General features: G+C 38.3%; 5 protein-coding genes and 1 pseudogene across 6 annotated transcripts; 5 read left to right on the forward strand and 1 right to left on the reverse strand.

Annotated features, from left to right (window-relative positions):
- Positions 1-417: 417 nt before the first annotated feature.
- LOC143891627 (proton pump-interactor 1-like) lies at positions 418-5,820 on the forward strand. The gene is made up of 8 exons (XM_077396158.1): positions 418-625; positions 1,702-2,116; positions 2,526-2,720; positions 3,312-3,491; positions 3,618-3,812; positions 4,435-4,533; positions 4,630-5,214; positions 5,315-5,820. The coding sequence occupies exons 2-8, from the start codon at positions 1,742-1,744 to the stop codon at positions 5,624-5,626; spliced, it is 1,941 nt and encodes a 646-aa protein (XP_077252273.1). The 5' UTR covers positions 418-625; positions 1,702-1,741; the 3' UTR covers positions 5,627-5,820.
- Positions 5,821-10,689: 4,869 nt separating this feature from the next.
- On the forward strand, positions 10,690-12,686 carry LOC143892793 (pistil-specific extensin-like protein). Its single transcript, XM_077397657.1, has 2 exons — positions 10,690-11,056; positions 12,284-12,686. Exons 1-2 carry the CDS (start codon positions 10,858-10,860, stop codon positions 12,586-12,588), a joined length of 504 nt encoding a protein of 167 aa, XP_077253772.1. The 5' UTR covers positions 10,690-10,857; the 3' UTR covers positions 12,589-12,686.
- A 5,236-nt stretch (positions 12,687-17,922) lies between these two features.
- LOC143891628 (serine/threonine/tyrosine-protein kinase HT1-like) lies at positions 17,923-22,278 on the forward strand. Its single transcript, XM_077396159.1, has 4 exons — positions 17,923-18,077; positions 18,374-19,532; positions 20,736-21,191; positions 21,767-22,278. The coding sequence occupies exons 2-4, from the start codon at positions 18,774-18,776 to the stop codon at positions 22,028-22,030; spliced, it is 1,479 nt and encodes a 492-aa protein (XP_077252274.1). The 5' UTR covers positions 17,923-18,077; positions 18,374-18,773; the 3' UTR covers positions 22,031-22,278.
- Positions 22,279-26,169: 3,891 nt separating this feature from the next.
- On the reverse strand, positions 26,170-33,781 carry LOC143845733 (beta-glucuronosyltransferase GlcAT14A-like). 2 transcript variants are annotated; one of them, XM_077354143.1, is made up of 5 exons: positions 33,662-33,781; positions 31,683-32,328; positions 31,361-31,436; positions 31,155-31,270; positions 26,170-26,901 (listed from the first exon to the last, which is right to left on the reverse strand). In XM_077354143.1, the coding sequence occupies exons 2-5, from the start codon at positions 32,278-32,280 to the stop codon at positions 26,402-26,404; spliced, it is 1,290 nt and encodes a 429-aa protein (XP_077210258.1). In that variant the 5' UTR covers positions 32,281-32,328; positions 33,662-33,781; the 3' UTR covers positions 26,170-26,401. The 2 variants fall into 2 exon arrangements, with proteins under 2 accessions (XP_077210258.1, XP_077210257.1); XM_077354142.1 differs by having other exon boundaries at positions 31,683-32,438; positions 33,662-33,777.
- A 2,573-nt stretch (positions 33,782-36,354) lies between these two features.
- LOC143892033 (mannan endo-1,4-beta-mannosidase 5 pseudogene) lies at positions 36,355-39,598 on the forward strand (annotated as a pseudogene).
- A 4,225-nt stretch (positions 39,599-43,823) lies between these two features.
- On the forward strand, positions 43,824-52,175 carry LOC143845734 (large ribosomal subunit protein bL21m-like). Its single transcript, XM_077354144.1, has 5 exons — positions 43,824-44,410; positions 44,558-44,638; positions 50,782-50,883; positions 51,471-51,545; positions 51,629-52,175. The coding sequence occupies exons 1-5, from the start codon at positions 43,904-43,906 to the stop codon at positions 51,731-51,733; spliced, it is 870 nt and encodes a 289-aa protein (XP_077210259.1). The 5' UTR covers positions 43,824-43,903; the 3' UTR covers positions 51,734-52,175.
- The last annotated feature ends 2,822 nt before the right edge of the window (positions 52,176-54,997 follow it).

Here is a 54,997-nt window from a genome sequence, read left to right on the forward strand (position 1 = left end):
CACCCTATCTACGTCGGGGCCCCAACAAATGAATGGTTTGATCAGCCCAAAAATGTGAGCCCCGCTGTAGATTTGGGCTGCACGTGCCGTCCATACTATTTCTCTGTAATTTATCCCACAGCGAGAGATGTATCCGTCATTTTCACAATCCATGCATGGTGACCATGCGTTTCTCCATCTTCGTAATCATCGTGGTAGTTGGTGGGCCCCACTGTGCAGCTAACGTTGTCCAAATGGTCCCATGTGCGGGGACCCCATTCCCACAAAGCTCTATAGTCTATTCTGGAAAAATCCTAAATAGATGATTTGTCCACCCCCAGTAAGATTATGCGCCCCACTGTTAAAGTGAATTGTGGCAGACTTCAACGCTTTTTGAATGATGTCAAATCAAGTTAAAAATTCTCCCAATAGATTCAACGACAACGCCCATCTTTAATTTCAACGTTTTTCCTCTCTCTCTCTCTTCAACGACCCTCTTTACCTTTTCTTTCTTAGATCCTTTGCCTCAATAGCCATAGTCCTTAGATCTTTGTAAAAGAGACAAGGTCTGATCTCCATATCTCTTTCTCGGACCTTCTAAGCAGTCCGATCTGCAAAGGAATCGTTGCAGGATCTTCGATCCGAGGTAAGTTTGTTATTTTCTCCATCTATTCTCGATCATGTAGGGGTTTTTTTTTTTTTTTTTTTTTCTTTCAATCTATTCTCCACTATGTTGTCTTTTTAGGGTTCTTTTTTCACTTTTTTTGCATTAGATCTACAAGGATCTTTATCATTTGAATTGTCAGAGTTTGAATTTGCAGAACATGATTTATGCTATTTTAATTGCTGAGATGGAAGATTTTTCCGGAATTAAAATCTGTTTATCATATATGTTGATTTGTTTGGCGGAATTTAGGATTTTAATTTTGCAATTTTATTCCATTTCTTCCTGTCAAGCCTTTTTTTCCCCCCTAAAATGCCCTAATTTTACATGAACCGCCCTTTCAGCTTTTTAATTCAGCATGAATGATCTTAATTTTTGCCTGGCATGTATGAATCTCCTCCTCTTTTTCTTAGGGGTGGAAATTGGGTCGGGTCGGTTTGAGCTTTTGCTAAAAAAATGAATAGGAATGAACCCAGACCTGACCTGATTTTAAGGTAAAAGCTCAACCCGAATTCCCCAAAATCGACCCAAGTTGCACCCCTGCTTTTTATTTCCTTATCTTACACTACCCATAAGGCCGATTGAACCAGAAAGTATCATAGGTTGAGAAATAAAGATTAAGACTGAATTACCCATTATCATTTTGCTGCGAATTATGGTTACTAGCTTCTAGGGAGCAAATGATTCTCGTCGAAATGTTGATGTTGTCCGAAGATTTTTTTATGTTGCCTCGAACTTCATTGTTCTGTAATTTTCAGACGATGTGCGCAGTACACGGGTATTATTTCCAAAGATTCAATCTTTTTTCTTTATTTGTGAATAATGAGAAGGTTCTTGTCGAATTTCTTCAAAATACCTTGAGCTATGTCAGCTTTATTATTTTATTGTCAGATACGCATGCTGATATAATCTTTATACTATTTCCAACGCTTTATCCTTGTCTAATTTCTTGGCTTGTTTTTCTGCATTATTTTTCTTTATTTCTGAATTCTGATACATGTGTTTCCTCTCTCTGTTTTTAATCATCTATTCCTGTTTGGGGTCTAATCACTCGTCAGGAATTAGATTTTCTACTATTCTTCTGCTGCATCATCAGTCATGGGGGTGGTGATCATGGGTGCTGACCTCACACAAGGACATCTGAAGGACGTAATCCCGGGAGATGTTGATAATGAGAAGCAGAATCAGGGATTGGAATCCGAGGAGCCAATCAAATTTGGTTTGGTGGATTGTTCTGAGGAAACAACAAATGGACATTCCAAAGGAGAGGGAGATTCCGTTAGCAATGGAAACTTCCCGAAGGACGCTGTTGATGAATGGCCGGTGCCGAAGCAAATCCACATTTTCTATTTCATTAGGTATCGATCCTATGAAGATCCAAAGCTCAAAACCAAAATCGACCAAGTTGACAAGGAAATCCAGAAAACGAACCAAGCCCGGTTTCAGATAACTGAATCATTAAAGGCGAAAAGAGTATGCCAAAATTTTTCCTTGATTCTGATGTCTTTGTTCTCCAAGTAAATGCATGGGAGATTTTTCAACGTGGTTCAATTCATTAATCAGAATATTATATATGTGATATATCCATATGACAACTACTTGTAACACCTAGTAATTGCTTTTAGAATTGTGTCACCTATTGGTGAATAAAAGAAATTTACCAGTAAAAGGGCTGCTCAGTGCACGAGGCTCCCGCCATTGCAGGGTGTGGGGAGGGCTAGATGTACGCAGCCTTACCCTTGCTTTGCAGAGAGGCTGTTTCCGTGACTCAAACCCATGACCACCAGGTCACAATGGAGCAACCTTACCGTTGCGCCAAGGCTTGCCCTCTAAAATAAATCTACCAGTACTGGTGTTTAATCATGTGTAAATATTTGTTCAGTCGGAACGAGCGACGGTGATCTCACAATTGAGGCCTTTAACCACTGAGGACAAGCGATACAGGATGATTGTGGATGAGAAGAGGAAGGAAATGGAGCCCCTTCATGCTGCTCTTGGCAAGCTACGCAGTGCAAACAATCATGCAAGAGAGAAGGGTGTTGGCATATGCTCTTCAGAGGAAGAGCTTAACGAACTCGTAAGCTTAACTGTTCACTCATTAATATCCTTTTCTTTCATGCTATGTTACGTTGAAGAACCCAACTAGAACCAGGATTAGAGCCGAGTAGATTCTTTTTACCTTCTTCATGAATTTTTTCTAAAGGATTCATTTAGCCGACCCCAACTAGTTTGGGACAAAGGCTTTGTTGAGTTGAGTTGAGTTGAGTATGTTACATGGATTCTTCTAAATGGGCGAAGAATCTATCTGACACGTCTCGGATTCCAATGCGTCAGGATTCTCTAAGACACTTTAAAATCTCTTTTATATGTTTTTTCTTAATAACACAACCACAACTTTACAATTACTGCATGTTTTGAGTTTTACCCATCTTAATAGTTAGTTTCTTCCATTTAAAAAAAAAATAGTTAGTTTCTTAAATGGTGATAAAGAATCATACCTACTTTACATATTAAAAATTTCAATATATTACTTGTTATAAGCATATTGGTATATGAAAAAAATAAAATTTGAGAATTGATTAAAATATTTTGGGAATCCACGAATCATTCTTTTTGAGGTTTGACGAATCATTTGTTTGACTTGTTAATGGGGGCATTGGTGAAACAGATTCGGAGCTTGCATTTCCGCATGCAACATGAGAGCAACACCTTAGCTGAGGAGAAACAGTTGCTTAAAGAAATTAGACAGCTTGAAGGGACGAGGGATAAAGTTGTCGCAAATGCTGCTATGAAGGCAAAGATTCAGGATTCATTAGGTCAGAGAGATGCTATTCAAGACCAAGTCAAAGTAAGTTGTTTATTTTGCCCATGTTGGTTTAAATCCTCTGATATGAAAGTCCTGTTAGTTTATTGGGATATGCTTAAAGTTAAAGTTTGTTGATTTCATATATCGGGAACATTTCTTCAATTGTAGCTTATAGGTGGTGATTTGGATGGAGTGAGAAAGCAGCAAACAGCTGTCAGGACACAAATCAAGCATCTGGAGGAAGAATTGAGGGCCATAGACGATGAGATTAGTTCCTTGCAGGAGCAATTGATGGCTCTGAACGAGAAAAAGAGCAAAGCATATGAAACCTTTAGTGAATTGAGAAAACAGCGCGACGAAGGGGTAATATAACTTCCGTCCGTTCCAGTCTCACTTTTTATTTCTTGGGTGTCTAAAATGGTACACTGTCACAACCATTATGTGTCTGAGAAAAATATAAATAAATATTTTTGTAAGGTTTTCCTTTGAATTACAATAATGGGTGTGAGTACCTTGTTGGTTTGAACTTTGAAGTGTCCAGTGTTCTGGGTTCCAGCAATGGACCTCTCTAAGCCAATCCTCTAGAAGCTGGATATCACATGAATTTCTCAAGCTGCTTCCCTCTCATAGGAGCAAAATGCAGCTGGGTTCCATTAACGGACCACTCTGAGCTACTCATCTCCCACTAATACACCGGAATAATGTCTGGAAGAGTCTTATGATCTTATCTTGTCTGTGTTTGTGCCTATCTAAATGACTGGGCTAAGGAATTGAATTTGTGCTTTTTAGTCTTTTCCCTTTCGGGGGGGGGAGGTTGGGGGACCAAGGGTAACCTACTGGATTTATATAAGGTCGATGGAGAGAGGTATTTATCATTCGATTTTCTGGGTGGGCACAAGGGGAAAGAGTTTGCTTATTTGTTACCCATAGTTTCATATTGCAGGCATCAATGTCATGATACATATTTTCTTTGTTATGTTTTCAGAATACATATTACTACCAGAACCGTTCTCTCTTGAACAATGCCAAAGATCTTGCTGCAAAGAAGGAGATAGTGTCACTGGGGGAGCTTTCTCATGCAGAGGTTTGTCCAACCAGTTTTACTTTAATATTCTGATTTAATATCCAGCTTTTGCTCCTATAACCATTTTCTCTTTCTACTGTTTCTTTTCTTTATTAGATTGAGAAATTCATGTCACTATGGAGCAGTAGTAAAGCTTTCAGAGACGATTATGAGAAAAGGATTTTACCGTCTCTTGATAGCCGGCAGTTGAGTAGGGATGGTCGGATGAGGAACCCTGATGAAAAGCCATTGCTTTTGGAGGTAAAACCTTCTGCTGAATTAGAGGCAGCAGCAATGAAAGTGAACATAAAAAGAACAAAGGAGGATGTTAAACCTCCTGAGGAAAACAACACTGTCTTGACTAGCAAGGTCCATAAAGAGGGCAGTAACAAATTGACAGAGGCCGAGATGAAAGGGAACGTGGGTAACTCAGAAATGAAAGGGAAAGTGGCTGGTGTAGAGGACACAGGAAACTTATCTGGGTCTGAGAAAGTTCAGAAAGAATCCACGGCAGCTAACAGAGCAGATGAAGCAAAGTTGAAGGAAATCAAAAGAGAGGATGAAGCAAAGTTGAAGGAAATCAAAAGAGAAGAGGAGATCGCCAAAGCTAAGTTGGCTTCAGAAAGGAAGAAGAAACTGGCCGAGAAAACAGCCGCGAAGGCAGCTGTAAGAGCTCAAAAGGAAGCTGAAAAAAAGCTCAAGGTGCTATTTTAGTTTCTCTCATCTTTTTCTATTTTAAAACTAGCTTGCTTTTCTGTTTGGAAGTTGGAACTAGAGTTTGACCAAGTGGGAAGTGTTTCAGGAACATGAAAAGAGAGCTAAGAAGAAGGCCGGCGGATCAACGCCTGCCATTGAGGCTGATCAAATTGAAGTGGAAATGGAAACCGTTGATTCTGAAAAAGCTGATGTGATGAACGTTGAGGCTTCTGTTTCCTCCAAGAATAAAGTACAAAAAGAAAATGTCAGGTATAGAAACCGACCGAGAGCTCAGGAAGCACTTCCAAAGGTCATCCAGAAGCGGAAGAAGTCACCTTCATACTGGGCATGGGCTATTCCTGGTGCTACTGTATTAGTTCTGATGCTTGTAATACTCACATACTACTATGTTTTCTGAAGAAACTTAAGAACTAGTTGGTTAGAAGGATAGGGCCAATTTTTCAGTTAATGAGCCTCTGTTGACTGGTATGGCCTTGTAGTGAATAACTTTATTATTCTTTTTCTTTACATCCTGTGTATGAATGCAATAGCTCATAGGGTGAGGTTTTGTACTGCAAATCAATATATGACTTCATTTTGTTTTATTTTTCAGCTTGAGAGTTAAAAAATACCAATGTTTTATTGTTCAACTTGATTGTTAAAAAAACAATGATCATTTCTATTATCGTTGAACTGATTTCCCTTAACAAAAGTTTACCTTTTAAATAGGTTCTGGCTTTTATAGATTTGATAGCACATATATGTTAATGGGGATATTTGGCTGCATTTGATATAATGTATTTAGAGACTATTAATTATTAGATAGGTGTTCATCACCTCTGTAGACTATGTGGCATTTCATCCATGTCTTTGTCCTTGCCCTGCACATGTTCTAGGTAGAACATGTGCACCGGGGTTTATGCCTGTTTGTCTAATAAGAAGAAAACGTGGCAATCTCCTTCTGTCACTACGTGGCAAGTCTCCTTGCCTACATCTGCCATTTGTTATACTGCCACTGCTATCTGTCTGGTAATTGTATTTAACCACCTCGGTCGTACTTTTGTTTCGGAGCCGTTTTGGCGGGGCGTACTAAACCCACTACGTACCACACCACCGGGCTATCAATACACCACCGGGCTATCAATAAATTTTCTGCTATTAAAAAAAGAAGTATAGTATATGCTCTTTTATGCTCTGCTATGACCACCACAATGGATTCCACCGAAGAGATTGAAGAACATTTAGGCCCTCTTTGTTTTAGATAATGACAACCGATTGTGGAGTTCCGAACTGATTATTGGAAATTGCACTAAATTCGAGTCCAATAATCAGTTGGAGACCCCACAATCGGTTGCCATAATCTAAAACAAACAGGCCCTTATTATGTACCTACGTGCAGCATATAGTTGCATACAATATGTTTTTCAAACAACATTTATGTTTACCTACGAGTCCATTAAAAAATGGTTCCGCGTACGGTTTTCTCTCTCTCTCTCTCTCTCTCTCTCTCTCTCTCACACCCTTATATTCTACTTGTTTCATGTTCTTCATCCTTGCACTTCTTTCTTCTTATAGGTCGGGTCGGCATTAAATAAGAAAAGCATTATTATTCTAAAAAAAGGGGATGGTTCTCTCTTTTATTACTGGATTTTTAGATTAAGTATTAGAAATAAGAGAGTCTAAATTAACCAGCCAAACAAAAAAGAGAGTTTAAACTATCAGCATAAGAATAGTGAATGCTTATTGTTCGAGCAATAAGATATAGGAGATTATAAATGTATAGGAGATTTGCTAGGGACCATCGCAGAAGGCATTTTGCAGGCCGGCTGTTGCATGAAAGAGCAGCCACATAGGCTTCTAGTGCATTATTTTAGAGCCTGAATGCTAAGTAGATATTTTTGTGGATATGCATTTTATAATTAATGACATTTTTGGTTTTGAAGATAACCTTTCGAATGGCATTTTTGGTTTTAAAGACTCAAATAGGAAGAGCCACCCATGACAAGGTTATTGTGGAAGGTGACTTTTCAAATGTTATTAGATGGCTATCTGGAACAGTAGTTCCTCCATGGAGATTTCTTTCATTCTTTGAGGAGATTACAGACCTAATTTGTAGTTCTTCTATGGTGTTTAGGCATGTAAGGACGTCTGCTAATTGTGAAGCAGACTCTCTAGGGGCGGGTGTGTCTCGGTTGGGATTGGAATGGTTTGATTTCCTCCCACCTTGATTTCTTTTTTGTTTCTTTCTTGTATTCCTTAAGGACCATCTCGGTTCTTTCTTCTAAATATATATCATGTTACCATTTCAAAAAAAATAAAAAAGGAAGAGCCACCCATGTTTCCTGGAAGCCCTTGTATTTCTCGATGCTTTTGAGTGGTGTGGGATTCTCAGATCGGGGAAGTAACACCATTTTTTTTTTTTTTGCGGACATAGGGTCTCCCACCCCTATTTTAGGGCATAATTAATCCCTATGGATGCATGCAATCACCCGTAAACCACGTGCATCGGGTGACTCTGAGGGGACTCGAACTTGCATCTATGGGAAAGCAACACCATTTTGTTTAAGATGTTTTTTGGATATCCAATTGTACTATTTGCCAAGCGACCTTTATCTAAGCTTTGTCACTGTTCATAACAATGACCCAGTTTGACTACGTTGCTCACTACTTTTTCTGGGCTCTTCAAACTTGATGGGTGCAAATACCACAAGCTATGGTCTTGCTGATACATAACCACCTGTTGATTCATGCAACTGGGTTGGATTCTTTCCTCTTCCTTTCCCTCACCTCCCTGTCCTAAATACCAAACTTGGTTTTTCTACACGGAGAAATCTGCTCTTTTATTCTTTTTTCCCCGAGTCTTCTTGGTGGAAGGCCTACTAAATCGCTTAGGCCCCATTCGTTCTGGATTCTTAAACTCAATTTTGAGTCCAAAACTTATTATTTGACTCTAACTTAAACTCAATTTTGAGTCCAAATCTAGCTTTGAACTCAAAATCAATTCTCAATATCCAAAACGAATGGGATTCTCTCCTCTTTCTTTCACTCCCCTCATCCTAATAAGACACTTAGTTTTCTAGGTGAAAAAATTCCCCTCTTTCTCAGGGTCTTTGTAAAAGAAATCTTCTACTTTGTTTTATTTGCAAAAAGGGTCTTCTTGTTTGACAATTTGCAAATAGAGTCAAAACGTTTGAGAGAATTTTGCAAATCATGTCATTGGTTTGTGACCAAAAGGCCCATAGTAGATTTCTTTACTCATAAAAAGACCAAAATGTCCTTCTATTTAAATAGACAAACTACCTTATAAAAGGACCAAAATTCCTTCTGTACATACTAGCATTCTTATACATGAAAAGACAAAAATTATGGGCCCTACTCTATACATGGCTCGGGTAGAGATCGTGGGACCTCCCCAATCATAACATTCTTGGCCTATGCTATGCATAGGTGTAAAAAAAAAATGAGCCCACCCTATCACAACGTATGCTGAAAAATTGTGAACCCTAGTACCCTACCCTATACATGGGCTCTACCTCATAAAAACATAAGGCAAATTGGTGGGCCTGACCTGATGGATGGGTTTGAGTTGACTTGGTGTTACTTGCCCTATCAAAACATTTCCGTGAGCAACATGGGAATTTTGGTCTTTTTAAAAGATAATTTCATCTTTTTAGATGCAAGGACATTTTGGGCATGTTAAGAGTAAGAAAAAAATAAAAATCTATGATGGGTATTTTGGTCATCACCTGATTTGCAAGATCCACGCTAAAGTGATGACTCTATTTACAGAGTTTTTATACGGTGTAAGGCCTTACAACAATACGGTAGGGGTACCACCCTTGATATTTGATCCAATAGCAGGTCACTTTTTGAGAAGCTGCTGTTGGATCAAATATCAACCTTCCACCGTACAATAAGGCCTTGCACCATATAATTTCTCCTATTTGCAAATTGTGGAACTAGAAGACTCTTTTTGCAAATAAAGCAAAGTGGAAGACTTCATTTGCAAAAACCCCTTTCTTTAATCATTTTCCCGAGGTCTTCTTGGTGGAATGCCTACTAAATTGGCTACAGTTGTCTTGCAACTGGGTTGGGTTCCCCCCTCTTTCTTTCACTACCAACCCTATTCTAATAAGTATAGGGTTTTCAACATAAAAAAATTCCCTTCTTTCCCGAGGTCTGCCTGGTGGAAGGGCTGTTAAATTGGTTACAGTTGTCTCTCTTTCTCAGCCTTTTGATTTTCTTCATTTTCTTCACACAAACATTGGGGCAGGGGCCAAGATGGTAGATTTTTTTTTTCTTGGTGGTAGGGCTGCTAAATAAATTCATGATCCCCATGGCCATGAAATGATGCTTTACGAGGGCATTCGTTAATCTAAACTCTGCACATTTTTTTTAAGTGGATGTGCAACATTCATGACTGGCCGGCCCCCATTTAGTCCACGAGAGATTCTCGCACTGCCCAATCCATTAGCCCACCGATAATCTACTCTTTACGTTATCTCCACATTTGGCATTGACCAGTAGCATTAACCGATAGCTATCACAGATATTCAATCATAACTTCACAGGAAAAACAACAAAATAATCATTTAAAATTGCAATCTAAATTTGTGTGCGGCCTCTTGAGAATTAGTGGCAGAAATGAATTTAACCTGCAATATCAGATTTGAGTTTTCTGAGATGGGATTGGATTTACTAGTTTATAAGCTTTTATTTGAATGAACTGGTGAAGTTTTTTTCGAGTAACACATCTAGAAAGACTCTTCTCCAATCCTGCACCAGACAATACCTTTTTCTTTATGCTTATTCTGCCTGTTTCATAAGAGAGTAGCTTTTCTTTCTGTTTACATATTTTACAATACTATTTACCAATGAGATTGGGAAAGAAGCACAAGCTCTAGCTGTAAAATTCCAAATTTCCAATGCTACTAACCCTTTTGCATGTGCACTGATTAAATAACAAACACTAGTAACGCAAATCCAAGCTAGTCCATGCACCAATCTCACAGCCCAAACCTTGTTTTCCTATCCAACTGCACAAGAAATTTTTTTAAAAAAAAATCCCAAAACCACCCCCACCAATCGAAGGTTCCTATCCAAATGCACAACAAAACTGTTTTGATAATCAGTCTAACTCATTTGGACAGCTTTCAAAGGTTAATGCAGTTCCCAAAAAGCTCAAAGAAGCCAATTAAAAAAGAAAAGACAAGTTGGGTTTGTGTAGTTATTAAAACATGGTAGTGCCAATATCAATACCTTTTTTCCTCTTATTTTAATTCGCCATTTTATATTATTAGAAGCTTAATTTTCTTTCTGTTTACATATTTTACAAGACCATTTACCGAGGAGATTGGGAAACTTCCTCAAGCTCTACCTGTAAAATTCCAAATTTCCAATGCTACTAACCCTTTTGCATGTGAACTAATTGAATAAAAAACACAAGTAAACCAAATCCCAGTTAGTCAATGCACCAATATCACAGCACAAACCTGGTTTTCCTATCCGAATGCGCCCCAAAGAGAAAAAAAGGTTTCTAAAACCACCTCCACCAATCAAATCTGCCGAGAATCGCTTTACAGAACCACTATAAATTCATCCCATTGACGACCCATTTCAGCATCTCTTACGCTTGTTTAGCAAAAACAAATGAGTTTTGTTCCCATGTCTCTAGTCAGGGCTCTAGTGCTCCTTCAGATCTTCCTGTTCTTGTCAATTGCAACTTCTGATTCTGTTGAAGGTCATGGGATTGCTGAGAATCCTTCAGCTTTCCCCCCTCGACATAAAGTTGCCATTGAAGGCCTCATCTACTGCAAGTCGTGCGACCATCAATTCACGCCAATTCTTGGTGAGTGTTCACACCCATTACTACCGATTACAATCACTGAGTCACTCAACTCTCCCGAGTCTACTCCCTTTTACATTGGCCACGTTTTGCATTATATAGTCAATCAAACTCATTTCACTCTCCGGAGTTGAGCCAACCAAGTACTCAGTACTCAGCTATGTCAGGCCGAGTCGACGAGGATTTGCTTTGGCCTCATTTTGACCTGCATCTGCATTTTGAAACAATGTCTGCACCTGTCAAGTAAATTGAAAACTATCCATTTGACACATAAAAGTTTACAATAAGTTGCTCATTCCAAGTTTACTACTTCTTACCTTGGCCGAGTTCTAGTCGATTCTTTAGTCATTTCAAACTATCACTTCGTATTCAAGTGTAAGGTTGCAACTTGACCCGTCCTATTCAGAAATCATAGGTCTTCGTTTGGGTTGGTTTTAAAGTTGAAACCCAACCCAATCTAGGCCTAGAAGGCCCTCTAGGCCACCACGTTTATAGAAAAAAAACCCAAGCCCAATAATGTTACACACACAGGTCCTAATAAGCGACTCAGACCTTACATTTAATAGGAAGCTATGTCACAAATATGTCTGATATTTTCAAAATATAGTGATTTTATCACAGCTATGTCACAAATATGTCTGATATTTTCAAAATATAGTGATTTTATCACAACATTTTGATGAAACGACAAAATCTTGAGAAATTAAAAAATATAACGATATTTGTGACTTAGATAGGAAGCCTTTATTTTTAGGGATTTGCTAGGGAATTTCACGCAATCATTTCGTAGTTGACTTAATTTGCTTGAGGGAGCAACCATACAGGCTCACATTTTAGCTGATTTTGTCATATTCATGTAGTTAATCTGAGATGATCGGTGGTCTCCCCCGCAAAAGTCAGCTCCGAAATCACTTTATGTGAAATTTCCTAGCAAATTGTTTTTTTTTTTGGGAATTTCTAGGCAATTTTGCAGAAAGCCAATTTCGAAAACTGACTTTTGCACGAGAGAACAGCCGCCTCAGATGAATAAAACGAGTAAGACAAAATATATTTAAAAGTGAGGCTATGTATGTTTCCTCTCATGCAATTGTCAGCCTTGAAATGGCTTTATGGGAATTTCCCTAGCAAACCCCTTATTTTTATTCTTTTTTTAAAAAAATTTCTATATAGGACCATGTCTATCTAAGATGTTTATTTCGTTTTTTTTTTTAACCATTGTATGATGTGTAGGTGCGGTTGCAAGGTTACAGTGTTACAGTAGCAAAGGCGTGGTGAATCAGGAGGCTATAACAGACAAAAATGGTTACTATTACATAGAAGCCATGGATGTGACGCCCCACACTGTTCGTAGATGTCAGGTGTTCTTGGTATCCTCACCGTCCGATTCATGCAAGGTTCCCACGAACCTTCATAGGGGTGTTACTGGGGCCAGCTTGAGGCGCCACCGCGAATTTCTTGAAGGCCCCATTCCCGTTTTCCTCTTCTCTGTGCGACCCTTTGCCTTTGAACATGCCTTCTGTCCTCGTTCCCCTTAGTCACAATTGCTTAGATTATGTTTAGCTTCACAATAATGATAAGATTGTAGAAGAGTCTTATTGCCACTGTTTTATTTTGCTATATTTTCGTTTGTTCTTCAGAGTAGGGGCTTTGTGTTTCAAGAGATGGCATCTTTGTAAGGGAAATGATATCAGCACTTTCTTATTTAAATAATGGCACCTTGTTTTAATAATGCCTCTTGTTCTCTCTTTAGCTTAAGGTGCAACTTGGGCCGGGTTGAGGTCAACCCTGACGCAACATAAGCTCAACCCTAACCTAACCTAACCCAACCCAACCCAACCCTCCTTTAGATCTCTCAATTCAGCACATTTGGGGCCACAACCAAGTGCCATTGTTGGCTTAAATCTCATGTTGAACGAAGATCAATCCATTGCATAACTTTAGGATACCTTTGAATATGTAACTTTTCTTAACACCCATAATTAAACTTCGGAATATGTAATCTGGTTCACCCGTCTTCAACTTTCGAATGGACCAGATTCATTAGAGTAGGGACTCTTAGGATATATACCACCAAAATCACTACTTTTGCATAAGAGGTGTCTATGGACCCAGACGCTCCATTGGATTCAAACCATCCAAATATATATGACCAGGATTTGGGCACAACAGCTGGATCCAACCATGTCTATTGGATTCATATCATAAGGTCCGAAATTATTTTAGATCGTGACTCAGACGTAGCGGAAAGCCTTTTTTATAATGGTTGCCCGATATAAAGTACTAAACCTATACAGCTAGGAACCAATTTTTTTTAGGACCCTAATTTTTTTCATGTTTTTAGAACCGATTGTGAGTCCAATAATCAGTTTTGGACTTACAGTCGGAAGTCAAAATCCAAAACAAACAGGGCCTAAGGGATCCAATGACAAATCATTTGATCTTATGCAGCAAAGGAGCTTAAATGACAATGAAGGAAATGAAAATTGGACTTACAAAGAAAAGAGGCAGGATAGACGGTACAGTTTGGTGACCGTATTTTCAAATCAGCAATGGCTTTGGTTTCTGTTTTCGATTCAAGTGGAGACTCTCCCTTTATAACCGTGTTGAACAGTTTCTCCTATGGACATAATTTTGGGCATAGCTGCTGGATCCGATTGTGCCCATAGGATCCATATCCTAAGATCCGAAATCATTTCAGATCCCCTTTGTAGCCCCAAAATCCAAAGGAGTCATGGATCCAAATGGAGGGTAACAATATACAAAAATACCCTTATATTTCATTGTTGTATTAACAATATTTTCATATTCATTGAAACTCCGAAAGTCATGGATAAGTGAATGAGTTGTAGCAATGAATCTATTTAATGGCTCACATTAATAGGTTCATGAAAGCTTTGATTCTTTGTGAGCAACTGTTCACATTTCATGAACCTTTGGATTAGTCATTAATGGTGACTCTTGGTTTTGAGTACCCCCATTAGTGATTACTCTTGGGATTAATTAGAGATTCATGTATGACTCGTGGTAGACTTTGAATTTACGAAGAGTCATCTAGAATTCTATGAATCCATTAATTGTCACATTAAATAGGTGTATCTCTTCAATGAGTCCCTTGGTTTTCCAATGAGACCTTTGTGTTGCTATTTGGACTCTATAAATAGAGCCCTCATTCTAGCATCCAAGGGCATAAAAAGGAGACTACTCAAGAGCCTCAAGAAAAATAGAAAGTATTAAATAGAAAGCTTGCCTTATAGGATTGTTGAGTGGTGCATTACAACAATCCATTCTCCTGCTGTTTCTGGAGGTGGTTTGGCCATGTGATCCTTGCACTGGAGTTGGGCCGAATAACACTTTAAGGTGGGCGTTCAAAGACGTACGACAATATCACAATCAAGATCTTTTATAATTCATCCTTCATTCAAGTCAGTATAATTTTATAGTTTTGTACTATTTTCTTGGTTAAAATCCATTGTTTTCAACCGCTTGCTTCAACAATTTTCGTAACATTAAAAACCATATTAAAAACTCGAAACATCATTTCATTTCTAGCTTCTAGTTTCGATGACAATTCTTCTCCTTCTATCTAGTTTCTTTCCTCTCCCTTTCTCTAATCCTAAGCCCTCCCTAAATATGCATAACATAAGTAAGACCTAGGGCACTCCCGTGGATCATCGTGACCCAAACTCAAAAGTAAGACCTGAAAAGCACTCTGAAAGACGATTGGACCGATAAAGGCTTCAAATTGATAGTGACCAAGGCTGGATCCGATGAAGTGGATCCACGGAATCACCACAACTACTAATATGTGAGTCTGAATAAAAAAGGGAAATGTTATCAGCACTACTGTATTTTGATGAGGGCACTCCTCACTTTATTCAAAGTACGGTATGGCCCGCACCATAGGATGATCCAAACCGTCCATTAGATGGAACACAACCTAAATAGGACGTGCCCCAAAAATTATTTCCATAGCTCGATCCTAACACTCTGATCTATAGAGGGTTAGGATCAACCCTCTAACATTCTGATCGGAGGGTTAGAATCAAGCTATGGAAATGATTTTTGGGGCACGACCTATTTAGTCTGTGGCCCATCTAATGGACGGTTTGGATCATCCTATGGTGCGGGCCATACCGTACTTCGAATAAAGTGAGGAGTGCCCTCATCAAAATACAGTAGTGCTGATAACATTTCCCATAAAAAAAAACGTACTATAAACATATGAGAGATGCCACGAAGACATGCCTGTGTCAAGATGCCCCTAACAGTACTCTCTATTGCATCACTTATACTATTATACATCACTATTATTATTTGTTCGCCAAAAAAACCCATATATCTTATAAAATGACAATCATATCTCTACTTTGGTCTATATGCCAATACCAAGAGGGCTGAGATGGAGAACTTGACAAGATTTATAATTGAGTGGGAATCCGAAAAAAATAAATGAAACTAGGTTAGTAAAGAAGGCAGTGTGGAGAAATTTCACGGGTGTAGAAGGTAGTTTAAGGTACTTTAAAGGGGGCACTACGTGAAGGCCCCTTTTATTATGTCATATCTCATAATAGAATGTCCCAAGTTTCACATGCCTCGCATGTTACCTGTTTTATGCAACATTCTTAGCGTCACCATATGCACTGGACTCTGCGACAGTCCAACTATTCTATTTTCCACTATAAAAAGCGGAACCATTGATTTTTGTACCCCATCTAATTTGGCTTGGGAGCAATAATACGTGGGTCCCCTAGTGACCCTTAGTTGTAGGGGTGCAACTCGGGCCCCATTGGGCCGGTTGAAGCCAACCCTAGCCCAACCCGACACAGTATTTCCTCAACCCTAACGCAACGTAACTCTCTTGATTCTTAGCTATTGGGGTGCAACTCGGGCCGGTTTGTGGCCAACCCTAGGTTGCATTCCCTCAACCCTAACCCAACCTAACATGAGCCTTGGTGGAAGAAAATCAACCCTAACCCAAGCCTCCTCTAAATCTCTCAACCTCATCATAACCTGTCTAACCTTTGTTTTCCAAACGGGTCGGGTCGAGTTGGGTTGGGTTCAAGTTGGCACGTGCAAGATTTTGAAAATCACAATTAAATTAGAGGAAAGGGTTAGGTTCCGGTTAGGATCTGGTCCAGTTGCCCAAGGCCTCAACCCTAACCCAATTTGAAATTAAATCATGCTAGCTTTTCCTAACACCTGAGCTGATATCGAGTTCAGGTTGACCTTGCACCGCTACTTAGTCGAGCTCTTACACTGTTTACAGTCATTGGTTAAAAGAAAGTCATTGTACGCTCCTTCCTTAAAAGATACTAATTGGGCCATACTCATGTCTCGTATGTGATCAGGTCCGTTGTTATGAACGACAAACCTAAGTTTGTCCAAATGTCAATCAGAACACACTGATATTATGATCTTAGGTTCTTGATTCATTGAGCTTCATCTAGAGTCCCAACAAGAAAATCCAAACCATTAATTTTTGTAATTCCTTAATGTTATGCATGGAATGTCTATTTAGGATGGGACCGATACCGCGTGGATCTACTCATGAGTGGATCTATTCATGATGTTTTATAAGATCAACGATCTAGATTTCACATGCATGCTCCATGCTCCCCTTGTAGGACCCAAGTTGTATTTTACTATTGCTCGTTTTCATGTGTTCCCACCAATGGAATGAGAGGAAGAGTGTTAGAGATATACATGATTAAATAACACCAACTCTAACAACTTAAGCTTTTGGAGTAAATTGTTGTTTTACATGGTATTAGAATGAACTATTGCCTCCATACGTGTACGGCATGTACCACATGTGTAGCCAACGCAAAAACTAGGGGCCGCACTTGAGGGGGAAGTGTTGAAGTATAACACCAATTAAGCTTTTTGGAGTAATGGGTTGTTTCACAAAATAGTACCCACATTTTTGCAAGTACCCACATTTGCCCTTTCCAATTTCTACATGAATTTTCTTCCTTTTTGATGCATAGTAGATCCAAAACCCAAAAGGGAACGGCCTTTTTTTTATGCACCGTAGATCATGGTTTTAAATTCCGGCCGAAATGCGAAATTTTGGATTTCGGACAAGTCCGAAACCAAAACGTACAGAAACCGAAAATCAAGACTGAAATTTACTCAAAATTTCGGTTTAGGCCACACCGAAATTTTATTGAAATAGAAATTTAAAACCGTGCATGGTTGTGGTTTTAAATTTCGGCTGAAATTTCGGATTTCAGCCAAGTTCGGGATTTCAGACAAAATTTTGGTTTTAGCCATGGTTTAAAATTTCAGTTTCTATACCGGTTTCGGACCCATGCAATTTCGGTCGAAATTCGGTACAAAAAAAAGGCACCCATTTTATTCAATATTAAATTTCGGACCCATGAAATTTCGGTCGAAATTCGGTACAAAAAAAAGGCACCCATTTTATTCAATATTAAATTTCGGCCGAAATTACTGAAATTTCGGTCAAATATTTTTTTTAAAAAAAACAGGTTTTTTGGTTGAAATTTGGGCCGAAATAAAATACCGTTTCGGAAAAGTGACATTACGGTGTCGGTCTCCACCCGGATTTCGGTCGAAATTTAAAAACATTGTTTCAGCTAGGACCGAAATTTTACCAAAATCGAAATTTAAAACCATGCCATACATGATATATCCAAAACCCGAAACGGAACGGCACGAAGGAAAGAAGAGACTTTTCCTTCCGTATTAGAACACGGACCGTACATGCAAGGAAAACCAAATATTCTTCGCCACGCCAGCCAGACAGAAAAAGATCCGTACGGCATCTTTGATAACGACACCTCCATTCTCTTCTTTTGCAAATTCTGACTTTTTCTGATCTGGGGCCCACCCCACCCCCACAAAGTAAAAACGCAGAAACGCCCCCCCCATGGAATCTACGCACAATTCAACCCATTTAAAATATACGTATCAGATACGGCCTTAGAAGAAAAAAAACCCTAATCCGTACCAAATCGAGATCTTTTTCTGAATCACAGGAAGAAGAATACGAAGAATGCAGGTATATATCTACGATTAGATACGTATTTCAGTTTATTGAATACGGTCTAGATGTCGTGAATGTATTTATTTCTTTTTCTATTTTTAGATCTGTTGGTTTTTTAGGGTTAGCCTCTGTTTTTTCGAGTCTTGCTTTTAGTTTTAGTTTTTTTGCTGTAATGATTTGAATATTTTTTTTTTCTATCTGTTTAATGGAGTTGTCATCATCATCTTGCTTACTTTTGATTGTTTTATGAGTTGAATCTGATTTGTCATTTTTATTTGATTTTTATTATAATTTTCTTTGTGGATTTCTAGGGTTTTGACAGCTTGGTGAAGGTACGGTTTGGGGATTAGTTTCCTGGTGGAGGTGAAATTAGGGTTTGAAGGGGCCTTCTAAGATAGAAATAAAGTTTTTTTAAAGATTAATGTTTCTGTTAGTCTGTGTTGAACGAGGGTTGTGATCTGAGTTTCAAACCCTAATTCTAAGAATAAGAATAAGAAAAAACAAAGTATTTGAGATATTGATGTTATGGTAGAGAGTTGGGATCAGGGCTTAATTGATTTGATGGGGATGGAATTGAAGTTCCAAATGTCTTATTACTTCTGTTTTTCTACTTTTATGAGTTATATGAAGGGATTTGAGAATGGAGTTTTATTCTGATTGGATATTCTGAGGACTATTCTTTGTTTGTTTAGCTGTTCTGGGTTTTTGATAATGGAGGAACAGTACAATTCTTGGGTAAGAAGGGTGAAATTCTCACATACTGTTTGTTATCGATTGGATTCGTCTAGATTGTTGTCATCTTTGCCATTATCTCTGCAATCTGACTGGGATCCTCGCTTGAACGTGAAGACTGTGAGGTCTGGGCCTAGTGGCCAGCATTCTGAGAGCGTTCAAACTAACGTGGTTCCTGATAAATCTGTATCATTTCCTGATTTGAACCCTCAATATCCAGCCTCTAGGCAGAGATCAGTATCCCCAATTCCCGAAACTGTTCTTTCTGAGACATTCAAGGAAGCTAGGATTGATAGGAAAAGATTTTCCACCCCAAGTCGTAGAAGAAAAGAATCTGATAAGGGAATTATTGGCAAATTGTTTTCTAGAGATGCCCATAATTCTCAGACATCTGATACTGCTAGGACCTTTGCATCGATGAAAATCCCAGAGAGATCAAAGATTAGAAAGGAGTCCTCGTGGGCAAAATACTTCGACTATGGAGGGGGAAGGGTTTCGGCCGTAGATACTGCAGAGGAGTGGACGGTTGATCTTTCCAAGTTGTTACTTGGGCTTAAGTTTGCCTCAGGAGCACACAGTAGGCTTTACCATGGGATTTATAAAGATCAGCCTGTTGCAGTCAAAATGATTACGGTACCAGATGATGACGAAAATGGAGCCATGGCGGCCCGACTGGAGAAGCAGTTCACAAGAGAATTCACTCTTCTGTCTCATCTCCATAATCAAAATGTGATTAAGGTAATGACTCTTCCCACAAACCCTCTTACTTGGCCATTATTGAGGAAGGTTCCGAGTTATTATATAATTTATATGTGACTTCATGAACCTGAATTCATAGTGTTATAAAATTGTCTCTTCAATAAGTCTAACAGTTCCTTTAACCATTCAAGAAGGATGCTTTGGGATTGTTATGTTCAGTTGTTTGTAGATTTTCATTTGATCCCATATGTTCTTAGATTTGATGTCTCTACACTCTAGTCTCTATTGCCAAACGAATCACTAATTTCTCAACAAGGTGACCTTTTAGATTAATTACCATACACCAACTGGAAACAGCTTCCTAGAAGATATGGGCATTCATTAGTTTACAATTTTATAATGTATAAGCATGGTTTTAAATTTCCATCGAAACCAACTCAAAATGACCGAAATGCTTCCGTTTCCATCCCCACTGAAACCGAAATGATCAAAATGCATAAACCAAATCGTAAGTGTAATAGTCGTATACTATATTATTATGTATTATATAATTATAATTATACGAAATGAATGCAAAATGTGGCACATGCATTATTTATAAATATTTATATGAATTACCTGTGAAATTTGGCAGGTACTAAATTGTTTGACATGTGTGACAGTGCATGTCATTAGGTGTTTGATGTTTTTAAACCATTATGGGTTCTTGCTTATATAATGATTTCTAAGTGCACATTTATGCTTATCCTAGCCTTTCGTGTAGTTTCATCTTTAAACTCTATCACTTGCATATGTTTTCATACGTTTCCTTCATTTTACAGGATTTCCACTGAAACCGCAATGTTTCCGTTTCCATGGCGATAGAAATCGAAACCAAAACCGAAATTTAAAACCTTGTGTATAATTCATGATGTTTCTTGTCGGGTACTAAATTGTTTGACATGCGCGACAGTGCATGTCATTAGGTGTTTGATATTTTTAAACCATTATGGGTTCTTGCTTATATAATGATATCTAAGTGTGCATTTGTGCTTATTCTAGCCTTTCCTGAAGTTTCATCTTTAAACTCTATTACTTGCATATGTTTTCATACGTTTCCTTCATTTTACAGGATTTCCAATGAAACCGAAATGTTTCCGTTTCCATGGCAACCGAAATCGAAACCAAAACCGAAATTTAAAACCTTGTGTATAATTCATGATGTTACTTTCCCTTCTCATGGATGTCTCTGGTCTGATGCAGTTGGTAGCAGCATGTAGGAAACCACCAGTCTTTTGTATCATAACCGAATATCTTTCGGGAGGTTCATTGAGGGCATTTCTACACAAACTTGAGCGGAAATCTCTTCCCCTAGAGAAACTTATCCCAATTGCTCTAGATATTGCTCGAGGAATGGAGTATGTTCACTCGCAAGGGGTAATTCATCGCGACCTTAAACCTGAGAATATCCTATTTGATGAAAACTTTTGCTCGAAGGTTGCTGATTTTGGAATAGCATGTGAGGAGGCATATTGTGATTCTCTGGCTGAGGACCCAGGGACCTTTCGGTGGATGGCACCTGAGATGATCAAGCATAAGCCCTACGGCCGAAAGGTCGATGTGCACAGCTTTGGACTCGTCCTATGGGAGATGGTCACTGGAACAATTCCCTATGAGGAAATGACACCCATTCAGGCGGCTTTTGCTGTAGTGAATAAGGTATTTTTCTATATTAAAAATACTCAACTCTTTTCCTCTCTTTCCTGCTGAACTTCTAAAATTCTTTTTACATATTTGATTTCCTCTCCTCAAGAACTGGGATGAGGTCCTCCCTCTTTTACATATGACCGGAAATTACTGTTTTGCAAAGACAAGACTACTATAAGAATTGTAGAATTACACAATGAGCTAGGTGAGATGTGACATTAGCTGTTTTTCTTTAAACTATTGGACCTGGAGCACATTTCTTTTTCTTAATAATGCAATCAAATCTCCCCACTGGTGCAACTTCATAGGTATGACACTTGGAACTTAGAAGTATTGATCTTTACGCTGATTGTGCTGGAAGTGATCAAACTGCCAATATAAGGATGCCTCCGCAATAAATTATGCACCACAAGAATGTACAATTTCATGAAAGTAACCAAAATTACCAATTTTCCTTATGGAAATTGATTTTCCTCACCGCATCAAGAAAGACTTTCTGAAAATGTCCACTTTTCTAGTAGGCATTTTACTCAATTTTTTTAAGATACTCTGGCCTTTTCTGACAAGAAGAAATTTGGGCTTTTCAGAATTTGAGGCCAGTTATACCTGCTGACTGTCCGGCTGCCCTGCGAGCTTTGATTGAGCAATGCTGGGCATTGCTTCCGGAGAAGAGGCCCGAATTTTGGCAGATTGTGAAGGTGTTAGAACAATTCAAATCTTCACTTTCTCATGATGGTACGCTGAACTTGGTTCCAAACTCAACCTGCCAGGATCACAAGAAACGTCTAGTTCATTGGATTCAGAAGCTTAGCCACATGAATCCTGATAGTTCGTCACGTAAACTGTTATAACTCATCCTTTCTTTTGTTGCCTTTGTAGTTTCACCAGTTTAATATGTTATTAAAATGTTCATTTCCAAGCTTTTGCAATTATACTTTTGTAAGCGTGAGTGAGACAGAAAAGACGAGGATAGGGCTCATTGTGGTGGTTTAGGGGGAGAATCTTGTGGTGTTAGATTGGTTGAGGTTTTGTCATTTGCTCTAGCAAATGGAATGTTTTGGATCACTTTAAATCAATGGTGTGGAGATTTTGACACTGAGTGATCAAGTCTTTTAACTGCTAGGAAGGATGTCAATGTTTCAGGGACACCAATGGCCACTGAGTTTATACCTAGGTGATGGAACTTTGGGCAATGTTTAGTTGTAGAATTCGTCAGTTGCCGTTAGGCTATTTTTGGCATGCTGAGAAGACCCGTCAAGGACGGGATTGTTGTTGGTGACAAGGTTATGATGGTAGAGAACTGTCTTTATGTTTGTGTTTAGTAGGTTAGAAAGTGGTTGGAGTTAAAAAAAAATGTAGGTTACAAAGTGGTTTTGGTGCTGGTGATTGTTTTGTGGCCAGTCAAACAGTGAGCATTGTTTTTTGTTCCCTGTTAGAAATAGAACCAGTTCTGTTGGGTTACTTGGTTAGAAATTTTATAGTTTTGTATGTTGTTTCAAGTTTTAGAATTTAGGGTTGCTGGGATTGTTAGAACAGAGAGATGATAAGGGTCAGTAGCTGGCATAGAGAGGAGGGTTTTAGGCTTTTAGCGAAACTTAGTTGGGGCAACTTAAGAATAATTTTGTGTAGTTCATTGATCACTTTACTAAAGATTTCCTCGTTTTTCTTTTTTCTTTTTTCTTTTTTTGATAATGGTAGCCCAAATGGACCTAGATGTCAAGATCACTTTACTAAAACGAGGCTGGGATATTGGAGGAATAGCTGGTGTATGTATGTATCACTGATTTGATAGTGAGAAAGCTAGAGCTCAAGCTACGATCGATGTTTATTGGAGAAGTGGGAGTTGGGGGGCTGGAATAGCTGGTGTATGTATGTATCACTGAACAGGTGGTACTTGCAGGGGACATTGGAGGGATCATGATTCATGACCATTGATAAACATTAGTGGGTCCCATCAGTTTCCTAAGATGGGAGGATGGGAGCCAGCTAATGATTTTTTTGGATTGAAGGAAAAATATTGGGTAATGACAGCCCCCCACAAAACGGATAAAATCCTCCCCCCCCCCACGCCTTTAACGGTTTCTGCGAGAATGGTTTCTTTGGAAACTTCAATAACGTTATAGGGGGAGAATTTTTCCCCGTTAGAGGTGGGGAAAATATCATTCCCCAAAATATTGCTTGTGGAAATTTTATTCCTAAAGAAAAATTATGCATTTACATGTTTTAGAGGGAAATGATATGTTCATGGCTTATTTAGAGAGATATCATTCAAAAAAAAAATCTAGGGGTTTCATTATAAATTGAAGTTCCTGTAAATAAAACTTGAACTCTGATGGTTCAAGTAACCTTTTGTTTTAGTGTGTGTGTGTGTAATGGGTTTTTGAACATTTTTTGAAAGGATTGGGGGATGGAGTTGGCAGGCCGGCCTTGTTTTTCCTCCTTGATCTTTTATAGTTTTTTTCTTTTTGTTTGGATATACTTGACCTCCGTAGTCATTTATTTTCTTTAGGCTCTGTTTCTTTCAGGCTCTGTTCACTTGTTTTCCCGGGAAAGGAAAAGAAAATGTTTCTCGAGAATCTGATGTGGCATTAGGAAAAGAAATCCAGGGAATCTGTGCAGGAAAAGGTTTCCCTGGACTGTTTCTGGACTGTTCACTTGCGCAGGAAAAAGGTTTCCAGGGAAACTACTTGCCCTTCTTTTTGCACTAGTTTTTCCGGGAAGCGAAATCCGAGTGTTTTTGGTAGGAAATGAAATCCCTAGGGGGGGGGGGGATGGGCTTTTCCATGTCACTTTTTGACTTATTGTAGAAATTCCACATGTGTAATTCTATTTTCCCGGGAAAGCAAGTGAACACTAGAATTCTGTTTTGTCAATGTCTTGTCAAGGAAAAAAGAGGCTGTTTTCCAGGGATGTGCTTTCCTGGAAACGCAAGTGAACAGAGCCTCAAAGTAAAATGGGCATAAAACAAATTTATGCCCTTTTTTCTACTTAAAAATGAGTGCAAAACTTGTTTAATGCTCATTTTACATTGAAAGAAACGGAGCCTTAATAAATTGATTGCCATTCATAAATTTTATTTTTTTTTTAAAAAAAAAGGTTTGGCGATTGCATTATTTTTTGAATTATTCCCTCACCAAATAAATTATAATTATATTATTTTCCTCTAAGCCATGGAAGCGAAAAATTTTCGCAAGAAAAAAATTTCTGCCATGTTGTCTAAATTGCTTCTCAGCTTTGTAACTAAAGATGTTCCTGTAAGGCAAACGTGTTTGTTTCCAATCTCCGTACAGGTGTTGGGGTTATCCTGACCATCCATCCATTAGGATGCCCACCATGGATCAGATCATCATCTTTGAACAGGTTGTTACAATATGAAACTCATGCAATGTTAGAGATTAAACTCTTCACAGTGGCGATTTGGAAGCTACTCGTCGAAATTTCTAAATATATAAGACTAAAAAGGATAATTTTAGATCCAGTGGAGTCCTAGAAGTACAAGTGCAAATAGTCTACAAAGGGTCTGTTCATTTTGGATTTTGAGAATTGATTTTGAGTTCAAAACTGATTATGTATGTATGTACTTGTACTTCATTTTTCTTAGTGAAATTTGAAATTGTCGACCAATTTGAATTTCCCCTCGTTGCCATTCCCTCTGTAGTATCCAAGTGTAAAACAATTAATTTCTCGAAAATGATAGTGTAAAACCAACAAATGAACAAGCCTTTGGTGCGCTTTCTCAATCTTAAAATGATTCTGTAAAGAAGAGTAAGAAAAATGATAAGAAGACATTATTTCCTATGTTTGATCGAAAAAATGAGAAAACGTGTTTGCGCCATGGAACTCAGCCGAAGAAAAATCCCTGTCAACTCATTGCGGCCAAGAATGCAATTTTGATGTGGCTGGGTACTTGGTTGACGTGTTCATAACTCAAGAGACTCAAAGGAGTTTCTATTGACTTTGTGGGACAAAACGTGAAATGCAGCCAAGGGAAAAATGAGTCGACTCGGTGGAGTCCACAATGATGCAGGGGGATTTTAAAACTATGCTATTAAGAGAAGCCGAATGAACCCTATGATTCTCTGCAAGCCAGATTGTTCTTTACGTATGCAGTCAAACCTAAAAATAACCGTAATCTAGAGGACATTTAATATTGAAATTCTAATTGGATCATCTAAATACTGCTTGTAAGTATGTAAAAATACTGCTGGTAAGTCCATTTCCAAAAAAAAAAAAAATACTGCCCGTAAGCATGGTTTAAAATTTTGACCGAAATCCGAAATTTCGGATACCGGTGGGGACTGAAACCAGAATTTTCCGAAATTCCATTTTTGGCCCTTTACCATATTTCAGACCGAAATTTCGGTTTAATGACATTATTTATTTTAAAAAAAAAGTGTTGCAAAATTTCGGAATTTGGGTCCGGAATTTGGAACCAAATTACCAAATTTTGGACCGAAATTTCGGTTTTTGGTGGGGTCCGAAACGGTTACCGAAACCGAAATTTTAAACCTTGCACGTAAGTTTTGATATATGTTTTTCTTCATATTTTCCGTCAATCGAACCCATGACCACCAGGTCACAATGGAGAAACCTTACCGTTGCCCTCTATATCTCTCGTGTTTTCTATTTTTTTTCATTTTTTTGAATTTTGCATAAATTTGTTGTTTCTTATAGTCAATAGTTCATTTATATCATCAGATTTCATCCCAATTTGAATCGTGGATGAACCAATTTGGACCAAAAAGGGAACTTTTCCAGCTTGATGACCAGCTAAAAGTAGGCAATTATCCACATTCAACAAGTAAATATTTTTTCATTGATGGAATTTTAGACTGAACTTGGTCACTGGGCTCGTAATTTGGACTGAATTTTGTTATCCTGTTTGGTGATCTCGTAACAAGTTCCAAAGCTATTCATTCGATCCTATTTGGATTGAATACTATTTAAACAAAATGATATTATGTGTACATCTATTTGCTAGAGAGCCCCACTTTCCAGATCCCGGTGCAACTTTCATACTTCAATTTTTTAAGAAATTACATGCATAGAGCTGAACTTTCATGCCTCAGTGTGTAGAATTTCAAAGGGTTGCAAAGGTTGAGATTGTTGATGAATTACTGATGTTAGATTTTCAATAAATTGCCTTACCTTTCAAAAAAAATAAAAAAATCAATGAATTGGCCTACAAAATGGAATTTTTCAGTAGAAGGACAGTCATTATCTTATTTACACTGGTTTTCGGTGAACTTACTCGACCTGACAATCACATCCATCAGCTTTGCAAGTTTCTGAGCTCCAGGACCGGGCTTGAGGAGAGTTGAATCCCCAACATTCGAACATAAGGGGTCGCCGGAGCACCACCCTCCAGGTGTAAAACTCCCATTTTTTCGGCCAAGGAGTTCATTATCAATCTTGTCCAAGACAGCATCATCGCGTTTGAACTTGCGGGCAAAGGGCACATTGCTGCCTATCATCTTGGTCATGTCATTAAGGGTGAGGGTGTGGGGATGCTGCTTAGGTGGCACATCCCACGCAATGTAGTGTAGGTCGTGGTTGACAGCAGTGGATGCAAATTCTGGCACATTACAAATGACTGTTTGGAAGTAGCCTTCTGGAGAGGATATGAAGTTGGTGTAATACATTAGGAGTGTCCTAGGGAGGTTATCCCAACCCCACACGCAGTACTCCACGAATGCTCGTGATAAACACATCCACGCAGAACCTGCATCATAATTCACTAAACTAAATCATCTCTGAGAGTTTTGTAAATGGTGAAATTACCCTCTACAAGGCACTGGAATCACATTTAGATATAGTGATTTTAACTTATGGCAGTTAAGCGAAGGGTGAAAATCGTGAAAAGTGTCATGGCAACCAGGTTACATTTGATGAAGCTAAATCCCTTACGCCCTATTTGTTTTGGATTTTCAGCACTTGTTGAGTCAGATTTCAAGGGGAAGTAGGGATGGATGAACTCCAAAGGATCTGATAAGCGTCTTCCAACCATAGTTTCAAAACTCGGTCGCTTTCTTGTCCTAGTCCGTGTTTTGCCCTACAAAGTCAATCAAAACTCCTATGACTCTCTAAAGTTATGACCACAACCGAGTATTTGACTGTACTGTGCCAAGTCACTAGGATTTGCTTTGGCCGCGTTTTGACCTGCACCTGGTTCGAATTCGTATGACATTAGTGAACTTGACTCACTTGGCTGCTTTTCCTTTTGCATGAAAATACTGCATCCAGAACTTAACATATGTAGGGGGAACAATTATGTTTCCTGAAAAGCTCTTTCAGTTCAAAACCCGGTTCCTGAGTGTGACATAGAAATTTGTCCTCTTTCAGTGTACGGTTGTCCTAAAGGTGAGCAAAGTGTTTTGCTTTAATTCTCTATGCATATGAATATGTGATATGGTTATTATAGAGGCAATGACATGGTTATAGACAATCTTGAAGCTAATACTTAAATGAAAATTCACACAAGGAATTGTAGGCAATAACAAACACTTCTGCATAGGCAACAGAGTCGCAAAAACATACTCCAGACATGCTAGGTTATAATAGGAGCAAGACCCCATGGAGCAGTGGTAATGTTTTGAGATTCCAACTGATGAAGGGAACAAATTTAGGAAACATGCATGTACAAAGCACAAATTCTAAAATTATATTTTTGACATAACATGTGTTCTTAGTTTGGATACTTATATGATTCATACAGGTGCTTGCACGAAGAACCCTTAACAGGCTGAGAAAATAAAGTTGATTCTCATCAATGAGAGGGATGACGTCAACTCCTACTCAATTAGTACTTAGAAGGATATCAACAAATTTAAAAGGATACTAGGAAAGAAAGATGAATCCGTACGAGTATTTTCTTGTGAATAAATTGGTAATATACTTCTAATGAATTTGGTTCATATTTGCAAAATACAGTTGAAGGTGCAAAGCTTCTCTAAAGATAAATTATGAACTAGAAAGAAATCTATCTCTGGAATGTTGATGATGTTGGTAAAGCATTATGTTACCTTCGTTCCACAAAATCACTCTAGCCGAATCATCTTCTCATCATCGAAAAACTACCATGGTGAGATGAAACAGGTGTAAGACCTGTGAGGATGGCATGAACCACTGTCTCATTAGAATCAGATCTCCCAATCAGTCCACAAAAAGAGAGCACCACCTCCTCCATATGATGTGTAATGACTCCATCTATACCCGTGGGGGCAAGAATCTTCCCAGAGCTTGAATGCGTTTGGGAAGGGGAGGTTTCCACTTGGGGTACAACTTATTCATCTTATCCTGTCACACTTTATCATTGATAATAACCATCTAATTTCAAACCAAATAAATGGTTGAATGCAATCTAAACTCCTTTCTACCACAGGCCCAAACGAGGATCGGCCACTTGATTTATCTAGCAATCCCAAGGACTAATATTTCTTTGTTGTCGAATGTTTTACAATTCATTTTCAATCAAAGGCCCCAAATAACAGAAAATGGAGTGATATTCCTTAAAAGGCTTCCTTCCTTAACAAGGTGCCTACAATTCCAACTCTTCAAGAGTGATAGGAAAGAGGATGGGAAAACACATGAAAAATCAAAGTAATAAAGAATGTAGCTCCAAATGGCTCTGACAACCTATTAATAAGATCTCTCAGTCTATCATCATTCACATTGATACCCGAAACGAACCCATTCACCTTCAATCCTGACATCTCTTCAAATAACCGAAGAGTTGTTAAAGTATAAAAGATAAATAATGCCTTTCTCCAACAGCTTAAGCTTTTTTTAGCTTAAGCTTCTGGAGAAGTTGGTTAGTTGACATGGTATCAGAGCCAATGGTCTCAAGTTCAAACCTCCCGGATAGCAAAAATCCACATGCGATGGTCGGCTCAAAGTAGGACCACATGTGCAATGTGTTTGCCTAGTGGGCCACACGTGCGGGGGAGTGTTAAAGTATAAAAGATAAATAATGCCTTTTTCCAACAGCTTAAGCTTTTTTTAGGTTAAGCTTCTGGAGAAGTTGGTTAGTTGACAAGAGTACCTCTCAAATTGCAGCACAAGAAGCCTCACAAATAATCAAAGTGTCATCCGCAAATTGAAGATTCAAGATTATTGAAACCACGGAGAAACCTTCAAAGTGATCCACCACTTCCGCATTCTGAAAGAGCCTTCTTATAGCCTTGCCCACTAAGATAAAAATGAAGGAGAAAATCGTGTTCCCCTGTCTTAGCTCCGTTGAGGTTTTAAAAAAAAAACTTATTACTTCCCTGTTTATAAAGATAGAGAAATAGAGAGAGGAGATGCAGCCCATAATCCACTTCCTCCACCTTTGCCCAAACCCTAACCTCACAAATGATAATGAACAATTCCCAAATCACGATATCATAAGCTTTCTCATTGTCCACTTCACAAATGACCGCTGGATTCCATCCCTCTTGCTAGAATTAAGGCATTCATTAGCAATGAGGATCCCACCAAGAATTTGACACACCTCTACAAATTTTCCTTGATTTTGGAACACCAATTCCTCAGTAACTTTCTTGTATAGAAAATTAAAGTAAAGAGAGTAAGTGCCCAAAGACACAATTTCACTACAAGTGGAGACAGGATACCCAACATTAACACTTAATAGGGAAAGTTGGCTTCTTTCAGTCTTTTCCACCATATGAAAGTAACCCATGGAGAGGAACCAAGCCATCAAGTGGCAATCTCATACCCCATTAAGGCCAGGGTCAACACAAGCAGATGATGTATTGATATATTAACTGCTGTGTCATGCCATTGTTGAGTAGAAAATATTGGCTTACAATTTTGGAAAAGGGAGGTTAGGCCATCTGATGGGGCTGAATATTAGGCCACATATAGTTTGAAAAGTGCAATGAAGTCAACGAAGAGGATGAAATGAATCAAGCAATTGATATTCAACTCAAGTAAAAAATAATTGATGTTAGTGAGATAGCACAAAGTAACAAGATCTAGATTCTAGACAGATCAAATAAGCTCTGAGAATCTACGCGACTTAGATTCTAGGAATGACCTGTATATGCCGAAGATCATTCACCTGAAGTTTTCCTTTAGGTACTTCAGTCATAAAATGGTCATGGAATCAATCATAAACCGAGGTCAGGTTGACTCACTGGGTATATGACATATAACTGAGCTCAGCATGTGCAAGTAAGCCTTCATAAACATATAATGATCCAAAACAAATCTAGTGCCTAGAAGATGACATCTTTGCGACTTTCAAATGATCATAAAGATGGGATTGGGAATCAGGTTGCTTGCAGAATAATTTATTTATAATTTCATTGGATCAGTGGTTTGTCTCTAATACTTCAACTGAGTTCAGCATATCCAAGCAAGCCTAGCCTTCACTTAGAATGATCCAAATCAAGTACATGGATTACAAGAGATCTGCTTCAGCATTTCAGCTGATCCTATAGAGGGAAATTTGCTCTAGGTGGAGTTTGTTTAAGATTTAAAACACTCAAGAGGGTCCATTGTCCTAGTTCCTCAGCATTCATCGTAGGATTGTAAGATGGTGATATAGTTTCGGGTTAGAAGAATATATCTTATTGGGTCTCAAGTTACAACATTCTCCAAAGTTGACGAATAATTCTACTCAAGTCCTCTTGTGAAGTTTGTTACTGTTTTAATATCTTTTGCAGGAATCTTTCTTCTCAGCACAATCAAATAGCTCATCCCTCAGCAATTACAAGTACATCACTGATCCAAGCAACAATCCACAAAATCAACCACAATGTATCATCTGATTAGTAAAAGCTCAAGATATTGCTGAAGGGAAGATGAAAGGAAAAATATTCTTGAGACAGGCATGAGACCCAATTTCTTGCATTCGCATCCTTCACTCTGACCTTCTCTAACAGTTTCCCCTTTTATCTCCAGTTGTAAAGATACATACATGCAGTTATTAATGTTCTATGTTGAAATTCCACTGGCTTAAAAACGGCATACCTGTGAATAACTTAAACGCGGTTGGCACTTCTCGCTTCTGTCTAACCCAGAAAACATCTTCCTTTGTCGACATATAAAGTCCAGGATCTATAATCAATGGCTCTGCCCTTTGACCCCTGCATAATACCAAGATTGGATCATCAGATTCTAAATCATGTGAATCGAAATCGACACTGCTTCATCCAAACAAACCAATAGTGACTTACTCCTTCCATCCTAAGCGACTGGTTTGCTCTATGAAATTCAAATTTCTGGGCAGAGACGAAAAAGTGTACAGAATATCTGCACACAAATCAAATAAGATTTTACAGTGAAAACTCAATTAGGCCCTGTTCGTTTAAGATTTATGGCAACCAATTGTGAGTGCTAAACCGATTATTGGACTCAAATTTAAACCCAATTTTGAGTCCAATAATCGGTTTAACACTCACAATCCGTTGTCATAATCTTAAACGAACAGGGCCTTAGAAAAGAAAATTCTCGGCCAACAGCCTATTAAATTTCCATATAGATTGCTAATGGACTCACCATCCTGTGTTACAAGAGGATAATCAGAAGCGCTGAGATTTATAAACCAGTCCCATTCCTTGTTTTTCTTGAGAAGAACAGCACAAGCATGAAGGGTATTAGCGACCATAGTTGGCCCTCTGTAAGTGACCATATTAGCTTTAGTGATCACATGCACATTGCCAAACTTAACAAAGATTTGATCCTTTTCGACATGGGCTGCAAGCTCTAATCTTTCGGCAGCTGGTGATTCCAAGTCCAAATGAACAACATATTGGTTTAGAGGGTGATATAGTGCGTGCAAAGTCCTCCAAAGCCCATCTAAATCGCCCTTAGATCCGGAAACTAGATAAGCCAGACGAGGAATAGAGGGGCCCGCGGGTGGGGGTGATGAAGCTTTTGATTCTTCTACAAAAACTGGGTCAGTCTGGTTTGCAGCCAAGCGCGGTGGGAAGATAGAAAAAATTGAATGGATTGTGTGTAAGGATGAAACTAGACCCATGTTGAAGGATGTAACAAGAAGGAAAGCACAGATGAGGGAGCTTATAACAAGAGGAAGAACCCATTTCTTTTCCATGTTAAAGGTGGGTAGTGGAACAAAAGCTTTTATAATCTCCATTCAATTCCTCTCACATTCAGTAGCTTTAGCTGCTAATTCGACTCATATCTGAACCCATATGAAGATGCAATAGAAATACATTTAGGTTCAAAAGAGAGAACTTCGAGCAGAGTATGGTGTTGATGCCAAACAACATGAAATCCGGGTTTTTGATAGACCTGTCAAAGCAGTCCAGCGAAATAAAATCTGGGTTTCTGATAAAGCAATTCGGAGAAATTAATGTTGAAGTATAAATGATCAAATAACACCAACGCTAACAGCTTAAGCTTTCGGAGTAATTGGTTGTTTCACATGGTATCAGAGCTTATAGTTCAAAACCCAACAACTCCTTGATATTAAAAATCCACATGTAGAGCCAATCCGAAAGAGGGGCCACATGTGCCAGTTGTAAGGCTAATCTAAAAATGGCTCGAGGGGAGTGTGGAAGTATAAATGATTAAATAACACTAACTCTAGCAGCTTAAACTTTCGGAGTAATCGGTTGTTTCAAAATTAAAGACTTAAGAAAAAGGAAAAGAATTTCTAGAGAAAGATAAAGCATTCAAATTTGAAGCAGACAAACTCTGAGAAAGATAGAAGCAAATAGAAAAAAAAAAACAACTTTTTAAAAAATCTAAAAAAATCAATATTTTTGAAGAATCTGGCAAAGGCACATACAGAGAACATAATACAGATTGTTACAATAGAAAGAATAATTTACGAGTAAATTCTTGCAGCTTTCTTGGTAAGCTACACATAAGAACTAAAAGACACATATATATGTTGGGACTAATTGGTATGGTGGATAAACAAACTGTTTATAACAAAGAAAGAGAATATGAGAGAAAGAGAAAAGAGGAGAAAGTTATATTAAAAATGAGAACCCAACCCTTCTTTTATAGAAGATAAAAGGATATGAAAGAACCCCTTCAAATGAAAATATCATTTCACACAAAAGAAGTGTCCCTTTGAAAATAATGATTCTTCTATTTTTTTAAAATATCCAACAATATAATATCCATGGAATATCAGACAAATAAGATTCAAAGTTCAAGGCTTAAGAAAAACGCAAATTGTTGAAAAAAATTCTGAAACACAAATGCTATGGCCAACATAGAATACGAATTATAATAACAGAAATCCATAAACACATACCAACATCCAAAATCTAAATAAATCTCAAATTAAGAGACAATTAAAAAAAAAAAAAAAGAAGTAGACAGAGTTAAAAATATCAGATCACACACGAAAAAGAAATAGAAGTAGTGAAATCACAGAGAGGGTGAATAGGATTCAAAACAAACTTAGAAATGAAAGAGAAAGACAAATTCAAAGATCCGAAAAAAGTAGGAGAAAGGTAGAGTGAGTGAGCATAAGCCTGAAAAGACAGAGGAAGAAGAACCTGATTAGATTAGAGAAGGGTCTCTCCACGCAGGTCGAGAAGATGAAGAAAAGTGTAGGAAAATGAATGGAGAGATGAGAAGGGGTGGTGGCGTTGTTTATAAGAAGAAATTAAAAACATGTCTGGATACATAAACAAGGAAGAATGTGACGTGCAATATTTCTGTTGCTTTGCTTCTAGACCCTCGCTTTTCGGAAATGCAGTTATGTTACATGTGACTCTCTCTCTCCCTCTCTCTGACTCAGTATCTCGAAATTCACGTCCTTCCCCGTGCATTACTACACTCTCTTCTATAATACTAAAAACCCTTTTACAATATGAAGACACTTCTAGCCAAGGTCGGCCCAAGATAAAGACACATTTGTCTCCCTGCAACTTGCGTCGGCCTCAACCTGAACCCGACGGGTTCTACACAATTTTGGCTTGGGTTGGGTTAGGGTTGAGGCCTTGGCAACCTAACCTGACCCTGACCTCCATCGTCTAATTTTATCATGATTTTCTTTGGATTATATTTTTTTTCTTGTGTGTTTCTGATTGGCCCTAGGTGAAGGTGACCCAACCCGGACCAATTTCGGGTTGACGGGTTAGGTTAGGGTTGACCATCCTAAACTCAAGGCTCAGGTTGGATAGGGTTAGGGTTGATGGAATGCTTCCTCGCGTAGGGCTAGGGTTGGCCTCAACCTGATCCAACCCATCCCGAGTTGCACCCCATTGTAATTTCATAAAAAGACAAGGTTTTCTTGTTACGAGGGACTTGTTTCGAAGGATTAACTATTCGAATTTGGTGTTTTTTCAAAAGAAGTCTTGTACTTTGCTTTTATTTGCAAGAAGATTTATAGTTGGACAATTTGAAAAGGGAAATGATATATGCGCCAAGTGTTTCGATAAACATGCGCTCCACTAGTTTGTCGTGTAGTATTTAAAGGATTTAAAGAGCTTTTTGAGAACCGTAATATCCTCTGGTATCGCTTTAAATACTACACGACAAACAAGTGGAGCGAAACACCTTGGCGCAAATATCATTTCCCTTTGAAAATATGGTCAACATTTTTGAGTGAATTTTGCAAATTAGGTCACTCCATCAATTTGTGACCAAAATACTCTGAGATTTTTTTCCGACTCATAAAAAACCAAAATGTTCTCATATGCGAAAAGGCAAAAATTACCTTATAAAGACCAAAATACCAATTACGGACAATGATAAGTGAATATTATTTCTATATATACTCGCATTCTTGGGCATGCCATGCAGGGTGTATAAAAAAAGGGGCCAACCCCATCAAAACACAAACCGTAAGGAGTAAAATTGTGGGCCCTATCCTATACATGGGCTCAGGTAGAGATCGAAGGACCTACTCCATCAAGACACGAGGCAAAATGGTGGCCCCACCTAATGCCTGGGTTTTAGTCGTTTTGCAGTGTAATTTTCGCCTTTTCACATATAAGAACATTTTGGTCTTCTTATGAGTGAGAAAAAAATATAGGGAAAAATACACTTAGACCCCCTCTTGTGTCTGACACATTCAACTTAACCCCTAATGTTTAAAAAGTTACAAGTAGACCTCCTGTGGTTTTAATTTGTGTAAGGTAGACCCCCTCAGTTGACGGTTCATCCTCAGATTGAAGGGTTAGGATGATCCGATGGAGCTGATTTTTTAGGCACACTCTATCTATGTCAGGGCCCGTCAAATGAACACTTTGGATCATCCAAACAATGTGGTCCTACTATGTTTTTGGTGGTGTTTGGATTCGGGTATGGGCCCACATTGTTTGGATGATCCAAAGCGTTCATTTGATGGGCCCTGACATAGATAGTGTGTGCCCAAAATATCAGCTCCATCGGATCATCCTAACCCTTCCATCTGTGGACGAACCGTCAACTGAGGGGGGGCTACCTTATACAAATTGAAACCACAGGGGTCTAATTGTAACTTTTGAAACATCAGGGGTTAAGTTGAATGTGTCACAAACCACCGGGGGTCTAAGTGTATTTTACCCAAAAATCTATTAGTATTTTGGAAACAAATTGATGGCATGACGTGATTTGCAAATTCACTCAAACATGAGTACATGATGACTCTATTGCAAATTGTTAAACTAGAAGACTCTTCTTGCAAATAAAGCAAAGTACAAGACTTCGTTTGTCAAAAGGGAAATGTTATTAGCACTGCTGTATTTTGATGAGGGCACTCCTCACTTTATTGAAAGTACGGTATTGCCCGACCATAAAATGATCCAAACCGTCCATTAGCTGAACCACAGCTTAAATAGGTTGTGCCCCAAAAACTATTTCCATAGGTTGATCCTAACTCTCCGATCTATATCCTAACCCTCTAACATTCAGTTCAGAGGGTTAGGATCAACCTATGGAAACGATTTTTGAGGCACATCCTATTTAGGCTGTGGTCCTTCTAATGGACGGTTTGGATCATCCTATGGTGCGGGCCAGACGGTACTTTTAATAAAGTGAGGAGTGCCCTCATCAAAATACAGTAGTGCTGATAACATTTCGCTTTGCAAAATCGCCAATTTTCAATGAAGAAAAGCTCATCAGAACGTGGCCCACCATACTAAGCTATCGCACCATTCCACCACTCTCCAATCTTCTTACAGTGGGTGGTACCAGATACTTTTTTTTATCTGCCTCTTTATCCTTGCCTCTATTCCCTACCTAATAACATCCAAACCCCAACTTATAAATCTTCAAAATCACAGCAGAACGATTCCACAACCTCACTTCATAAATCTTCAAAATCACAACAGTTCAACAGAACAATCACCCCCACTCATCAAGTCTCCCTTTCTGTAGTGTGTTTATGGAGTCATAATCTATCTTCAATACTTCCAGAACAACTTCAAATTTAATAGCAGACTAAGATTTATAGTTCAAGGAGTCTGAGTTGAGTGCATTGGGAACTTTTGAGCATTAGTCCCCATTTGGATTCTCTAGATTTAAGGGCATACTTAACTAGTAAGGACATTTCTTTTCCAATTGCATAACCCTTGCATCTAGGATACTAAGAGCTGTTCTGGGTGTCCATGATTTAAGGCATTGGAGAACAAAGATCTATCATGGTTCAGGGCTAAAAGATAAGCAAAAATCTCATCTGGATGTCTCCTCATTTTAACTCCATTGAGGCAACATGTACACCTCATTTAGGTCACATAGCCTCAGGTTTTGAAGGAGCTAGCTATTTTCAAAGGCCCTTTTGGTCCTTGATTGTTTGTAGGACTTGGGCTTTCAATGATGGAGCGTACAATGCTCTTCAGATCTCACCTGGTTGGTTCAATGAGCGTGTCTTTAAGGTATTAAACACAATGTTTCTTTTGGATATTTTGGATTTCTGAAGCCTAACAAGAGAAACAAGATTGCTACTCGTCAAGAACTTATCCTGAACAGTGGCATTGGTTGATTAGTTTACACTTCACACTAAAAATATGGAATATCTTTCTGAATATTCTGGTTTCTCTGAGTGTGAGCGTATATGAAAAATCAAATTGGGTTTCTAGTTATTATGGTTTTGTTGGGAACCGGGTAGAACTCACCCTTAAAAGTTAGCCTCTAACGGCCGTGCCCAAGTCCCTATAAGCCCATCCACATCCATTCTCTTTTCCTATGTGGGATCTTTTCTTTCGAGTGGAACCCCCAACAATCTCTCCCTCCACGCTGTAGCAACGTGGACAATCTTGCCCTCCATGCAGTGGCAACGCGGGAACTACAAGTCTTCCCCCAAGGATTTTTTCTCCATCCTTGAGGGTACAATGGGGTTACCGAGATCTTCCTCGAGGGATTTGTGTACTTTTGACAATTTAGTGGTAACCATGCGTAAATGCATGATCTTTTCCTTTCCTTTCTTTTGCCTCTTTATTTTGCATTTGGATAAAATCGAAGATAATGCAGGCACTGGATTGAGTCATTGCAAAAGCACATTGTCATGGTATCAGGCTGATTCTTTGCTTAGTCAATAATTTGCAAGCAATTGGTGGGAAGACTTAGGATGTCAAATGGGCATGGGAAGAGGGCGTCGGTTTTAGCTCTTCTAACTATTCATTCTTCTTTGATCCGTCCATTCGCAATTATTTCAAGACTTACTTGAGGGTGGTCTCTATACCCTGATCTGAATCTATTTATTTATTTATTTTAATATGAAATTCCGTAATATTCTGGTTTGGAATCAATTTTGTGATTACAAAATAGGAGGATTAATTTTACTCTTATAGAAATGCAAGCAAGATTGTGTAATTCTTCTTTAGATGTTTAATTCTGAACTATTTGCATGGAAAGATTAGCACACTGTCAGAAATTGATACTTCATATTGAAGTCGTTGAGAACTTGAAAATGTAGCTCATCAACCAGTAATTGCGAGTAGGTAAATGTGCCTGAACCTTTAGATCACTAAAAGAACACACAGATGGTTTATGTGCCTTCAATCATGTCAAGAGATCGGCTAACAGTGTGGCAGATGGTTTAGCTAGAGACGGAGTAGATAGGCTAGCTTTGGAGTGGTTTGATTTCTTTCCCCCTTAATTTGGGCCTTTATCTGGTACTTTTTCTTCTTCTTTGTTTTCTTTGTTCTGTTCCCTTTGGGTTGACTGTATTGGCCGCCCTTTGTCCCTTTATTAAATATTTTTGCTACATTAAAAAAAATAAGGAAAATCTTTTGTGATTATAATAATGCAGAAAACTCCATATGAAAAATTAAGCTGATATTCTGATCTGCATTGGTAGTTTTAAAGATTTGAAGCACTTTTGTGCTTGAAATATGTGATTGCATTGCAAATAAATTGCTATTTTCATAATTTTTAATTGACTTCTATGTTTGATCAATCCTTCATATGTTAGAAGAATTGCAGGACTGGATCGAAGAAATGGCGGGATTTGTGAAATCAATAGACAGAAACCATCTACTAACATCTTCTATCGGGCTTGAAGGGTTTTATGGCCCAACAACCCCATAAAACTTGTGTGAATCCAGTAGAATGGGCAAGTGTCATTGGGTCTGACTTAATCTACAACTCCAAGGCCTCAACCATTGATTTTGTCTCTGTTCATATATATCCAGATCATTGGTAAGTCTTAACTCCACGCATTATTGTTTTATTTTATTTTTATTTGTTCTGTTTTCTCCTATTGTTGTACCATACTCTCTTATAGATAGTGTTTTTTTTTTCTTTCCCAGTTCTTCAGGAGAGAAGTAACAAATAATCAAGTATAGCTTCTTTTGCATCTGCTTGCCAATCCAAAATTAAATTAAGAACCCAATTACATTCTTTTTGCAGGTTTCTGGAGCAGGAACTTGAAAGGGAAGTAACTGAACAATCATGTTGGTTGGCAGCGATCAATCATTAGCTTGTTTTTTGTTTTAAATTCAATCTTTCTTTGATGGAAGATCCTGATCTCTTCTCTGGTGGGTGATTGTTTGTCAGCAGATCCCTCTGGTTTTTGTATCTTGTTCTTCTGCTTGCTCCAATATCAATACTCTTTTGTTACTGAAATATGAAAAGACAAATGATGTATAGCAGGGCAGTTTTGAGGCCAGGTTGGGTCAAATCTTGAGGGATATGTATGAAAACGCATGAATGTGTCTACTCGGAGACATTTTTCCTGCGCCATATACCATCTCCTTTGTTCTTTATTTGGGAGATGACAAATGTGTCAGTATTTTTTGTATATAATATGCAACATAATAAAACTGAAAAAAGATCAAACAACACCATCACTCCCATTTATATAACTAAAAAAACCACAAAACAAAGGCATAATTCAACCAGATTACACTAATACAAGTCCATTAAACCACAGAAATAGTGAAGATTTATTACAGAGCTACAAGTAAAAGCCAGATATGACTAACCCCAACATTGTCACAGGACACACAAGCAGACACTGACCAGATTATTCACCACAAACACACCATTATTACATTACATGTTTATTTTTTATGGCTCTTGGTTTTACATTACTTCTCCATAATGTTTAATGGCCACAGGTACAATCCACACAAGTGCAGCCTGCACCGCACTTGCACTTGCCATCATGCTCTGCTGCCGGAACCTCTACAACATTGTCGTGGTAGCTGCAAATACACATCATTAGTGAGTACCATGACTACTTAAGCTTATTTAATAACTCCTCCAGTCTATAGATGTTCAGTCAATCATTATTTAGCTGGATGAATCGACTTAACCTTGTAAAATCCTTTACTTGCCTGCATCCAAGCTGTTAAACAAAGGGATATTTTTGCATAAAAGGAATCATAATGAGAGCTTTAAGTTGGTAGAAATGATATGCTCCTATCCACTGATAAAAGAACTGACTATGTTCAACCCATTATCAATAGGGCTCTCTATGGACCCAATTCGGATCGGATATGTGAAACTACCAATTACACTAAAAGCTTAAGTTGTTAGAATTGGTGTTATTTAATCATTTATACTTCAACACTCCTCACGTGTGGCCCCTCATTTGGGTTGACTGTTTGGGTTGACTCACTGTACACATGGATTTTTAATATCAAGGAGTTGTTGGGTTTTTAACCCAAGACACGTGGGGCAATTGCTCTGATACCATGTGAAACATCTAATTACTCCAAAAGCTTAAGCTGTTAGAGGTGGTGTTATTTAATCATTTATCCTTCAACAGGATTCACCTATGTTTGTGTCATGATCTACTTGAATCCTAACTTTGTTGGGTTCAAAGTTAGGATTCAAATACCACAAGTGAGGAGTTATGACTAAACAAAAGGTGAAAAGGAAATTACACTCAAAGAGTAGCAAAGTTATATGCACCCACAACAAAAAATACCAGGCCTTTCAACTGAACCAGCTGAGTAAAGTAAACACACGACCATGGTTCTCATCGAAGAATTTGATCTCACAAGAAGAGGGACGAATACCATGGGCTATTCTCCTATTCTAAAATTATGAAGATACCAAAGTTCAAATTGATTAGGAAAGAAAGTACCTTTTTTCAGTCTCAATGATCTCGATGCCATAACTGTTTCCTTTCTTCCTGCAATTACACCCCAAACAGAAAAACACAGCCCAGTTACGAATCGCCTTGAGCAAACACATTCACAAAATGACAGAAATACCCTTTTAACCCATTCAACTGCCAACTATAGCCAGTGTGAAACTACCAATTACACCAAAATCTTAAGCTGTTAGAGATGGTGTTATTTAATCATTTATACTTCAACACCCCCCCTCATGTGTGACCCCCCTTCTTTTTTGGGTTGGCCATACACATGGGACATGTGGCCGGTGGCCCCTCTTTTAGGTTAGCCATACACGTGGATTTTTAATATCAATGAGGGTTTTGAACCCAGGACCTGCTGTGAGGCAATATCTCTGGTACTAAACCAATTACTCCAAAAGCTTAAGCTGTTAGGTATGGTGTTATTCAATCATTTATACTTCAACCACCAGAATACATAAAACGCTACAGAAGGAATGCATTAAATAAAAATGCAAAAATAACATGACAAAAATCTGAAAAATAAAATAAGTAAGAAAATAACTATTTAAAATATTAACGTTACATTACAAAAGACGTGTTTTTCCAAATAGTTTGTCGTGCGTGAACCTCGTCACTGTCCAATCGGGATCGAACGAGAGATGAGATGGGAAATGGTGAGCCCATGTTTGATCGCCATCTTGGGTTTTATCTAAGTACTTTGAGCATTGGGATACTTCTTTTCTCTTTTGTAGAAACAACTTCATTCAATTAAGCTTATCTCATATCAATTAGCCAAACAAACGTCTGATACAACTCTAACAAACCCATCTCAAGAAGAACAAGATGTAAACAAGGCAGAGAGAGAAAAATCAAAATACAAGTGTGGTGCCACGATCGCCATGCAATCAAACAAAAAAAGAAAGAGATAATTAGAAAAATACAAGCTTCTTACTTATTAGTACAAAAGAAAAAATCGTCAAAAGGTCCAGGGGATAGCAAGCCGGGGTTTATTTTGTTTGTGAAACAACCAATTACTCCAAAATCTTAAGCTATTAGAGTGGTGTTATTTAATCATTTATACTTCAACTGTGAAACAACCAATCGCTTCAAAAACTTAATCTGTTGGAGATGGCGTTATTTATTCTATTATGCTTTAACACACCCCCTCAAGTGTGGCCCCTCTTTTTTTTGGGTTGGCTTACACGTGGCACATGTGGCCCAACTTTTGGGTTGGCCATTGTGTGTGGATTTTTAACATCAAGGAGTTTTGAACCTAGGACCTCTGCTGTTGGAGATGGCATGAAACAAACAATCACTCCAAAAGCTTAAACTGTTGGAGATGGCGTTATTTAATCTTTCCTACTCTAACATCAACACCATCCCCACCCCCGGTGTGCCCCCTCCTTTTTAAGGCTCGCGGTACATGTGGAATTTTAATACCTAATAGTTGTTGGGTTTTGAAGCAAGTGAGGCAATAACTCTGATACCATGTGAAGAAGCTTAAGCTATTAGAGTTGGTGTTATTTAATCATTTATACTTAAGAATATTATCCACGAATAGACTTGCTACATATCCTCCGTTCATGGTCGACCTTTGTTCTCGGATAATATATTATCGGAACAAAATCGGCGAACGACAAGATAAAATTGTCCATGTAGAATAGCAAATCCCAGAAAGAGCTTATCCAAGGACTTCTATCTCTGTGGAGAACAACCCAAAAGATAAAGAAAAAGTAAAGAACAGAAGGCCTATGAGGAGTGCAGAAAATACTTACACGCACTGGCTCTTGTCAGCACAGTCACAGTTGCCGCAGGTCGACATGGTGATGAAAGTTAAGAAGAAGAAGAAGAAACGAGAGAAGGGTATGAGAGTATAATAAGGTTGGCCTAGTTTTAGAAGTGTAAAACTGGTTATTGTTTGAGTTGAGTTGGATTCGGTATTTATAGATGCGGGTGGTTCGATTAGAGTTTGGCTAAGATGTACAAGTGAGCGGCACACGCCTCTTTGGGAAAGCTCCAAAGGAATCTAAATTATGGTAGAGAGTGGCGGCCAATTCTTCACCTCTCGTGTCAAATCTTCTGCCCTTTTTTTTTGGCCATCACACAAAAGAGAAACCAATTCCCATTCGCATTCCAGCGCAATACTGACCTTCCGTGTAGGTATCTATCTATATTCTAGATTTTTAAAAGAATGGTGACTAATAGGCACAGCCCAATATGGACGACAACACATACAGTCTTGCCTAGCAAAAGGCATGTGAAGGATGCGAGGCACACACAGATTTTAGGATTTTATCAGGAGAGAAAGATAAGTGGGGCCAATACGTTATTTTTAATGGCAAAGAGGTCTTCATTGTAAGAAAAAATGAGAAGGGATATAAGACTGAGATAGTCAAGACAATGCAAAGACCAGGGTGCAACTCGGGTCGGGTTGAGTCAGGTTAAGGCCAACTCAAAAAAAATGTCAGGTTTCACTCAGGATCTAGCCTGGTATGGGACAGGTTTAAAGAGCCTTGCCTAACGCATTCCATAAACTTTTGGCGTATTGGTAAGCTACCTAATAGCATGGTTTTAAATTTCGGTTTCGAGCGAAATTTGGTATTAACGCATGAAACCCTGGATTTTTGGGATGAGTAATTTCGATCGATTGAAATTCTTTAACGGAATAAAAAATTAATATTTTATTATAAATTTTGATCGATTGCCTATCTTATTCCACCAATTAGATAGTGACGATCACCTGATTGCTCCAGATATTGTAGCAATATGTTGCCCACAGTAAATTTACGATCCAGATCATCAGATCATCACACCATACGAATAGGAGGTACAAAAAATAGCATAGGCCCCGGGGCCACCAATTCACCACTCGTAAAAATAAGGGGTAAATGAAAAGGGCAATAATGGCACCACCATTCGTATAAATGTACAAAAATTAGCATAGTCCCCGGGGCCACCAATTCACCACTCGTAAAAAAACAAGGGGTAAATAAAAAGGGCAATAGTGTCACCACACCTTATTTTGAATTTTTGATGATCGCATTCCTTACTTTATTAAAAAGTACGGTATGGCCCGCACCATAGGATGATCCAAACCGTCCATTAGATTGGCCCATCTAATGGACGGTTTGGATCATCCTATGGTGCGGGCCATACCGTACTTTTTAATAAAGTGTGGAGTGCGATCATCAAAATTCGGCAGTGGTGATATCACTTCCCAATAAAAAACCTTAAGCCCTAGCAGAGACTGTTTGAGCTTCCATTTTGCTCGCTCACAAGCAAAATGGCTTACAGGCGATGTCTCAATGCCCTAACCCCCAATTCTCCATCTCTTCTCTCCTTTAACGCACTTCAAAAATCCAAAACCCTAATCCCCTCTCTTCACCCCCTCTATTCAACCAATTCTCTTCTACATATAAATCCCTCCCTTAAACCCCATCACTTCAATCCCCTCACTTGCATTCCATCAAATCCCCTTCGATTCTTTTCTTCTCTACCGAGAAATCCACGCGGCAAGATAGTAGAAGAAGAAGAGGACGAAGACGAGGAAGAAGAAGAGGATGAAGAAGAAGAAGAAGAAGAAGAAGAAGAAGAAGAAGACTTTGAAGATGGAGAAAGTGGGGACAGTGACAGTGATAATGTTTCAATCTCGAAATGCGTCGTCAATCGAGCGGATTCTCCAATGGAGAAAGAGGAAGAAGCGGCTGCAATCGGGTATAAAGTGATTGGGCCTCTTGATCCATCTGATCGGCCTTTTAAGTGGTACGAGCCTGTTTTCGCTGTTATTCAGGTTCGTTACTTGTAATCTCTGATTCCTCAGTTTTTTGAAATTTAGGGTTTGGTTTGATGTTTATGATTGTTGAAAGTCCAATGATCTTTGAAATTTCAAAATTGAGTTCTTTTGGGGGGTTTAATGACGATGCTCTGTTTGTCTTAGATTGGTTCTCATCAGTTCAAGGTCAGTAATGGGGATTCGATTTACACGGAGAAGCTGAAACACTGTGAAGTTAATGACAAGGTATGTGATGTTAATGATTCTTTTTTTCCTTTTTCTGTTCTAGGTCTCTTTAGGCACTGAAACTATTAGGAAATTTATTTGTTGAACTTTTCGGCAATGCTGCAATAGGCTTAATATTGGTTCACAAGGTTGGTCTAGAGAGAAGTTCAGATTTAGCTAGAGAAGTTCAGATTAAGCTTTTGAGAACAAACCAACATATAACTGAATAAATTGCGGTGAGTTTGACCTTTCTATGCCCGAGTTAATGAAATTAATTCGTCTCGACGTGTCATACTTCGACCAAATGTGTAGCTTACCGTGTGTAATTTTATTCTCCATTCAAGTGGTTTTGGGGATAACATTCTTCCTAACTCTCTCTCTCTCTCTCTCTCTCTCTCTCTCTCTCTCTCTCTCTCTCTCTGACACACACACATTGAGTCTGTATTATCCAATCCCTGTTTCTGAATTTTCCTCTCATAATTTTCTTGGATGGTGTCTCCAATCGCAAGAAAGAGCTCTGTCTGGAAATAGGTACTTAGGGGGAGTTCTCAGGCCTAGAAGTTCTTCAGTGTTTTAGGTTCAAGGGAATTATCTCTTGCGTTGTGTTTCATTCGGGCCTATATAGAAATCTCTTGTCCACTTTGTCATCTTAGTTATCTCATAGTAAATTTGTCTATAGGAGCCACCCACGAATGCTGGTAAACATTGGCCTGCTTTATTGCAATACTCTTGATGAATGAGATAGTGGCATACCCCATCATGATGATAGGTGGATGCACTTTAAATGTCTGTGCTGATGGTAGGTGACCACAATGTTGCCCTTTGAGTATTATAGTGATTGTGGTACATCCCCCCAGGGAGTCAAAGTTTGGGTGGATGTTGCCCCTTTATGGATCTCCCATTGATAGTTGTGCTGAGAGTTAAATGCTACAAGCAAGTTGTATGCATTACCAATATAGTTGATGGGAGATATTTACGTGCGAATCAGGTCAAGTATCTATGTTGGCATCGTTTATGCATAGTCCTTCATTTGCAAGGCATGGAAGCTGACAGTGTGAAGGCTGAAGTTATGATGGGTCACATGGCTCATTGGGATCTTCAGTTTTGATGGATTTTGGGAATGAGAGCCATCCGCTCAATTCATGAAATGGGCAATAGGGTGGAAGTGAGTGTGAATTTCTTTTTGCTAGGTTGGGTTTTGTCAAGAGGTGGGCTAGGCAAAGAGGAAGTTCTGATGGGGCAAGATCTTTAGCATGGAGAGGTGGGTACTAGGTTTAGATACTAAGAATGGGACTTAGCCAGGCCAATTGCAAACGACTATTGTTTCGCCTAAACTGGGTAATAGTTTAACAACTAGAACTAAATGAATCCTTTATTTTTTATAGTGTTGTTCTATCCATTCTCCCTCCTTACTATTGTCGATTTTTCATTGCATGTGCAGTGTGAGTGATCGAACTGAACAACTTTAAAGAAATTTTCTTTAAAATGATACAAAAGATTGTAGAAAATATCATCTTGTAAGTTAGGATGACGTTTGCCGTTTCAAAAAGGTTGGTGGTCTTGGTATCAGGAGACTCAGATTGATGAATAATGTACTTCTTTGCGAATGAAAATGAATGTTAGCGTAAAGAGGGATCATCTTTGGTGTAGTATCATTATCGACAAGATGAATTTTAATATTTCGAGTTTAGAGAACCTGGGCTATCCCCGATTGGTGGTCTCATTCGGGGAGTTCGGGGAGCCATGACTACTTTGACCTATTCGGGACTGATTGGAGTTTGTGACTTTAATGAGGTGATGATCCAGGCTCTACTAAAAAAGATTGACTTGTGGACCAGGAATCACTTGACTCGTTTATAGTCTAAAGGGATTCACTTAATGTCATTCAGTGGATTAGTGAACACCATGGAGATTTTTTTTGTTAAAGGATATATGCCCAGATAGAAAGAGAATGGATGGGAACCCAAGGGATGTGTGTGTGTGTGTGTGGGTGTGGGTGGGGTGGGGGTGAATTGGGAATTAAAAACTTTTGCCCTTCTTTAATGATAAAAAAAAAATGTTTGCCCTTGTTAATGCGAAATTACAAAACAAATGGCAAAATGAACAATTTAAGCACAAAGATAAATCAAAACATGCACACTCACAAAAGATAGAGAGAGAGAGAGAGAGAGTAAAGAGAGTGCACCGGATATATAGTGGTCCGGTCCAAACCAAGAACCTACTCCACTCACTCCACCAAGATAGTTTGATGGCTTCACTATCCATTTCCCTTATCGGTGGGAACTGATCTAATTACAACCGGACATAGCTCTGTATCTCCCACACTCGCTTTGGAGATGGCTCTGCATCTCCTACACTCGCCCTGTGGAGATGGCTCTGCGACTCTACACCACTCGCCGATTACAATGATTATAACAAAGAAAATGAAAATGCAAAAAGCCACTACCAAGGCAAGATCAAGCACTTAAGCACATAACAAGTATTCTCTCAAAGATGTACAAATTGATTACTATATCTAATCCCTTTTAGATTAATCCCAAATTGAGGCACAAAGAATGTAATCACTCTATTAGATAATCAAATCGTGTTAATGTCTATCTAAATTCAATATGATGCAAGTACCATTATTTTAATTTTTTTTTGTCAAGAGGTGGGCTAGGCAAAGGGGAAGTTCTGATGGGGCAAGATCTTTAGCATGGAGAAGTGGGGTACTAGGTTTAGATACTAAGAATGGGACTTAACCAGGTCAATTGTAAACGACTATTGTTTCGCCTAAACTGGGTAATAGTTTAACAACTAGAACTAAATGAATCCTTTATTTTTTATAGTGTTGTTCTATCGGGGCTGATTGGAGTTTGTGACTTTAATGAGGTGATGATCCAGGCTCTACTAAAAAAGATTGACTTGTGGACCAGGAATCACTTGACTCATTTATAGTCTAAGGGGATTCACTTAATGTCATTCAGTGGATTAGTGAACACCATGGAGATTTTTTTTGTTAAAGGATATATGCCTAGATAGAAAGAGAATGGATGGGAACCCAAGGGATGTGTGTGTGTGTGTGGGTGTGGGTGTGGTGGGGGGTAGGGGTGAATTGAGAATTAAAAACTTTTGCCCTTCTTTAATGATAAAAAAAATGTTTGCCCTTGTTAATGCCAAATTACAAAACAAATGGCAAAATGAACAATTTAAGCACAAAGATAAATCAAAACATGCACACTCACAAGAGAGAGAGAGAGAGAGAGAGAGAGAGAGAGAGAGAGAGAGTAAAGAGAGTGCACCAGATATATAGTGGTTCGGTCCAAACCAAGAACATACTCCACTCACTCCACCAAGATAGCTTGATGGCTTCACTATCCATTTCCCTTATCGGTGGGAACTAGACTAAGTACAATGATGGCTACACCTCACAAGACTCGCCAACCGGAGATAGCTCTGTATCTCCCACACTCGCTTTGGAGATGGCTATGCATCTCCTACGCTCGCCCTGTGGAGATGGCTCTGCGACTCTACACCACTCGCCGATTACAATGATTATAACAAAGAAAATGAAAATGCAAAAAGACTCTACCAAGGGAAGATCAAGCACTTAGGCACATAACAAGTATTCTCTCAAAGAAGTACAAATTGATTACTATATCTAATCCCTTTTAGATTAATCCCAAATTGAGGCACAAAGAGTGTAATCACTCTATTAGATAATCAAATCATGTTAATGTCTATCTAAATTCAATATGATGTAAGTACCATTATTTTAATTTTTTTTTGTTAACACCCCCCCCCCCCCCCCCCCTCTCTCTCTCTCCTGTTTGATTGGAGATGAGTTTTCCAATTGAATAGGTCTTCAAGGTCTTCTAACTTTTCTAGGAAAAATGGCAAAAGGAACAATAAAGTACTGATAAACCAGGACAAATGGAATGGCCTAAATAATTGGAACTATCTGGAACTGACCCGAAAAAGGGCGTTATGTTCTGATTTAGTTTTTGTTAATGTTTTCTTACCAAAACAAAATATTCCAGAATCCAAAAATCCTTCCTTCATGGATCGGAATTGAGAACATGATACATATTTACGCCATACCCAATATATTTCTAGTTTGCCCATAAGTCCAAAAAAAAATTAAAAATAAGAATTACTATTAGACGATTAAAAAACCATAAGAAAGTTTTTCTTAAAGCTTTATAACATGCATTTAATTTAATTGGCATATAATTAAGCGTCGATTGTTTGATAATGTATTGAATTCTACTAAATATCTCTAGTTTTTAAAAGTCTTTATTTTGTCAAGACACTTCTATCATAGAATAAGATGAAATTAGGATCTAAGAAGCCGGTAACTAGGTAATTATTATGTCATCCAAAGTACAGATCACTAGTTTACCACATCATATGATCAAACATTAGTAGCAGGGTACAACTATAATATCTAGTACTTCAATCGTGTTTCATAAAGTGGACCGAGTAACTAATGCTATGTATGAAAATGTTGATTACAAGCAAACCGTAAAGAATTAGTTGTTGATTCATTTAGATTTAGATAATTTATCTCCTCAACACCACATCAAACTGCGTGAGGGCTGATGTTAATCACCATCATTGTCACCATTCTCATCTCTGCACGTATTTCTATTGATATCCCCTATAAGGACCATATCCATGGTTTTAAGAGAGGCTGCACTTAAAAGCTTTAGCTCGAGGTTATTACCCGTCTTCGTACCCTAGAATTGGTTGACATTGCTCACTCAAACTTCGGAACCTTCTCGTCTCAGCAATATTGATGGTGCCATCATTGCCACCATCACCACCATCCTGCTCAGGGAGCTCATCATCACTGTCATCTATGCTACTTTGCCCCAACCATCGCCATGTCTATGGAGCAAGTTTACTGTAATCAACTTGAGCACAGTACTTCTTAGCAATTACCCTCATCCTAAGCAAGGAATCAAATTTTGGTTTCGGTTCGGAATTCTATCTCCACAGAAGTATAAGTACTTCATCGAAATTTATGGAAGTTTATAGATCTTGTAAAGATCAATAAAGTCCATGAGAATGATGAAAATTTAAGATGAAGATTCAGGAAATGTTATAATAAATACAAATACTCACTTAGAGACCATCACATAGGCAAGATGACCATCCACAATGGGAAACAAGATCAAACACCTAGTGACATATATGCTTTGTCGTGCATGTCTAGAAGAGTTTCCTTCTAAACATTTATATTCCACATGTTTTGAAAGTTGATGATTGTGTAATTCCTTTTATATATCAATTTATTCATTAATGGAATGAGCATTGATTTTTTCTTGAATACACACGGGTGTTTTGGTTATGTGGGTGCATGCAGAGAATCAAACTTCAGACTTCGGTCCAGACTTACTTCAGACTTCAATTTCTCCCCAGAAGTTGACAAATGTCTGCAAACTTCGGCATGTGTCATGCTAGTTAAAACCATGATCTGTAGCCTTAAGCTCAGCCTCACCGTCAATACAATACATTGTTACTCTTAGTCACATTTATTTCTTGGATGATGTTTCAGGCTGATAGATTGATATTATCACTGGCTAGAATTCCTAGTTCTTTGACCCTTTGGTATGTCCATGGTCTATATAATATGCACACATAAAATGCCTAGTAATGTTTCTTGATTGCATTATTTGTACCTTCTTCCCAAGAACCTTGATAGACGATAGCATATCGATGCTTTTCAATCTACTTCAGGATTCTTTCTGAAATTCAAAATTTAGATCACACATATAATTCAAGTATGCAATTCACATTTAGAATGGTTACTTCACTTACAGCTCCGACTTGTTTGTCTATGTTGCGTTCCAGTCGAAGTATGTCATTCTTCAAACCAAGTCATTTTTCATAATCATCATGGAAATGCTTCGTATGGACAATCGATGGGTTGTGCTATAGTGATTTTTTTTTTTCTAAAGGATAAGTTAACCGAAGGTGCAATAAGTATGATTTTGTATGCTTCCTGTATTTTCTGAGAAGGAAAAATTATTGCCTCAATCTCGTCATACCTGTACTTATTTATCTTTGCTCAAATCTGGGAATGAATTGGCATATCTTGCCTCCATGGTGATTTTTATTTTGCAACTTACTTTTTCCTTTTATTGCTTTACCTTTCCTAAACCAGCTTGTCTATTCCACAGTTGATTTTGAACAGGGTTCTTATGCTTGGGTCAAAGACTCAGACCATCATTGGCAGGCCAACATTGCCAGATGCAGCTGTGCATGCAGTCGTTGAAGAGCATGTAAGAGACCTTCATCTGTTTCCCTACCCTTACTTATGTCATAGTTGGTTTGATATGTATTTGTGAAAATTGTTCTAGATCAACTTGTTTTGGGAAATTATATGATCAAATTGGAGTTTCACAAAATAAGTATGCCTCAAAACAACCATTTAAAAAAAAGTATGCCTTAAAACACTCAAAATGGCCAAAATAAATCCAATATAATATTTCCTCTCAATTACCAGGATCCGCCATCCTACTATTTCTGTTTTTCCACGTCCGGTGCATGGTTTTCTTTTTTTAGTCGGAGTATTTCTTATTCCAAAGAAAAGGATTTGCTTGTGTATATTTTTCTATTATGCTTTGGAGAAAAGAAAAAAATAATTGAGATTGTTACCACTGTTGATCCTTTCCAAAAATTGAAGAGGTTTCGCTTGGTTGTTTCTTTCATATTAGATTTGTAATTGTTTTTTTTTCTTTTTTTGAGATTTTTTTTGGGTGCACGTCTTAACAAATCCTGAGGGGAGTGCCATGGTCTTTCTGAACTCCTGTGTTAATTTTGATGGCTCTACTAACCAATTAAAATTGTAAAATTCTCCTCATTTCAGGCATTGGACGCCAAAGTTATTATATTTAAGAAAAAGAGAAGAAAAAACTATCGTCGAACCAAGGGGCATCGCCAGGTGAATCCTACATTCTCAGAAAGAGTAGTTGATGCACTTCTTGTTATTTGTTTCTCTTAGTACATTTTTTCATTTCTTTTCAGGAGCTGAGTAAGCTGAGAATCACTGACATTCAAGGAATAGAGAAGCCACAGAAGGCAGAAACTCATGGAACAAAGAAGCCCCAAAAGGCATCCATTGCTGCTTAGGAGTCATCATTGGTCTTAATCAAACGGCAAAAGCTCTATGTTGTATTCTTCTAATTTGATTTGGAATGCAGAGTCAGTAAATCCTCTCGCATGCCTAATTGCTCCATTCTTTGGAGAATGGGTCAGCCAAGGACACTACTACAAGGTACGCCCAATAAAACTGCAGGGTTTGAAACATGGGTTGAGGACTTTTGTAAGGTTCTTAATTAATGACTGAATTTAAAGTTATAGAGGAAATTGTGGAGGGGAAGGGATAGTGGCCTATGGTAAATGGAATTGGAATTTCTCGTGGAAGGATAATTGGTTCTTGAGTCATTATTCATAGAAACGACAAATGTTCATTTAGAACAATTTGGATTATTTGCAGTTGGGCAACATTGTTTGATTTTGATGGCCACCTGCCAACCCCCTTGGGGGGTTAATACGATATGACTTTGGTTAATGTCATTCTTTTCTTTACGTTCTCTAGGTGTGACCCACAATTGCTTTTCCTTTGGTCTATTGTTGCCCCCATTGGTATAACCCTGTGAAGCACTGCTATTTTTCACATGAATCCAGGATCGTTTTCCAAACCTTGTGTGTGAAATGGTCTACTTCTGCATGAGCTGCAGGTAGGATTGCTGGTTCAAGTCCTTCACGAAAGTGGACTCTTAGGTGGCACTTAAATGCAAGTTTTCCTTTTATATCTATTTCTCATTGTAACTGAAAGAATAGTTGATAATGAACATTGAATCCATAGTTTAGGATGCGAAATGGGCAGTTGGTCAAGTACCATGCAACCATAATATGTGGTTATGATGTTAGGAAGCATTGCATGCTTAGTAATAAACTTGGATGAAAGCTAAGACACTGTTTGTTTTGGATTTTGAGAATCGTTTTGAGTCCAAAACCGATTCTTGGCAAAATTGGGTGTTTGGTTTGCATTGTATTGCTGGGATGTAGAATCAATTTGAATCCTAAATAAGATTGCACAACTGCAAACAAAATGTTCAATTTTGCCAAGAATCACTCAAAACTGATGCTCAAAATCCAGAACAGAAAGGGGGTCAGAGGGAGGAAGAAACCGATTAGAGAGATGAGGGAGAAGGAAACAAAATGAAGTATTCTGCCTGGGTCAGAGTAACCATGGTTTGGGAAAACATAAGTCAGTGCATGTGTGCTTTCTTCACAATTTATTCATATATTCTCAATTATGTGCATGCAACTGTTTGATTGTGAGTGTAGGAGAATAGTTTGTTTTGCTGGTTTTTTCTCCATCATATCTGATCTTCCAAGGTTAATCATGATTTCATTAGTGGGACAAAATATGAAGAAATCCACCAGTGTGTACACACACATGTCAGCTATAATTCATTACAGGTGATCATTTATTTTAACAGTAACTACAGCTGATCATTAGATATTGTTGACCATTTGTCATTTGTTCATCGTTCTTTGGTCTCGTCCCGACATTGCATGTGTAGGATTGTGTGGTCATCTGCTTCTGATCGGATAGCCCCAATGAATGAGCAAATAATCTTCATTGCATGTTAAATTCTCAACATTCATTAATACACACATAATGTAAGTAATTTTATAGATATTTTAACATTAAATTTTAATCAGATGATTTACTGCATGCATGATCACATTAACGAAACTAATGGTGTCGGTGCTTCGCCACATAAGTTGGTGACTTGGCTTGGAGATATTAGAGACATTATTTAGGTGGATCCCACCTCAGGATGAGGGCAAGTGGTTGGAAAACAAATGATTTTTATTTTCTTTCTTACCAAACACCAGATATGCCTTAAGAAAGCCTTTTCCCAATCTTCTTCCCCCCCCCCCCTCCCTTCCCTCTGGCGGACGTTAACGGTATTAGTTAAGTTTTAAAGGCCAAGAAAAACGTTAAAGGGGGTGAATTTATCCTCAATGCTTGAACCATTCTCACATTAACCGTTAATTGGGGTAATATCATTTCCCTTTCTAAATATTCTTCTCCGTGATTTACAGCATGGACGCCTCCCAATGTGGCACGCGGTCATCTTTCTCCACTAATTGTTGCACTACCCTGTATTTGGATGCCTGTGCCTTACTCACATCATATTCGTAGAGAAGCAGTATGCTGCATGAGTGATTAGTGCATTGGAAAATGATATTTCCACCCTGTTGTGTTTGCCTTTGGAAAAATTGCCAACGTGGGACACACTTTTGAAAAATTGTTAGAGAGGGACGAAATGGGGCGGGTTATCAACCCTCTAAATTGGGTTATCAATTGTATTCCCCGTTCGCAATCCTTGTATTTTGATGTCCCCCATTGACAATTTTTCCTTTGCTTTTTCTTGAAAATGAAGTCATCTTCTGGAAGCAACAGCACATGCACTCTATCAGACCTGGAGTCTACAAGATGAAAAGAAGCATTTTCTGTCCTTTGAAAGTCTTCATTTAGTCTCCTTGGGTTTTAAGCTTCCCTGTCCATTTCATAAGTGTTTATTATTTCATATATTCACCTACTCGCTTACATAATATGGGGGTTGTGATGGGCACAAGGGTTTTCTTGCTTCATAAAGTTGGATCACTCTCTTTCACTTTTAGAATCCTAATTCCAAGTTTATCGTTGGGGGAACATATCACATTAAGTTGTGCATGACAAATGACGAGATCTATACATATCTTCAAACCTTGCTGTAGCCTCATTTTTTTCCCTCTCTATCTTCCTCTCCCATCTTTAGCTTGGTCCTTATTTGCAAGTAAAATTATTTTAAATTAATCATATTTGCAAATTTCAAATGAGATATTAAGGTCTCTTTGGAAATCATTAGCCATAACATTTCTAGTACCAATGGTTTGACCTTTCTGGTGAAACCCTAAATGAGGCTTCATGATCCAAGGGCTAGATTCATTCATGATTCAATCAAGGAGAGGAAATTGGCCGCCGCACTTGTCGTATCATGAACATGCAATCACATCCAAGCTGTGCCCAAAAGTAATTAAGGAAGAGCTTGATAGATTCTTTGATTATTTAAGTTGCAAGCAACCATGCTTGACCACATAACCATTTGCACTAAAGATATGCAGATAATTTTTAGAGGTATCCACAGAGGCTCTTTGTCACCACACCAACAAAGCTATAAAAACCAAAGTGTTGCCCACATTATGTTTTTTTTTTTTTTTTTTAATACAGTCAGTGGAGAGATATCATGATCATTATGGCACTTGCAAGCTATTTGCACACAATGTCAATTCAAGACCAACTTTTTTCTATTTTTTTTACACGTTTCCTTT

The sequence above is a fragment of the Tasmannia lanceolata genome, unplaced genomic scaffold (assembly GCF_043159265.1).
Source record: "Tasmannia lanceolata isolate RefF3 unplaced genomic scaffold, GAP_Taslan_0.1 ptg000015l, whole genome shotgun sequence".
In the NCBI taxonomy this organism is placed as follows: domain Eukaryota; kingdom Viridiplantae; phylum Streptophyta; class Magnoliopsida; order Canellales; family Winteraceae; genus Tasmannia; species Tasmannia lanceolata.

Excerpts from the sequence above, each read along its gene's own strand:
- LOC143845734 (XM_077354144.1), top strand. The coding sequence starts at position 43,904 with ATGGCTTACAGGCGATGTCTCAATGCCCTAACCCCCAATTCTCCATCT. Across the intron at positions 44,639-50,781 it reads ACTGTGAAGTTAATGACAAG|TTGATTTTGAACAGGGTTCT; the intron begins GTATGTGATGTT and ends TCTATTCCACAG. Across the intron at positions 50,884-51,470 it reads ATGCAGTCGTTGAAGAGCAT|GCATTGGACGCCAAAGTTAT; the intron begins GTAAGAGACCTT and ends TCCTCATTTCAG.
- LOC143892793 (XM_077397657.1), top strand. The coding sequence starts at position 10,858 with ATGAGTTTTGTTCCCATGTCTCTAGTCAGGGCTCTAGTGCTCCTTCAG. Across the intron at positions 11,057-12,283 it reads TCAATTCACGCCAATTCTTG|GTGCGGTTGCAAGGTTACAG; the intron begins GTGAGTGTTCAC and ends TATGATGTGTAG.
- LOC143845733 (XM_077354143.1), bottom strand. The coding sequence starts at position 32,280 with ATGGAGATTATAAAAGCTTTTGTTCCACTACCCACCTTTAACATGGAA. Across the intron at positions 31,437-31,682 it reads TCCTCTTGTAACACAGGATG|ATATTCTGTACACTTTTTCG; the intron begins GTGAGTCCATTA and ends ATTTGTGTGCAG. Across the intron at positions 31,271-31,360 it reads AGTCGCTTAGGATGGAAGGA|GGGTCAAAGGGCAGAGCCAT; the intron begins GTAAGTCACTAT and ends GGTATTATGCAG.
- LOC143891628 (XM_077396159.1), top strand. The coding sequence starts at position 18,774 with ATGGAGGAACAGTACAATTCTTGGGTAAGAAGGGTGAAATTCTCACAT. Across the intron at positions 19,533-20,735 it reads ATAATCAAAATGTGATTAAG|TTGGTAGCAGCATGTAGGAA; the intron begins GTAATGACTCTT and ends GGTCTGATGCAG. Across the intron at positions 21,192-21,766 it reads CTTTTGCTGTAGTGAATAAG|AATTTGAGGCCAGTTATACC; the intron begins GTATTTTTCTAT and ends TGGGCTTTTCAG.
- LOC143891627 (XM_077396158.1), top strand. The coding sequence starts at position 1,742 with ATGGGGGTGGTGATCATGGGTGCTGACCTCACACAAGGACATCTGAAG. Across the intron at positions 2,117-2,525 it reads AATCATTAAAGGCGAAAAGA|TCGGAACGAGCGACGGTGAT; the intron begins GTATGCCAAAAT and ends ATATTTGTTCAG. Across the intron at positions 5,215-5,314 it reads AAGCTGAAAAAAAGCTCAAG|GAACATGAAAAGAGAGCTAA; the intron begins GTGCTATTTTAG and ends GAAGTGTTTCAG.